Source organism: Fundulus heteroclitus, chromosome 1 (genome assembly GCF_011125445.2).
Source record: "Fundulus heteroclitus isolate FHET01 chromosome 1, MU-UCD_Fhet_4.1, whole genome shotgun sequence".
Lineage (NCBI taxonomy): Eukaryota > Metazoa > Chordata > Actinopteri > Cyprinodontiformes > Fundulidae > Fundulus > Fundulus heteroclitus.
This window is the reverse complement of record NC_046361.1, coordinates 31,976,623-32,037,570: the sequence shown is the minus strand read 5'-3', so window position 1 is coordinate 32,037,570 and position 60,948 is coordinate 31,976,623. Positions and strand designations below refer to the sequence as shown.

The following is a 60,948-nucleotide window of genomic DNA, read 5'->3' as shown; positions in this document are numbered from 1 at the left end:
ATAATAATAATAATAATAATAAAAGGGTTGAATATTTGCCTTACAGGCAACACATTACGTATGGAGGACCAATCCTGCCATAATTAAAAATACATACAGAAATAAATGAAGGACTTAATAATATAAAGTTGCTTGAAAAAGTAGCTAATAATATGAATTTGTGTGCCATTATTGTTACAAAATAATAAAAAGAAGATATTTCTTCAGCAATTGATCAATTATTCATCAAAAAATATACATTTTAACTTACACTTCTATTTTTACTTTTCTTCATATTATTAGCAACTTCATTATCAGCTACAGCTGATAAAAACACAACATGTATGACTAAAATATAAGATAAAGTCATGACCTATATCTGGACTTGAAATTGCATGCTCACAGACGGCTCTCCAAGCAATCTCATTGAGGTTCGGCTTTGTGCAAAGAAGAACAGAGAATTTGAGCCTCGAGATGCTCAAAGTCTGTAGTAAAGAGACTATGCCCACCACACTTTTAAGATTTATCTTTCTAAAAAAAAAAAAAAAAAAAAAAAAGGATGTAAAGGAATTAAAAAGGGAAAGCAAGGCACTAAATATTGATGAAGAATGATAAAAATAAAATAAGTGGACTGTCATATTTGTTTTTGGGGTGGGTGGAGGATTTTAAACTAAAACAGCTTTATTTTATTGTTATTATGTAGTTATTCCAATACTAATTTCATTAGGTTCACTTTTTTTGTTATTCGAGGGGAGTTGTTATCCTACATTTATGTTACTTTTACGTGTAACTTTTTAACACTTTGTAGATGTTTTATGTGTTTTATGTTTGTTGTCTGGTGCACTATGAATCTACAGAGAAACTTTAATTTCAAAGTTCCAAAAAAAGGTAAAAAACAAAGCAACTGGACTTTAATTTCAAAGCAATTTTGCAAGACATTAACTTCAATTAGGACTATGTACAAAGCTTAAACTCCAAAAATGTTATAAACTAGCTCATCACGAGACCACGGGCAAACTGTGTGCAGCAGTTATTAAGGCGTAAGACCGCAGAGAGTGATGTATCTGCCGCGCATCACGTAGAAGCGTGCGGTGTCTAGTTTTTCGGGCGGACGTGCTCACTGCCTTGGAACATTCTCTTCACTGTGCGTGGATGAGTGTCGGTTAAATGTGTGTGTGTGTGTGTAATCTGCCTCCTCTCGTGTTGATGTCGACGCGCCGGAGATCGACTGTGGCTGGCGAATAAACGGGGCAAAACTAAAATAAAAAAAAATAAAAAATACACCTTCAGAAGGACCGCAGCACGGCTGACCCCCCGAGCCACAACCGACCATGAGCCTGCCTCGGCCGGACGAGTTCAAGCCTCCTCCGGAGTGCCCGGTCTTCGAGCCCAGCTGGGAAGAATTTCGAGATCCGTATGCTTTCATCAACAAGATCCGGCCCATCGCGGAGAAGACGGGGATCTGCAAAGTCCGGCCGCCGCCGGTGAGTTGTTTTAATCGGTTTGTGGGTTGCGAGGGGGAGGGCGCGCGGATGCTGAGTTAGTTCGGCTTTACGGGGACCGAGCGCTGGGATTTAAAGGGACTGTTTTTCAACATGGCGGACACACACACACACACACACACACACACCGCGGTGCTCATTCTTTGTGCAGCAACCGTTCGCCGCTTCTCCTGCACCCGGTCTCAGCCGAGATGTGTCGACGCGGTTGAAGCGTACCGACAGCCGTTTATTTGTTGCGCCGTGTTTTAAAACCCGGATTTACCGTCGGAGGTGAACGGAACCCCCCGGACGTTGGCGGAGGTCCGGTCATTGATCCTCTCCGCCTGGCAGGCTAACGTTTAGCTACCTGTCATAACGAGGCTATCCGCGTTGACATTAGGAGCTACGCGGAAGCTGCTCGGCTCTCCGAAAGTACAGCGAGACAATGCGAAGGATCCGATTAAAGTAAATGACATTCGCGCTACTCCATTTTAACCGTGTTTGTCCTTTAATGGCCCTGCCGCCATAAAATTTTATATAATTTTTATTTTTTTTTTTTTTTTAGTTCAATAGCATCCACAGAGAGTGGCTCCCATCACTTTTCTGGTCACTTCCTAATAAAGACCTGAAGCAGATTGGGTTTAGTTTTTATAACCCTCGATAATATTTATATATATTTTCCTGTTATGTAAGATGTTATTGCTAATTATGGATTTAAAAAAAAAAAAAGTATGTGTATGGGGGGGCGGCGGGGGGAGTCTCTCCTATTAAATCAAGTTAAGACCTTTGAATCAAAGGTGAAAAAACGGAATATTGCTGAGCGGCTGTGATAACATGAGCTAGCGTATAATCAGCCCGTCTTCATGTATGAGCCTGTGTTGAAGGGTGTTGGCCTCCATGTTGGCTTTGTGGTAAGCTGGACTATTGAGTTGAGTCTTCCATCTGGCCATTTTGTCTGTCAGTGGGGGGATGTTGGACACGGACCTAAAAAGCTACGAACTTGGGGCCCCTCTTGGGTTTTAAAGTGTTTTTAACACTATGTCAAAAAAAAAAAAAAAAAAAAAATTGTTTCCATTGCAAAACAATCTTCCATGCTATGAAAAAGTATTTCCTCATGTAACAACTTCCTATTTTGTTTTTTGTTTGTTTTGTTTTTTTATGTATCACATTTACATGTTTCACGTAATTAAGTCGATTTTAATACCAGATGAAGATGAACCGAGTAAACGAAACAAGCGTTTTTTTTTTTTTTAAGTCATGATGTCATTCACTGAGGGAAAAGCCAGACAAACCAACCTGTTCCCTTATGATAGAAGCGATTGTTCCGTAAAACGTAATAGTTTGGTTTGTGACAGCCGCCATCGGGTGTTGTCCGCCATCTTTTACGTGGTTATGGGAGAAATTTACCCCACTCCTCTTTGGCAAATTTTAATTGAGCCAACTTTGGCTTTCAAACATGAACAACCTGTTTTAAGAACGCGGCGCAGACTCTCAGTCTGATGCACGTTGACTAGTCTGCACTCAAACTTTAATATTCTTTATTTTCAGTTTGTTTTTTTGGCCATTTAGATGTGGATTCGGCGGTGTGCTTTGGACCGTTGTCCTGCTGCACAACCCAAGTGTACTTAGATTGACGGTTGGACATTTTTCCTTGTTTCACCAGCTATAGCAGGTCGTTACACTCGGTGGCCCCAGACCTTTACACCACCAATGTATGATTGAAAGGCTGTTAGTTTTATATAGTTTTATATAGATTGTACTGATACCTTCCAAAATGTTCCACTTTTGCGTCATTAGTCCGTTGACAATTTCCCCAACACTATTGGGGGATTATCAAGATACGTTTTTTTAACAAATGTGAGATGAGCTTCTGTGTCATTTTCCACCTTAAAACTCTCTTGTGGATGCGTTTGATTATGTTTAATAGTGAACACGGACCGTAACTGAGGCAGGTGAGGGCTAACCTGACCCTAGCCAGAATGATGTCGCTTTGCCTAGCTTCACTCACATCCATCTGGGACATCTCCCATAGAGAGTGATTTCTTCAACCAATTTTATTGTCCAGCCAATCAGGACGCAGGGCTGGAGTTTCATAGATGTGACGTAGTGGAGAAGCGACCGTGAGACTGTTTTGATTCAGATAGCAATGGCGGCTCGCATCGAGGAAGCAAGCGTTAACATTGATGACGCTATTTCTTCCATGTTGTCCAATCTACCTAATATTGTTTCATTAAAAGAACATCAGAGAACGGCTCTGAAGGCTTTTGTTGGTGGAAACGATGTTTTCGCCCTTCTCCCGACCGGATTTGGCAAGTTTTGTCTTCCGTGGCGGAGCGGTTAGCGGTTAGCGTGAACCATATTAGGAGGCCTTTAGTCCTCGACGCGGTCGGCCCGGGATCGACTCCGACCCGCAGCGCTTTGCCGCCTGTCTTCCCCCCTCTTCCTGTCAGCTCACTGTCAATAAAACGCGTGCCACTAGAGCCACAAACACATTTAAAAAATAAAAAAAGTTTATTTTTTTCCTGCGTCGCTCTCATCAGCGTCACGGGTTAGCTTTGGTGTGAGTGGTTGAAATAGCACGTCGATAAAGATGACAGACAAGTGGCTTATCCAATCATATGCAAGGATTTTTGATAAGGCCCAGCCTTCTGAAACGCCATTCCTATGGATCTGTTTCAGATGGATGTAAGTGGAGCTAGGCGGAGCAAAATACATCTGGCTAGAGTCAGGTTAGGTGAGGCCTGCTGTGCTTTAGATCTTCTTTCTGGGTTTATTTTTGCCCTCCTGGATGTGTCGATGATTGCTCTTGGAGCAGTTTTGGTAGGCCGTCCTTCCCTTGGAGCGTTCACCGTTGTTCCTTGTTTTCTGTAATTATGGATAAAGGCCCACTTTCACTGAGAGTCACAAAAAGCGCCTTAGAAATGACTTTGTAGCTCCTTTGGGGGCATGTCAGCTATTTTATAATCTGCTCGTAAAGTTGTTTAGGGTCTGATCTGTTGCTTCTTAAAGTCTTTTGGCTTACTGCATGCTGTCAGAAGTCATGTGTTCGAGTTCCACGTTGGGCCCTAATCAGGCCTGGGTGTGGCAGGCGAATTGAACCGCGGTTTTCTGATAAACGTTGTTCAGTTAATTCATGATTTCACAAGGAGGAGCGACTTTGTGTTCACATAAGCCCAGGTTGATTTAGATAGCTTTATCCCTCTAATGAATGAAATCCTCATTTAGAAACTGCGTTTGGTATTTACTCGGGTTATGTTTGTGCACAAGTTGTTCGATGATCTTAAAGAAGTTTGACAGAAATGAAATGTGTCCTAAACTGCCTCCAAACACGACATCCATCGGTTGAAATAACTACACCTGACAGTAGTTCTGGATATTTTGGTATATGTAGCTGCTTATGCCGGGGGCTGGGTGCAGAAATGAAAGTATGCAGGCTGCCAGATATCATGACTTCCATGTTATTTTGTGCGTGTCGCTCTTCAGGACTGGCAGCCACCATTTGCCTGCGATGTTGACAAGCTTCACTTTGTTCCTCGGATCCAGCGGCTCAATGAACTGGAGGTAGGTTTTGTTAGACAGATTATATCTCAGGTATGATTGCTACTGTCTGTCTGTGCTTCATTTACTCATTTTCATTTATTTAGGTTATTTTTAGATTGTAGGCATTCTAAAAATGTTACTCCAAGATAAAGTAAAGAATGTTTTGGCTGTTTCGATTTAAGAAAAGACACTTATTCAGTGCACCACAGGGCAATTTGGGGTTAAATAAATTGTCCTTGTAGTCATCATATTCATTCCTGTCGTTTCTTAACTTTGTCCCGTTTGTTTAAAGGCACAGACGAGGGTCAAGCTCAATTTCTTGGACCAGATTGCCAAATTTTGGGACCTGCAGGGATGTACCCTGAAGATTCCTCACGTGGAGAGGAAGATTTTGGACTTATATCAGCTGAACAAGGTTGACCATCGTGCTTTATTCCCAGACAAACATGTTTCACGGTGTTAGGAAACGGACACCTTTAACACGACTCTGTGCCGTTTCAGCTCGTCGCAGATGAGGGCGGATTCGACATCGTCTGCCAGGACAGGCGCTGGACGAAGATTGCGGTTCAAATGGGCTTCTCTCCCGGCAAAGCCGTCGGCTCACACCTGCGAGGGCATTACGAAAGAATCCTCTATCCCTACAATCTGTTTCAGAGCGGAGCTAACCTGCTGGTGGGTTTACACACATGTATCAGCACGACAGCAATCTGCAGTCACATCTGAAATGATGCAGTTTATTCATTCATCCTTAAAAACAAAAAAACAAAAGCAAATTCTTTCCAAAACAGGTTGAACAACTGCACAGAGGATTTCTGCAAGATCTGTTTTGGAGAAATATATATATATATATATATATATATATATATATATATAATATATATATATATATATATATAATATATATATATATATATATATATATATATATGTGTATATATATATATATATATATATATATATATATATATATATATATATATATGTATGTATATGTATGTATGTATGTATATATATATATATATATATATATATATATATATATATAATATATATATATATATATATATGCATATGTATGTATATGTATATATATATATATATATATATATATATATATATATATATATATATATATATATATATATATATATATCAGTCCTTCATTTCGAAGGTTTTGCTTTTGTTAACCAAAAGTGTGGATATTATTTAGTCCACAACGATCCAACTGCATATGTGGCTCCTAAGCTCTACAACTGACCTAACTTTCCACATCCCTGCACTCTCACTTTGACCCGCTTCCTAATTCAAGGGAGAAGAAAGTCGAGCTTTTTAAAAAAAAAAAAAATTTAATTTAACGTTAAGCCTAAAATGCCATGTTTAAAAGTCTGGTCTGACTTTCACAGGAAGGGTGCTCTGCTGCGCCTCCTGTCGATATAATAACAGGACAAATTTAGTCTGGTTTAATGTCATTTTTAGAGATGCACCGATCCAAACCGATACTGATACCTGGGCTGAGCTTATCGGCCGATACCTGATACCGATCCAATACTACTGTTGGATGACTGAACCGTATACCTTGCCATGTGACTAAAAGCACCAGACTTGACATAAACATTGTTAAAAAAAAGGGCCGTGTGCTCTTTAGCATGGTGCTTCAGGAGGTGCTTATTCAAGTTTGGGGTGTTAAATTTACCAATTTTATCGCCACTCTTGGCAATATCTACATTGCAGATATATTGCACGTTGCAGTCAGACTAAGTCTGACTCCAAATAGCAGACTTGGCTCGGTCCGGCGCCTGCTACATGATGCTCTGTGTTTGCTCATGGCTAGCTGCTCTGTGTGCTGACATAACCGGCGTTGCAAACATAGAATTGACTAGATTGCTAATACTTTATTGCTGTTTATGATATATAAAAAAAAAAAATATTTACTGGACTGCTGGATCGGCGTCATTCATCCGATATCCAATCCAGCTAACTAGTCAATATCGGAGCCGATATCCGATCCAGGTATCGGATCGGTGCATCGCTAGTCATTTTTATCAGTGTATCCAAAAAAATCTCTTCTCAATGGTACTTTTTCCAGCTTTTTAAAATCAACATTTATATGAATAAAAAATTAATGTCTTGTTAGTTTAATGTGACTAAAACTGAAGCAACTACTGTGTTTTTTCCTCCTTCCTCTATAAAAATCGGAATATCTGAGAGTGCAGGGGCCTGAAAGTGAGGTTAAAGTTTGGTGTCTTGTTGTGAATCTAATCGCACCTGCGCCTGCAAAAAAACACAGGAGAGCTTATTTGATTATTTATTTGGTTAGTCATCTGAATTGGCTCTGTGTGGCCTCTTGGACGGGTCACTGTAAAAAGTTTTACTACCAAAGCTCTCTTTTGCTTCAGGCACAAGAACCAGCTTCCAAACTGATGCGTTTGGAGGCTGATCCTGAACTTGAAAAGGTACGTTTTGTCTAATGATTACAAAGCTGCTAAAGCTCGAAATTAACCAACTGCATGTCCTGTGAGGGTGGGCATGGTGCCATGCCTTCAGCTTAACTTGGCTGTATTTGCAGAGGGCTTTATTCTAATGCTCCCAGTTTAACGGCACCTCAACGTTACCACGTGCGTTCAGCAGGCTTTGTGGGGTTTTTTTTCTTGCTGCGGCAGGCAGAAATGGGGTCAGGAGTTAAACAACTGTGAGGTTCTTCACTCGTAGAAAGACAGATGCTTTACTGCTGTGAAGCACGAAAGCACCACTGGTGCTGAAATATCAGTTCATATACAATGTCTTGCAAAAGTATTCACACCTGTTGAACTGGTCACGTCTCAATCACAGCCGTCAGTGTGCTTTAGTGGCATTTTACGACGTAGATTAACAAAAGGAGGTGTGCACCGGCTTCACACATCTATAGGCTACATTGCGTTCTATTCTTTGTTAAAATGGTTTTAGGTATGTGCTTTAATTGGGGAATTTTACACTTTAAATATACTTTGACCGTTAGATTTCAGGCTGTATGCCTAGAGTCGTTGTCCTGTCCGCCTCTTCTGTAGCCTCTACTTGGGTTTTCTTCCAGGATGGCATTTATTTAGCTCTATCCTCCCACCAGCTCTGTCCAACATGAGGAACTACACTGCAAAAACGAAAGAAAAAATAAGTAAAATTTTCTTGAAATGAGTGCGTTTTTCCTTGATTTGAGCTGGTAAATAAGACGATTTGCCAATGGAATAAGATTCTTGCACTCAAAATAAGAACAACTCATCTCCATCATCTTGTTTAGAGGGCAGAATATCTAATTATCTTATTTTAGGTGTCAAAATACTCATTCCATTGGCAGATCATGTTGTTTACCTGCTCAAATTAAGGGCAAACACACTCATTTCAAGAAAATGTAACTTATTTTAGTTCTGTTTTTGCAGTGTAGTACATGTCCTGTGGACAGATTGTCCTACATGAGCTTTGGACCTCTGCAGCTCCTCTAAAGTTACCACCGTCCTCTCGGCTGCTTCTCTGATTACGACAGTGTCGGTTCTACACCAAATTTAGCCGGGGTGGTGCCAGTGAGTTTTTTTATTTCATGGGGGCACAGAGCAAAAGATTGGGGTAAAAAACTCAACAGATCAATATTTAATTCTTTAATATATTAAGTGAGTAAAAGAGCCAGTTGTGTCTCTGGAACCGCAGGTTGCAGACCCCTGATCCTTTCTCAATACGGCTGGAGCTAAACGTCAAACAGCTTGATCTTTAAACTATTGTTAGAGTAAAACTGTAAAGGTAAAAAATCCAATTGGTCCATGTGACATATCAGTTACGGTATCTTTGTCAACATATATCAACGTGAGAAATTTGTTTCATATCATGTCTTTAGTACGGGGGCCATAGCAGTCTAGAACCGCCCCTGGATTACGGTAATGCTATTGTTGTCGGTTTAGGTGTGTGGCCATGTCTGGGTACGTCTGCACTTTCACTTTTAATCTTTTTATTGATTTATGCATTGGACCCTTCTTTGTGAAATCTTTAAAATTTCTTCACATTTTATTTCTTTTTTTAAATAATTTAAAAGACGCGTTACTGTGTTTAGGTCTTATCCTTTACGGTAAGATGACGCGTTGTCAACGCAATGTGGAAAAGTTCAGGAGGTGTGAATACTTTTACAAGGCCCTGTGATAAAGTCTGAGCAGTGCAGCTGCTCCTTCGTCTTTGCAACCATTTGCTCCTATTTCATTTCCAAAAGTTAATGTACGCGTTAAGCAGTTGTACGCAGTGATCCTCCGCTGTTATTTATTAAACCCAAAAAAGATAAAGAGAAGTCGTTACGACCACTCCTTCAGCCCAGGCCTGTCCCTGCTGAAGATTTGGACCTGGGGTTTGTCTAAGGTGACTAACTCAACACTAACCGCGTCCTTCTTTTGTCCTTATTGTCTTCTGGCTTTACAGTCAAACACCACGCGATACGTCTTTTATCCCCGTTAAGTTCCTGCACTCACCGACACCGGCTGTATCGCAGTGTTACCAGTAAAGCCATAGAAATGGATTCATTATGAAACATATTAGCGATAGCCTCCCTCTTCCTTTCTCTGGGCTTGTATTTATTTGGGTCTGCCTCCTCATATTTGTATTTTCAGGTATTTCCTGTAAAGCATGCAAATGTCTGTCCAGCGCGTTTTAGTTTTAAGTTGTCTCCGTTTTCCCTCAGTGCGTTCAGAAGCCGGCCCAGCCAGCAGAAGACGTGGACGGCATTGAGCCAAAGCTGCAGGAGCCGATTCAGAGACCGCCGGCCCCCGCGCCGGACGCCTCCCCCGGTGCTCGCCGAGCCAAGCGCATGAAGATGGAGGTGGGGGGGGGCCGCAGACGGCCGACTACAAAGACTTCATCTTTCGCCGCATATTCCCAGAATAGCTTCACAGCTCGTAGTGTTTGAGGTTACCTCCAGTTTCACTTCTCGTCTCTCTTTTGTGCAGACGAGCTGTGTAAAGATCGAGTCAGGTGAGACGGGCGACACCAAGCCCAATCTGAGGAGGAGGATGGGCTCTATTGTTGTCAAGCAAGAACCAGGTCAGACTCTTTATCTCATAGTAAAAAAAAAACAAGACACATGTAGCCGATTTTAATTTAAAGTCGTATTCAGCCAGTTAGATGGTTACTGAAAAGTTCACCTATTTCAGTAACTTCATCATAAGTGAGAGAGTCCTCTCCTGTCGGCTGTTCACACAGAGTGGGCAGAATTAGACTTTATCCACTAAACCACGGAGGGACATTAACTGCATCACTGGGTTAATTATCACATACATTCATTAAAGGCATACTATGCAACATTTTTCAGTTAATTAATGTGTTCCATACCGTTTTGGATGATTAAATGAGTCATTTCATAGTATACCTTTAACTACAGGCTGATGTTTTCAAGTCTTTATATCCGTTAATTATGATAATTTAGTCCAGGTGATGAAGAGAGGAATAATACACCAGACCAATTATAAGAAAAAAGAAAACTATTTTAATACAGAAATGTGGACTTAATGAAAAATAATTTGAATACCGTACTTTTTAGACTATAAATCGCTCCGGAATATAAGGCTACGTTCACACTGCAGGTCTTAATGCTCAATTCTGATTTTTTTGTGAAATCGGATTTTTTTGTGTGTCCGTTCACATTTACAAATATATGCGACTTCTATGTGATCTCCTGTGTGAACTGAATGCGTTCAACCTAAGTGTCCCGCATGCGCACTCGAGGACGCGATGACATCACACGTAGCAAGCGACCTCAGTGTTTGCGGAAGTAAACATGGATTATAATGCTGGCGCGCATTTTGCAGTCAGTAATTTATTTTCTAACCGGAGCTTTTTCTCCATTGACTGCTCTTCTCAATGTTGTCTGCTATGGGTGTCGTCTTTCTTTCCGCTTCTGCATAGCAGGACGCAGAATAGTGACGTTTGTCGAGTATCGGTGACTTACAGGTCGGATAAATGCGACCCGGCCGTACAGACACAGGTCGCATTTGAAAAGATCAGATATGTATCGGATTCAGGACCACATATCCAAGTGGCCTGGGTCGCGTTTGAAAAAATCTGATCTGTGTCGTTCAGACTTTCATAAAAAGATCAGATACAGGTCGCATATGGGCAAAAAAAATCGGAAATGGGTCACTTCAGGCTGCAGTGTGAACGTAGCCTAAGTCGCATCAGTCAGAAAATGTATCATAAAAAGGAAAAAAACATAAATAAGTCGCACCGGACGTTGTAACCCACCCAGACAACAGAGCTATAAGCTAGCGCTAGCTGTTATTAGCTTCACAGACAGTCCAATAACAGGTTCTGTCGCGGTCTGGGTCCTTTGAGCTGCACCACGCAACTCTCCGCTGCGTGAATGCAGACTGAAACAGCAAAATAACACACAGTGTCAGTCTTTGTTGTCTATAAGTAAATGTTTCAATACATTTTTAAGTTAAGGTGAGCAGATTTCTCTAACAAAAACCAGGGGATGTCTCTGGTTTTGTTGAGGAACTCTGTCTGGGGGTTGGTTTGTTTTGTATGATTGCAACGCCGACGAGGCGGGGAAGGCGCGTTCAACTCAGCTCTTCTGCTACGTCAGGACAGCTGCAGGACCGGGTAAATTCCTCTCGTTGCGCTAAGCTTTTTTCCTCCATCATAATACGATGAAATCGGGGGCAGAATTTGCCGGAGACAGGTCATCAAATACGGGGACAGTACCTAGAAACCGGATACGTCTGTCCTGGTCACTCTATAAGTGGTAGAGGAGCAGGATAGTTTTCACAAGCCTAGCGAGCCCTGTTGGCTGTAGACAGTAATGTTTCCTCCTTGATTCACGCTGGTCAAGATTAATTACCATTTAAATTTGATATATAAGTCGCGGCTGAATATAAGTCACAACATCGGCCAAACTATGAAAAAAAGTGCAACTTATAGTCTGAAAAATATGGTACTTGTTTAAATTAAGTTACTTTCAAAGGACGCTTTTAATCTGACGAACGAGCCTCGGTATAACTGGCAGGGAATTTCTAGCTTTAAAAGTGCAACTAGAGCAATGTTTTTTTTTTACAATCAAAAATTCATAAAAAAAAGTATATCCAGAGAGCATTTTGTTAGTTTTTAAGTGGCGGCTCGTAAATAAGGAGTTAAGGTGTTTCCATATTTTGTAATCTAATGTTAATTGATGAATTCTGCCCTTTTTTAACAATAATGTTTCCTACTGCCTTGCAGAAAAACCGATTCCCATCGTAGTGAAACAGGAACCAGTTGAGTTTAAGGAACCAATAATCGAGGCAGACAAGTTCAAGTCACGCTACAAGAAGATGATTCCTCTGATTTCTCCAAGTCCAGTGAGTAGAATCAGCTTCACTGGGAGAATAATTACTAACGATGAACGTCAGATCTCAGTGCTCCTCGTCTCGTGAACGACACAAACAGTTTTATGCCTCTTCCTACTTTTCTCTGTCGTAGTTTCCTGGGTCAGATTTACACGTCTCAGTTTAACAAATGGAAATTCTGCACATCAACAAATACAAGAAGTTGTTTTTTTAGTTGTAGTGATTAATAAACACACATACCGTCCTATCTTTCCATCCACCCACCCATCCATCCATCCATCCATCCATCCATCCATCCATCCATGCTTCCATCATCCATCCATCCATCCATCCATGCTTCCATCCATCCATCCATCCATCCATCCATCCATCCATCCATCCATTCATTCATCCATCACCTATCCATCCACCCATCCACCCATCCATGCTTCCATCCATCCATCCATCCATTCATTCATCCATCACCTATCCATCCACCCATCCATGCTTCCATCCATCCATCCATCCATCCATCCATCCATCCATCCATCCATCCATCCATCCATCACCTATTCATCCATCCATCCATCCATCCATTCATCCATCCACATACCAACCTATCCATCCATCCATCCATCCATCCATCCATCCATCCATCCATCCATCCATCCATCCATCCACCCACCCACATATCAACATACCAACCTATCCATCCATCCATTCATTTATTCATTCATTCATTCATCCATCCATCCATCCATCCACATACCAACCCATCCATCCATCCATCCTTCCATCCACATAGCATGCTACCCATTCATCCATCCATCCATCCATCCATCCATCCATCCATCCATCCATCCATCCACATACCAACCCATCCATCCATCCATCCATCCATCCATCCATCCATCCATCCATTCAATTAAATTAAATTTAATTCAGTTATATTTATATAGCACCAATTCATGATACATGTCATCTCAAGGCACTTTACAAAATCAGATCCTCCAGTTGGTCAGAAAGTTTCCTCTCTAAGGAAACCCAGCAGATTGCATCAAGTCTCTACAAGCAGCATTCACTCCTCCTGAAGAAGTGTAGAGCCACAGTGGACAGTCGTCTGCATTGTTGATGGCTTTGCAGCAATCCCTCATACTGAGCATGCATCATCCATGCATCCATTTTGACATGCATAATGATTAGAAAGCCTTCACATAGGAAGAATTAAAGGTAGAACACTTAACAGCCATCTTGATGCACAAGTGAAAGTTGGAAATTAATTGCAAAGTAAGTGGTTTGACCTCCAGGTTATTAGCCACTGTGGGACTGAGAGGGCCAACGTCATCTCTGTAAAATCCTGCCTATCAAAAGTCCACTTTGAAGTTTTCTGTTTTTTCTTCTTCTTTGTTACAGATCTGGGATTCAGTTCATATGTTTCCCTTTGTAACTCAGGTGGATCTGGTGGTGTGTCTGGTGTGTGGCAGCGGGGGGGACGAGGACCGCCTGCTGCTGTGCGACGGCTGTGACGACAGCTACCACACCTTCTGTCTGATCCCTCCGCTCCACGACGTCCCCAAAGGAGACTGGAGGTGCCCCAAGTGTCTGGCTCAGGTGATGAGAAACAGCAAATGTTGACCAGAGTGGTCCTAAGAAAAAAATGCACTAGTCATTGTTGGCGGGGGAAGTTATAATATAGACTTGGGGGGAAAAAAAGGATACAGGGACACGTTTATATGTCGCATCAGATCCTGTGATGTTGGTCCAAATAGTTTCTAAGAATGGCTCCTGTGATATTAGCCTGAATTTTTCTTACAAAACATGATAAACTTCAGTGAGCAAACGAATTAACTGAGCTCACTGCAAAAATGGACCAAAAAAATAAGTGAAACGTTGTTAAAGTTAGTGAATTTGTCCTTGATTTGAGCAGGTAAATAAGATTATTTGCCAATGGAATGAGTATTTTGACCCCTAAAATTAGATAATTAGATATACTGCACTTGAAATAAGATGATGTAGATGAATTGTTCCTATTTTAAGTGCAAAAATCTTATTCCATTGGCAAATCATCTTATTTACCTGCTCAAATCAAGGACAAATACACCCATTTTAAGAACATTTTACTTATTTCAAGTTCTGTTTTTGCAGTGCTGTGATTTGTGTTTTTTGCTAGAGACAGCTCTGTAGTGTTGGGAAACGATTGTTAAAGCCACTATGACCTAATGAGGCCTCTGCATTTCAGCTGCTCTCAAAGCCTGATACTAACTTGGCCTCTTGACTGATGTGATCTGAGGTGGACAGCTAAAACTGCAAAATGTTCATACATAGCAGAGAAAGCTGTCTTACACTGCAAAAACTGATGTAAAAATAAGTAAAATGTTCTTAACATTAGTGTTTTTGTCCTAGATTTGAGCTGGGAAATAAGACTATTTGCCAATGGAATGAGTATTTTGACCCCTAAAATAAGATAATTAGACATACTGCACTTGAAATAAGATGATGGAGATAAATTGTTCCTATTTTAAGTGCAAAAATCTTATTCTATTGGCAGATCATCTTATTTACCTGCTCAAATCAAGGAAAAAGACATACATTTTAAGAAAATGTTACGTACTTTTAGTTCCGTTTTTGCAGTGTAGACCTTAATGCACACTGCAAAAAGGGAACTAAAAATAAGCACAATTTTCTTAAAATTTGTATATTTTTACTTGATTTAAGCAGCTGCATAAGACTATTTGCCAATGGAATTAGAATTTCTACCCCTAAAATAAAATAATTAGACATCCTGTGCTCGAAATAAGATGATACAGATACATTTTTCTTATTTTAAGTGCAAAAATATATATTCAATTGGTAAATAGTCTGATTTACCAGCTCAAATTAATGAAAAAGACACCAATTTCAAGAGGATTTTATCTACTTTTAGTTCCCTTCTTGCAGTGCAAATAATCAATCTAGAAACAGCAGTGTACACTGCAAAAACGGAACTAGAAATAAGTAAAATATTCTTTAAAATTAATGTATTTGTCCTTGATTTGAGCAGGTAAATAAGATGATTTGCCAATGGAATAAGATGTTTGCACTTAAAATAGGAACAATTCATCTTCATCACCTTATTTCAAGTGCAGGATGTCTAAATATCTTATTTTAGGGGTCAAAATACTAATTCCATTGGCAGATAATATTATTTACCTGCTCAAATCTAGGATATAACACTAATTTTAAGAAAATTTTTGTTATTTTTAGTTTTGTTTTTGCAGTGAGTGTTCCACTGCAAATTTTTATCCTAACCATCCTAACCAGATAAAAATTAAGAAATTATTGAAATTATTGAAATTTTTCCACACCTGAAGCTTAATCTGCTAATTAAAACACAGCGCCCCTCGTGGACAATATAGGAACTGCATATTTTCAATTAAGCGAAGTACATGTTGTTTTCAATAATGGTTTTATCATTCTCTTCCTTTTATCTTCTCTTTCTTTCACCTTTTCTTTTTTCTTCTTGTTCTTCCTTTCCTCTCCTACTTTCCCATTGTAGTGTCCATATAATTTGAGATATTACCCACATGAATCATAATAAAACTATTCACATTCATTAATCAAGCGGAGCACTATGGCAAAAGCAGTACTGCTCCACTTGTGAAAGTCAAATCTGATGAGCTCTTTTTTTTTAATAATGATAATGCATTTAGCCACTGGGCCGGACTAAATTGTTCGGCGGGCCGGATCCGGCCCGCGGGCCGTATGTTTGACACCCCTGGCGTAAACATAAAACTGGTGTTTTAATTGTGCCGGCAGGAATGCAGCAAACCTCACGAGGCCTTCGGGTTTGAACAGGCGCACAGGGACTATTCTCTGCGCGCGTTCGGGCAAATGGCAGACGCGTTCAAATCAGACTACTTCAACATGCCAGTTCACGTGAGTTTGATCCCATTTCCTACATCGACGCCCGACTCGCTTGTGTCTTTCACGCCTCCTTTTAAACGCAAACGTCGTCCCTCTTGTGTTTGTGACAGATGGTGCCCATGGAGCTGGTGGAGAAGGAGTTCTGGCGCCTGGTTGGAGCCATTGAGGAGGACGTTACAGTCGAGTACGGAGCTGATATTGCCTCGAAGGAGTTTGGGAGCGGGTTCCCCATCCCTAATGGGAAGTTGAAGGTTTCCCCAGCAGATGAGGTATTACTTTGAATCAAGACCGCCGCGGTCCTGTCAGTGGCAGTGCATCAGTTTTAACCCTATTTTACTGCTTTAATCCCTGCTGCACTGCAAAAATGGATCTAAAAATAAGTAAAATGTTCTTAAAGTTAGTGTATTTATCCTTGATTTGAGTAGGTAAAATGGATTATCTGCAAATGGAATGAGTATTTTGACCACTAAAATTAGGGCTGAACGATTTTGGAAAAAAATCTAATTGCGATTTTTTTTCTTAATATTGCGATTTATTTTCCAGTTTAATTTATCATGTCTTTTTAAACATATACAAACAACAAATCAATTTGTTTCCTCGCTGTGCAGATTAGGTGCTAAAAGACCCACAGCATCTAAACTCAGAGCAGAAATTATTGCGTTCTGCCTACAATATATTTCAACCAAAATTGCAATTTTGACTTTTCTCTGCGTTAACCACAAGCAACAAAAATGGCGTCTAAATAAAGATGTTTGTAAACAAGGACTATTCAAAACAAGAACTTTTAATGTTTCTATTAATCAGAATATTATTCAAGAGAACAGCTTTTAGTTGATTTGGACATCAATCCTTGTTGAACATAAAGTGCAACCAACAAGCAAGTCTATGTATTAAACTGATTGACCTGTACTTAATGCTATGTATGATTATATAAACTCTAAAACAAGTAATAAAATTAGATTATCTCACTGCTGCAACTGTCTTCCCTTCCATGTGGAGGCAAACCCACTTTAAACATTTTACCAACACCTAAAGGACGTGTCTAATTCCCTAATTGTTACAGAGCCAAAAATAGCAGACTCTGCGATTTGGAATTTTTTTAAAAGTTTTTTAAATCACAATTATATTGAAAATGCGATTAATTGTTCAGCCCTACCTAAAATAAGGTAATTAGACATCCTGCACTTGAAATAAGATGATGGAGATGAGTTGTTCCTATTTTAAGTGCAAAAATATTATTCCATTGGCAAATAGTCTTATTTACCAGCTCAAATCAAGGACAAATGCACTCATTTTAAAAACATTTTACTTATTTCTAGTTCTGTTTTTGCAGTGTGTCATGAAGAGGTGGATTTATTAGGCGCCCGCCTATGCATTGAAAATGCATGGCGGAGGCCTTATGTTATGCACCTAATAAGGGTCCATCACCGTTAATACAGGCCGAACCGTAGGGTCTACCCCCACATACTATACATCAAAACGTTCGTCTCGACGCCGTGAAGCGGGCTTTTTGTACTTGACGCCATTTAAAGTTACCATGGTGACAAAATTAACCAAAAACCACTTCTCAAAACCACTTCCTAGACACAGTTGACCTCGCAAAAATGCAGACCTCAGCATGGCACTTTTTTTTGGTACAGTGGTTTAGGTGTTGGACTGGTGCACCAAAGGTCGCAGGTTCGCAACCCGCTGGGGGTACCCAATATTTTTTATTTATTTTTTACAAGTAACAAATAAACAATGTGAACAACTGATATAAATGAATGAATGATGAAAAAATTGCAACAGCAAGAACTACCCCCCGGCCAATACAGCACCACTCACCTGTGGGAAATAGCACTACACACCATTTTTGTCAAATGTTGAGTTCTGGGCCCAGATTTGGTGAGGCTTAGTTGCTAAAGGAGGCCGATCTGACACATGGCCTTTGGTGAGCTTTGGTGACATTAAGTATTGGCACCCTTTTTGAGGAACTTCCCAGTACAGGATTTGGACCAAACTAACAGAGTACAATCACCCGGTGATACTGGACACAACCATATTAGCGGCTAACGCTTAGCATGTTGCTAACCGGAAGTAGCTCTAGGAAGGTCTCACTAACTTCTGCTTCACAGTGGTTGTACTTCCTTTAGTAGTTTGTAATGCCTTTAACATTTTTATTCACATATTTAATTTTTTCATGCTACACTGAAGTATTTAATCATGTTTTAATAACACCAATTTTCCATGCTGCTTGGATGCAGACCTTCCCCTGTCGGCTAGTTTTGACGAAGACAAATCCTTTTCACACTCATAAGATTTGATTTAACATCCCCAAGTGATAAAAGCCTACGACCAAGGAACTCGGAAGCTTTGCCTTTGACGGTTACGCGCACCACCAGGCGGGCGCCTTCTTCAACTTCTTCAGAAGTTGAACGTTTCTAGTTGTAGCATAACGTTTGCTGTACTTTTTGTTCCCTCTCCTTCAGAAATACCTGCAGTGCGGCTGGAATCTGAACAACCTGGCAATGATGAACCCGTCGGTGCTGACTCACGTGACAGCGGACATCTGCGGGATGACGCTGCCCTGGCTTTACGTCGGCATGTGCTTCTCCTCCTTCTGCTGGCACATCGAGGATCACTGGAGCTACTCCATCAACTACCTGCACTGGTACAACGTTTTGAATGGTTTCCTTACCGCTGCTTTATTTGGGAACAGGCGACGCCGATTTTCCTACCGAGGAGAAAACCTGATCAGTAGCTTCGATTGTTGAGCCGCTTTTATCCGCTTCCAGGGGAGAACCTAAGACGTGGTACGGCGCTCCGGGTTTCGCCGCCGAACAGCTGGAGAAGGTGATGAAGAAGCTGGCTCCGGAGCTGTTTGAGTCTCAGCCTGACCTGTTGCACCAGCTGGTCACCATCATGAACCCCAACACACTGATGGCGCACGGAGTCCCGGTACGCATCGGCGAGGCTCCTTTCGGTCGCCACGTCTCGTGTGGAATGTGAAACCAACAGCTCGTCTCTCTGCCTTTAGATTTACAGAACGAACCAGTGCGCCGGCGAGTTTGTCATCACGTTTCCCCGAGCGTACCACAGCGGCTTCAATCAGGGCTTCAACTTTGCCGAGGCGGTTAACTTCTGCACCGTGGACTGGGTACGTAGCTTTGCTCTGAAATGTTTCTCGACGAAATCTTAGTGTCATTATTGTCGTTAGCGAAAGCGAAACCTCAACCTACCGATCCCGCTCCGTGAAAAAGAAAAGAAAACCGATAAATTAGATTAAATTTACTTCACTTATTCTGTTCAAGAAGGGAAAGTCATACACTGTGATATTCTATTACATCCTAAGTGATATATTTCGAGCATTTATTCATCGCTGATGTTGATTATTCTAGCTCACAGCTAATAAAAACACAAAATGTCGTTTCTCTAAAGAAAAGTTCACTGCAAAAACGGAACTAAAAATAAGACAAATGTTCTTAAAATTAGTGTATTTGTTTATTTTAGGGGTCAAAATACTCATTCCGTTGGCAGATAATCTTATTTACCTGCTTAAATCAAGGATAAATTCAGTAACTTTAAGAACATTTTACTTATTTTTAGATCCGTTTTTGCAGTGTTAGATATTACATAACGCCAATAAAAGCTAAACTTGGTCCAGAAACGGTATTTGCTGGCCTACACAGGCATGGGGATGACTCTTGACCACAAAAGGTTATCACTAAAGGAGCTGGCTGTTCTCTCAGTGTTCTCACCAGGCATGCTAATGGAAAGTTAAGTGGAAGGAAAAAGTGTGTTGGAAAGAAGTAAACCGGCAACTTTGAGAGAATTGTGAAGCCCAATTAAGAGTCTGGGGGAGATCCAGGATGCATTGAGTGCTACGGAAATGGGCTCCAATTAGTGCTGGGCGATACGGATAAAAAATTATATCTCGATGCCAATACATGATATTTATCTCAATATGTTTTTCTTTTCATAAAGTAATTATAGAAAGGCGTCTCTGAATCAAAGCTTTATCCCAAAAGTCTCACAGGCAGATTTTTTTTTAACAAACAGCTGTAGATAAATATGAGAAACGGCTGAAAAATAACCTACTGGAATACATAAAAGTATAATTATAACTCAACACAGACCATCTCGGTATGAACGATATGGTCTCATCTTATATCTTTTTTTTTTTATCTCTATATTTTTAAAATCTCGAGTTAATGCCCAGCCCTTGACCCGAAAACATCGCCACATCAGAAATGTCTAACCTGTCGTACAGCCGGCCAAAGTCCTCCTTTCAGGTCAAAATAAAAACTAAAGCCTCAGAGTCTGCAGGAAGAGCGGAGAGCCGCGGGATCCGTGTTTCTTCAGGTCATGTGGGACGTTTCCACAGTCACAGCGATGATTTCAGGAGTCATAAAATCTGCCGGTTGTGCTCCAAAGCCATCGCTGCCGTCTACCAGAACATATGAGAGCTCTTCATGCATCCCTTTGTTGACAAGCTTTGTTACAATGCTTATTTCATCTGCAGCGTTGCGTTGATGTAACAATCATACAGAAGGAGCCCTGACGAAGTGTTGAGTGCACATCCTGCACTGTACATGGTGATATCGCTGTTTCAATAATATTCTAAGTTATTTAGCTTGACCTGTATGTGACCCGGGTACAATTTCACCTTTACATTCAACAATGGTTAAGTATTTAAGCTGGCACCAAACGTTGGCGAGCTTGATTATGTGCTGAAAGCAAACATATAATCAAATCTGACCGAGAAGAAAATAATCCCCTTTGATTGGGTGAGACGGTCAGTTCTTCATAGGTTAGTCTGTTTAACTGATCGATTATGTTTCAGCAGTCATAGCTGGCAACTGATTTTTTTTTTCTCTGCTGCATACCCAGATGCCTCTCGGCCGGCAGTGTGTGGACCACTACCGTCTGCTGCATCGGTACAACGTCTTCTCCCACGACGAGATGGTGTGCAATATGGCCACCAAGGCAGCCACCCTCAATGTGGTCTTGGCCTCAGCCGTCCACAAGGACATGGCCCTCATGATCAAAGAAGAGCAGGAACTGAGGGACAAAGTCAAGAAAATGGTAAAGAGCTTGGCATTTTCTCCGAAATTTGTACATTTTTGGGCCGAAAGGATTTTTTTTTTTAAATAGTGCAGGCTCTTTGTTTTTTATAATAAAAAAAAATCTTGTTGGACCAACCTAAAATGTCATGGCACCTAAGACTATGCGGTCCACCTTATCCCTAGGAGGATCTAACTGTAAGCTTATATTTTTTTTTAATTTACGGTTTTTGTGTGTTGTTCTTGTTTAGATGTTTTGCATTCATTCCCACACCTGTTAAGAACACTTATTATTTCACCTTCCGATGCCACGTTTAATGCAATCGGTTAAATGTCAATATGAGTCGGAAGTTTGTATTCATGTTCATATGCTGTTACTAAAAAATAAATAAAAATAAAGTAAAAAAATTATTTTAAAAAAATCTTATTGTTATTGCTCCGTAAATATCTTCGATGTAGATACACTGCAAAAACGGATCTAAAAATAACAAAAGTTTTCTTAAAATTATTGTTTTATCCTAGATTTGAGCAGGTAAATAAGATTATCTGCCAATGGAATGAGTATTTTCACCCCCCAAAAATAAGATAATTAGATATACTGCACTTGAAATATGATGATGGAGATGAATTGTTCTCATTTCAAGTGCAAAAATCTTATTCCATTGGCAGTTCATCTTATTTACCTGCTCGAATCAAGGACAGATACACTTATTTCAAGACAATATTACTTATTTTTAGTTCCGTTTTTGCAGTGTAACAACACAATGCCAAAAGGTAAAAAGATATTTTATTCAGCTGGTCGTATTTTTTTTTTTTTGGTTTTTTTTTTTACACCATTAGGGGGTTGTGAATTGCAAGGAGGCAAAATATGATCACCTCCAAGACGATGAGCGGCAGTGTGCCAAGTGCAGGACCACCTGCTACCTCTCGGCCATCACCTGCCCCTGTAGCCCGGGCGTCCTGGTCTGCCTCTACCACATCAACAACCTCTGCTCCTGCCCCGTCTCCAGCTACGTACTCAAGTAAGTGCTGCTGGAGCCGCTTCCTGGCTCACCGTGTCCAGAGTTGGTTAGTCCTCCTCTTAGGGTCGTCTTTCCAGGGGGAGCGACCACGAATGACCCTGTAGCGTCGCTTTTTGTCCCCCTAAAGTAGCTGCATCGAGGGTTTTACTGCTTCTCCAGAGTTACATTTAGCGTTTGTGTTTGCAGCTACAGATACACCATGGATGACCTGTTCCCCATGATGAACGCTGTGAAGCAGCGAGCCGAGCTGTACGATGAATGGGCCTGTCGCGTGACCGAGACCCTGGAGGCCAGGCTGGAAAAGAAAAAGGGTCAGTGAAACACAGACTAAACTAAACTAAAAATAAGTTATATTTTTCTTGGAATTTTTGTATTTGTTCTTTTTTTTGAGCAGGCAAATAAGATAATCTGCCAATGGAATAAGATTTTTCTAATTAAAATAGGAAGAACTCATCTCTATCAACTTATTTTAAGTGCATTATATCTAATTATCTTACTTTAGGGGTAAAATTAGTCTTTCCATCGGTAGATAATATTATTTGCCTGCTCAGATCAAGGACAAATACACTAATTTCAAGAATTTTTTTTACTTATTTTTAGTTCTGTTTTTGCAGTGAGTGTTCCTGCACGTTTAGCCTCGATGCACTGCAAAACCGGAACTAGAAATAAGTAAAGTTTTCTTAAAATTTGTGTATTTGTCCTTGATTTGAGCAGGAAAATAAGATGATTTGCCAATGTAATAAGATTTTTGCACTTAATATAGGAACAATTCATCTCGACCATCTTATTTCAAGTGCAGGATGTCTAATTATCTTATTTTAAGGGTCAAAATACTCATTCCCTGCTCAAATCAAGGGTAAGTACACTAACTTTAATAACATTTTACTTATTTTTAGATCCGTTTTTGCAGTGTGTCTGCTCTCTGAGTTTGTTGGTGAAGTGAGCTCTGTTGTTTTCTCAAAGCACGTGTGTGATTTTACGAGCTGGCTTAGGAGCTTTCTCGCTCGGAGCCGCGCCTCACTCCTCACTGAGCGGCCGCAGCGTCGGGCTGTCAGGCTGTCTGTCACGGGGCGTTTAAATCAATGTTTAATCTCTGCTCAGGTCTACCGGTGTTTCGCTCCCTCCTCGCTGAGTCGGAGTCCCAGCTGTTCCCCGACAACGACCTGCTGCGGCGGCTGCGTCTTGTCACGCAGGATGCGGAGAAGTGCGCCTCGGTGGCTCAGCAGCTGCTGAACGGCAAAAAGCAGACCAGGTAGCATTTCTCTGCTTCGCCTCGTGGTGTAAAAAGGTGTAGGTGTTTTGTTTTATTAACGACTCGGAGCTCTTCGTCGTTCAGGTACCGGTGTGGCAGCGGAAAGTCACGCAGCCAGCTAACGGTGGAAGAGCTCAGCTCCTTCGTGAGGCAGCTGTACAACCTCTGCTGCAGCCTCCCGCAGGCGCCTCAGCTGAAGGTGCGTTAAGGAAGAGCAACGTTTTCTTTTACCCATCAAGTGTTTTATGTGTTTTTTTATTGAAAACTAATATTTTATGTGACAAGCTAACACAAATTAGCAGGGCTGGGTATCATCTAGGATGAGCCGATTCAATACGATTCTTAATACATAGCTCACGATACAATAAGATTCTCAGTATAGCTCAGCTTGATATGATTCAGAAATCGATATTTATTACTTTGAAATTAATGCGCAAGGTCATTCAATCAAGAAAACCAGCCAAATATTATATTTATGTTTAATTTATTGAACACTGATATATTAACAGGATAATAAAGTACATTTGGTTCAATGCATTTAATGTATCACAGAAACCAAACGTCTGATTTTATTGATGAAGGCGCTTCTAAAATCCTGTTGGTCATTCCGCAAATTCGTCTCACTTGCTCTTCCTCACTGTGAACAGTGATGGTGTGCTGTAATAACGCCCCCTAGGGGCTGGGAGGTATATCAGTATTGAAAGCCAGAATATCGATATTTAATCGTTTTTAAAAACATCAATATTAATCTTTGTATCGATTTTATGCACAGCCCTACAAATTAGCGTACAACTGTGAGGGAGAGAAAAACGCAAACAATGATTTTACCAAATAAAATCTGAAAAGTGTGTTTTTATATTTGTCTTTAGCCTCTGAGAATGTTCTTCAAAGAACCAGCTTTTGCTGAAGTTACAGCTGAAAGGTGTAGATCTAGAGACTGAGGGTTTTTGCTCCGTATCCTAAACAAAATGATCCAGGCTCTGTCAGATTGGTTGAAAAACATTTGTGAACAGATCATAAATTGGATTTAGAACCGGGCTTTGACTGGGATAACAGAATTTGCGCAGTTACACATAATAAGGTTTTGTAAAATAAGATTAAAACACGTCCTTCTTTTCCTTGTTTCTTAAATGTGGAATTCTCCAAGCAAAAAAAAAATATATATATATTTATTCTCTCTTTGAAACACTTAGATTTGGTTTCGTTTTTAAACCAAAATATAGAAATAAAACTTAATTCTAGTTAGTTCTTTGTCTTGTAAAGGCTGCTGGCCTCTGGTTTAGCTTGATTTCCTGTCCTGGCTTTCGAATGTAATAGCTTTCACTGACCTTTCTAGCTTTCTATAGTCCAAGTATGGACTACTTTGTGCTTATCTGTCACATAAGATCCTTATAAAACACATTGGAGTTTGTGGCATTGAGTGAATTTCAACGTGATGGACGTTTCTCTTGTAGGAGCTCTTGAATCGTATCGAAGACTTCCAGCAGCACAGCGAGAAGGTCCTAGGAGAGGAATCTCCCAGCGTGGCAGAGATCCAGAGCCTCTTAGACGTCAGCTTTGATTTCGACGTGGACCTGCCGGAGCTGCCGCAGCTGAGGGAGAGGCTGGAGCAGGCCCGCTGGCTGGAGGCGGTGCAGGAGGCCGGCTCCAAGCCCGCCACGCTCACCCTGGAGGCCATGAGGAGACTCATCGACCAGGGAGTGGGCTTGGCCCCGCATCCGTCCGTGGAGAAAGCCATGGCACGCCTTCAAGAGCAGCTCACTTTGTCCGAGCACTGGGAAGATAAGGCGAGCAGCCTGCTGAAGGCCAGGTGAGTTCAGCACCAGCCGATCCACGTCTGTGTCTGCGCCCAAGGGGGAGGGGAAAAAAACAAAAACACAAAGAAGCATCCGAAACACCAGAAACGTCACGTTAGCGGTCTCGGGGGGCTTTGCTCGGATTTTAATCTGTAAGGGGACGTCTGGTGTCTCCGTTTCAGCTGTTTGCACTGATTCTGACTGACATCTGTAACATTACGTCAGTGCTTCTCATCCTGCTCCGTTTTAATTACAGCTAGTGCAAAATGCTGCCGCTAGAATATTCAACAAGATCAACAACAAAAAAGTGAGCATCACGTTCAGTTCTGCAATCATTCCATTGGTTCTGAAAGCTGTTCAGTATTAACCACCAAAGATGCTTTTAAAAGGCTTTTAATGGCAGGAATGTGCTTTAACCTCTGTCCAGTTGTCTTCTAAGAAACCCAAGTCATCATTTAAATCACCGGATTTCAATTATTTTCATTGTCACAAGTTTACTGCAGAGTTTTAGGGGAGTTTGAAGTTTATTTTTAGATATCTGACTCCCAAAAAACATAAAAAAGAATATATTTTTTTTATTTCTTAACCTGTGCTTGCAGCACATTTCATGAGTTTCCATTTTTTGTGTACAAATCCTATAAATTAACCATAAATAAGTATTTGTATGGGCAGCTGTAAAAAAAAAAAAAAAAACAAAACATGGCGCTGAATGAGATAATACCCCAAAGTTGATGTTTTCTCATGTGTTTTGTTTCCATCACCAGACCGCCCCACTCTATGGAGACGCTTAGCGCTGCTGCTGAAAAGGCCTCTGTAATCCCAGCTTACCTCCCAAACTGTCTGCTCCTCCAAGACACCATCAGGAAAGCACAGGAGTGGCTTCAAGAAGCCGAGGAGCTTCAGGTGAGGCCACAACCACCACATACGGGTCTCCGCAAAAGGGCTGAATAAAGAGTTTTGGGGTTTTTTTTAACACTAAAAAGTTGTGCTTCTCTCAGGCCAGCGGCTGTGTGATGACGGCGGATGGTCTCTCTGACATGGTGCTACGAGGACAGGCCATCCAAGTGCAGCTGGAGCCCTTGGAGAGGCTGGAGTCTCTGATGGCAGACGTGCAGAAGTGGAAAGAATCTGCAGCAGCAACTTTCCTGCTAAAGGATTCAACTCTTACTCTGCTAGAGGTATTATTGTACAGATGATAAACGCACACAGAGCCGCTGAAACACATCCGGATGTAAATCTAGTCTGAAGAAGAGGGGGCGGTGTTCAGGTTTCATTTAGAATCACGTCGACTTACTGGATTTTACAGGATTTCTATATATGTTTACTGCTGCTTTAAAGTTTGCTGTCACTTAGAAATGTCATATTTTTAATACAAATTACAGTTTTCTTAAATTACAATAACATCAAATCAAAAATGCAGTCTAGACAATCCAAATGAGCTATTCTGTGGTGCGTAAGAAGCGTCCGTCAAGCCAATACTACTTACAGGATGGGGCTACAGGAAGCCTGGAGGGACATTTCCTCAGATTACCCCCAACAAACTGCTCTGCAAAAATAGAACTAAAAATGAGAAAATATTTCTTGAAATGAGAGTATTTTTCTTTGGTTTGAGCAGGTAAATAAGGTTATTTGCCAATGGAATAAGATTTTTACGCTTAAAATAGGAACAATTCATCTCCATCATCTTATTTCAAGTGCAATATATTGAATTATCTTATTTTAGGCGTAAAAAATACTCATTCCATTGGCAGATAATCTTATTTACCTGTTCAGATCAAGGAGAAATACATTCATTTCAAGAAAACTCTCTTTTTGCAGTGTGACAGCTAGAATGCCAAAGGCCGGCAAGGCTGTAATTGCTGCGAATCATTATTTCTAACCGCGCGGATGTCTTCGCTATATTCTGTGTTTGTTTTACAGCTTATCTGATTAATAAAATGAGAGTTTTCTGGGGGAAAAACATGACATGTACTGGGTGACCACTAACTTTTGTGCGGTAGTGTCTACGTGTAAATATATATACACATTAAATAATTAGCAAAGCTAGTGTAAAGTTAGATTTTAGGTTGTCCCTATGAAACATTACGTGTGATTTGTCCTTTAGCTCCTAACCCAACACCGATGTTTCTACATTGTCATTTCCTTATGTTGTTCCCAGAATATTGTTAGAAAAAAAAGATCTAAAAGTTAGCGTGACGTCTTTAATGCTTTATTTGAGGCTTATTTCAACGACGTCTTACTGCCAGTTAACCATTTTCACCACAGGACTGTAAAGTTTCACCGTCCATTAGAAATAACACCAATAGTCTCTGAGCAACTTTAGCACCCAGGTAGTCAACACGAGTACGCCACCGATTAACCGATTATGCGGTCCAGTCTCTGTAATCTCATAATCTCTGACAACTTCACTTAATAGTCCAGCGGCTTGAGCAGATACAGTATTTAAAAGTGCACACCAATTCAGACACGTTGTTGTTAATGATGTTTACTGTGTTGTTTTCATGATAAGTAAAAAAATAACAACAACACCACAGAGGCATTGGTTTTAATGTTTAGATAATTGTTTTCTCCAATTCAGGTCCTGTGTCCAAGACTTGAAGTTGGAGCTGCCGGTTCCCCGAAGAGGAAGGCCAAGAAGGGGAAAGAATCCCTGAAGAACAACCGAAAGAAACCTGGACGGTTTAGCTCTGTGGGCGACGTGGAAAAAGCTCTTTCAGACACCAAGGACTCCACCTCTGCAGTGAGTACAGAAAATGATTGGGAAGCATGTGGCAACACCGATGCACTTTAATAAATAAGAATGCATTACAAACAGTAATATAAATCAGCAATTAAGTTTAAAAGGGAAATTTCCATATTGTTATATAGATTCCTTAAACACAGAGTGACATATTTAAGTGTTTATTGCTGTTATTTTGTAACCTGACTCTAGCCAGATGTATTTCGCTCTGCCTAGCTCCACTCATACAGCTGGGACCTCTCCATAGGAATTGCCATTATTGAAGGCTGGGGCTTATCAAAAATCCTTGCATATGATTGGATAAGCCACTTGTCTGTCATCTTTATCGACGTGCTATTTCAACCAGTCACACCGAAGCTAACCCGTGACGCTTATGAGAGCGATGAGCGGCTCTAGTGGCACACGTTTTATTGACAGTGAGCTGACAGGAAGAGGGTGGAAGACAGGCGGCAAAGCTCCGCGGGTCGGAGTCGATCCCGGGCCGACCGCGTTGAGGACTAAAGGCCTCCTAACATGGTTCACACTAACCGCTCCGACGCAGACGCGCCCCGGAAAACAAAACTTGCCAAATCCGGTCGGGAGAAGGTCGAAAACATCGTTTCCACCAACAAAAGCCTTCAGAGCCGTTCTCTGATGTTCTTTTAATTAAACAATATTAGGTAGATTGGACAACACGGAAGAAATAGCAGCATCAATGTTAACGCTTGCTTCCTTGATGCGAGCCGCCATTGTTGTCTGAATCAAAACAGTCTCACGGTCGCTTCTCCACTACGTCACATCTATGAAACTCCAGCCCTGCGTCCTGATTGGCTGGACAATAAAATTGGTTGGAGAAATCACTCTCTATGGGAGAGGTCCCAGATGGATGTGAGTGAAGCTAGGCGGAGCGATATCATTCTGGCTAGGGTCAGGTTAGTTATTTTGATGGTTAGGACTAACAGCTGACGGAAACCCATCATTCAGCTTCTCGGAAAATTTAAATGTCACATAAGACCAAAATAAAGTTACTGCAGAAATGTCAGCCCAGTGAAAAGTCAGTCAGGGATCCTTTAGCAGGATCGGCATCGATGCGGCGCGGCTTCAGGGCGATCAGCCTGCGTTGCCACTGAGACGTTCAGGAAGCTCCGCTTGCTTTGATAGCAGCCTTAAGGCTCCCACATACTGGGTCGCACTGTCCGCATACTACATTTCCCACACGTTCTGCCTGTGGGACGAACAGGGCAACGGATAATAACGTGTTTGATTAGCTAGCTGAGCACCTAGAGCCGTGTCGGTGCATCAAGCTCGGTGTCACACATGAAACAGTTCGATGTGAAGACTTCTTCCCGCCGAGGAGCTAATAGTGTGACTCTGCGATCGCGGTCGTAAAAATCGAGCTCTGTCCCCACGGAGTCCGTCTTGACTAGTATGTGGGAGCCTTTGTGTCATCTGCATCGTTCAGTCTGATGCCGCTCGTCTTCCTCTTGATTCCCTACGGGCTTCAGGTCAGGTGAGATTGCCGTCCAACCAGGCGCAGTGATGCCGTGGCGATTTAAGTCAGGGTTTGGTACGTTTGGCAGTCAGGGCAGGAACATGATAACCGCATCTTCATGCAGTCTGCCAGTAGAAGGACCCGTGAAGGGCTCTAAAAATATCCTGTGAGATGGTTGCACTGACAGACGTTCTCCATTTCCTCGTTGCAGCTGTCTGTGGGGCTTCTTGCAGCTCCGCTCCACAGTTTGTGAATCTCCCCTAAACCCTTAAATGGGCTGTGCTTCGCAATCCTCTCAAGGCTGCACTTACCTTTTTTCCTTCCACTCAATTTTCCATTTACATACTTGGATAACTCTCTGTGAACAGCCAGCAATTACTCTTTGTGGCTTGTGGACACCGTCAGTGACTTTCTGGTGAACAGCTGTCAGGTCGGCTTTCTTGGAAGATGTACCTCACCTCTAATGCATCTATGCCGTCTTTTTAATGGAACTACTGTAATATATTAACTTTTCTAATATTGTAATGTATCGAGATGCGGCCGAATCTGCTGCTGAAACCCCTAGTCGATCGAGGCAGATGACCGTTCACACTGAGCCTGGTTCTGGTTCTTCTGGAGGTTTTTCCTTCCCATTAAAGGGGAGTTTTCCTCTCCACTGTCGCTTCATGCATTATCAGTATGAGGGATTGCTGCAAAGCCATCAACAATGCAGACGACTCTTCCTGTAGCTCTCTTTTTCTCTTAGGAGGAGTGAATGCTGCTTGGAGAGACTTCATGCAATCTGCCGGGTTTCCTTAGAGAGGAAACTTTTTGACCAATCTGTATAATTTGATTGAATTTGACTTTGGAAAGAGCCTTGAGATGACATGTATCATGAATTGGCGCTATATAAATACAATAAAATTTAATTATATTGAATTGAAAGGTCCAGCTGTAAGATCCTTATATGAAGTGGCGTACTGATTCAGAGTAATGCAACATTAATTAAAATTTATTTATATAGCACAATTCAGTACAGAGACAATGCAAAGTGCTTTACATGATTAAAATATAGGAATAAAAGCAAGTAGGGATAGAATGTAGAAACAAAAAAAAAGAACATTTAAAAACAGTAAAACAGTTTAACTTGAACATTCAAAGGCAATTTTAAACAAATGTGTTTTTAATCTCGATTTAAAGGAACCTAAAGATATTCAGCGATTTCTAAGGTGCTCTTGCTGAAGTTTTCCAAAACAAACATTTAACAGAGGAAATAAAAGGTGCAACAGCTCATCCTGCGCCATGAACAGGAATCCAGATAACATCTCTAACCTCTGCAGAAACCAACTGACTGTCTGCTTTCATCAACCAGATGGCGACCCTGGAGGAGCTGCGCGTGAGGGAGATGGAGACCTTCTTTAATCTCAGGGCGGCGAACGAGTCCAAGCTCCTTCCCACGGCGGACTGCATGGACCTGAAGGTGTGCTTCTGCCAGAAGGCGCCCATGGGGGCGATGCTGCAGTGCGAGCTCTGCAGGGACGCCTTCCACAGCGTGTGCGTCCGGGACCCGGCCGGCTCGTGCGACGCCCAGCCGTGGCTCTGCCCGCGCTGCCAGCGCGCGGAGAAACCCCTGCTGGGCAAAGTCCTCGCCCTGCTGGCGTCCCTGCAGGGCGTAGGCGTGCGTCTGCCAGAGGGCGACGCTCTGAACTATCTGGTAGAGAGGACACTTAGCTGGCAGCAGCGAGCGCAGCAGACTTTACAGACGTGTCACCTGCCGGAGTTAGAGGAGAGACCGGAAACCCCTCCGACACTAACCCACTGGGTGTCAGGCTGCGACAACACTCACCACAACACTCAGGTTCCCCCCCCTTTTTCTTTACCTACGACAGCTTGTGGAGCCGGCGGCTTGCTGCAGATGCTCAGTTTGTGCTTCGATGTCTCTTCTTCCAGGCGCCGTGTTTGACTCCAGAATGGAACCGGATAAGCCACGCTCAGACCGTCTTTTACACCGAGCAGAGATGCATCCCCCTGCAGGGTCGGCCTTCTCTCGGTCCCAGCCTCAGTTGTGTCAGAAGGAGGAGTCCCCCGTTGTGTGACGCGTCTGTGCTCTTTTGCATCCGGCAGGCTTGACCAGCGAGCTGGAAGAGCTGATGGTGGAGGGGCTCCTGCTGCAGGTGTCTGTGCCTCAGGTCCACAGCCTGTACCACGTGTTGTTGGACCGAGCCAACAGCCAGCACACCAACAGACCCGCGTCGCCAGCAGAGGAGGAGCCCTCAGCCCACGGCAAACACATGCAGTTCATCTCTCAGGGAACAAACATGGCACTAAACCAGGTAAAATGGTCCAAATGTCAGAACTTTTAACATTTAATAGATAAACGATTAGTCTCATAACCAAAACTGATGAAGGGTTGACCTATCCCAGAGAACAGTTTAATTACACAGCTAGATATAAACAAAATAACATTAATTCTAGGGCTGAACAATTAATGTTATTTTGAATATAATCGCGATTTAAAAAAACGCAATTTCCAAATCGCAGAGTCTGCAATGTTTGCCTATGTAACAATTAGGGAATTAGACACGTCCATTAGGTGTTGGTAAAATGTTTAAAGTGGGTTTGCTCCACATGGAAGGGAAGACAGTTGCAGCAGTGAGATAATATAAATTTATTACTTGTTTTAGAGTTTATATAATCATACATAGCATTAAGTACAGGTCAATCAGTTTAATACATAGACTTGTTTGTTGGTTGCACTTTATGTTCAGAATTGATGTCCAAATCAATTAAAAGCTGTTCTCTTGAATAATATTCTGATTAATAGAAACATTAAAAGTTCTTGTTTAAATAGTCCTTGTTTACAAACATCTTTATTTAGAGGCCATTTTTGTTGCTTGTGGTTAACGCAGAGAAAAGTCAAAATTGCAATTTTGGTTGAAATATATTGTAGGCAGAACGCAATCATTTCTGCTCTGAGTTTAGATGCTGCGGGTCTTTTAGCAACTAATCTGCACAGCGAGGAAACAAATTGATTTGTTGTTTGTATATGTTTAAAAAGACATGATAAATTAAACGGGGGGAAAAAAATTGCATTAAATCGCAATATTAAGAAAAAAAATCGCATTTAGATTATTTTCCAAAATCGTTCAGCCCTAATTAATTCTAATAGTCTAATTAATTATGTTAATTGATAATCCCACTAAGGCCTGCTTCCTAACCATTTATTTTAATAAAATAAGCATAAATAGAATAATTCTAACAGTAGTTCTTCTTCCCGCTACTTTGTAGGGAAAGGAAAGTTTTCAGAATATCATCTTAGCTGATTACAGGTTTAAGCTTTAATCAAAGGTTTTCTTGCTCTCCTGGAGTTAAAGAAAAGTCTAATTATGGGTCAGATCCACCTTAGCAGAAGAAGAAGCAGAAAGGAGCCTCAGTTTATGCCCGAATCAGATCGAGAAAAAAAAAAAAAAAAGAAGTAATTGAGATTAAATCTTGGCTGTTTTCTGTCTACGTTTGTCTCATTTTAAATTAAGGGGGGGGGGGGGGTCCAAAACCTTCCAAACTGTTTAGAGCACAGCAAACAGTAGCAGTGTTGTGGAGGAATATGATTCCCTGATCGTCACATTAGAACACCACAGCTGACAAGAACTGCTACAGCAGAAGATAAATATTTATGTTCTGTTTCTGTTACTAAACCAAAAATGTCCGTCTTTAAATGCTGGAGTCCTGACCTCGACCCGTAAAGGTCTTTCACTTTTTTGGACGTCAAACCCTGGATCTGACACACCCAGGGTCCCCTACTTAGTCTGGGGTTAGATTTTTTTAATGTCTTTACAAGTGTGGAAAATATACTGGTGTACTACCAGACTTTGTCTAGACCATTGGTTTAAATGTTTAAATGCTTTCTTCCTTCATCATCTCCCTCCCTTCTTTATATTTCATCCCTATTTCCTTCCTTGTGTTCTTTTGTTGTACTTTCGTTCTTTCCTTCCTTACCTCTTACTTTCTTTTTCCATCCATCCATCATCTGCTATTTCCAGGATATTTCAAGATTGCCGAGTGTAGAACACTGCTGACATAAAATCAAAGTGATCTTAACTATCTTAAATTTTTTAATGAATGTAACGTTAAAGTTGTGAAAACTCTAGATTTAATTGGAAATGTGTGGCAATCCTGCACACTAGGAGCAGCTAGCGTCGCTCCCAACAGAGAAATGCACTGCAGGGTGACGTAGCCAGCCTGACGCAGGCGTACATTTTAAAGATTAACATATTAACCTATTTTCTGGGTTAATTAAGACAACGCTTGAGCTAAACAGGATCATAAAAAGTGATAATGATGCATTTTGAGGATCTGGGGATTCCCTTTTGTGTAAAATCAGAGCTTGTTATCATTAACTGTGAGTCTAGCAGGGTATTTAGAGAGTTAAATGTGTGTTAAATGTCAGGTCCGTGGCGTTTGTGCTCATTACATAAAGCTCTCCTCTCTGAGTGACTTTCATCGGGACGGATTTGGTTTTCAGGAGGGCAGCGACGGCACGAGGGACACCCTGACTGCCTCGGAAAGGAAAGCAAAGAGGCGTCTGGGGCGGGACGGCTTACCGGACGCTGAGCGCCGGGGGAAAGACAAAAAACACTCTCACAAAAGACAAAAGGTGAACAAAAAGGAGCCCCAGCGGAGGCCGGCTTCTACCTCATCCTCCCCGCGCTCTGACTTCTCCCAGTCTGACGACTCTGATGAGGAAATGGCTGCGTGTCCTGCTGAAAGCTGCCTCCTGCCAGAAGGAGATGAGGTGAGACCATGTGACTTTTTTAAATATATTCACCCTGAGGAAGGGCCAGGTAAAAATTAGGATGTTCGCCTCATCCTCACAGCTCAGAGGGAATCAACTGCAGATGTGAGGCTGTAGCTCTTCTGTTGTATCTTAAAGATCAACCTTAAGGTTTATCTTTGATACCAGAATGATACAGTGACCCCCAGATTTATTGGTATCCCTGGTAAATGTGTCTTAACAGCCTTATGATAAATTCAGCCTTTTATTGCAGCCTTATAATCTCACTCTGAGTCTCCTGGTATGTTAACGAGTTCATGATGCTATGCAGTCTAACAAGACTGTCAGGGTTGGAAGAGAAACATGGCCTCCACCGTACTGCCATGCTTTAATGGAAGTGGGCTTGAGGTGCTTTTCCGTCTGTACGTCTTTTGTTTTACTACAAACCTACCTGGAGGGTTTGTATCTGAAACCTCAGGGTTAATCTAATCTGACCAGATTCCAGTTAAAGTCCCCGTACAGTACCGTGTTTTTCAGACTATACATTGCTCCGGAATATAAGTCGTAAAAAACATATATAAGTCGCACCGGACGTTGTAACCCACCCAGACAACAGAGCTGTAAGCTAGCGCTAGCTGTTATTAGCTTCACAGACAGTCCAATAACAGGTTCTGACCCGGTCTGGGCCCTTCGAGCTGCACCACGCAACTCTCCGCTGCGTGAATGCAGACTGAAACAGCAAAATAACGCACATGTTGTCTTTGTTGTCTATAAGTAGTGTTGCACTGATACCAATACCAATATCGGCCGAGGCGCCGATCCAGCACTAAAATGGTGGTATCGGTATCGGCGAGTAACAACAAATAGGTCACAGATACCATTTTGATGTTTGTATGTCACATGAACGCAGCCTTCTCTCTCCCGACACTCACTAGTTCTACTGGATTCACTATGTATTAGTCTTTTTCCTGCTTTAATAAGGTAGCAGCTTGACAAAGCCATGATAGCAATTATTTTACATCCAAGTAGTACGCAGTTCTCCATATATACACACACACACATCAATTTCAAACAGATGGTATCGGTATCGGCCGATACTGCACAGCCAGGTATCAGGGCCAAAAAATAGCATCGGCGCAACACTATCTATAAGTTAATGTTTCAATACCTTTTTCAAGTTAAGGTGAGCAGATTTCTCTAACAAAAACCAGGGGATGTCTCTGGTTTTGTTGAGGAACTCTGTCTGGGGGTTGGTTTGTTTTGTATGATTGCAACGCCGACGAGGCGGGGAAGGCGCGTTCAACTCAGCTCTTCTGCTACGGCAGGACAGCGGCAGGACCGAGTAAATTCCTCTCGTTGCGCTAAGCTTTTTTCTTCCAGCATAAAACAATGAAAACGGGGACAGTACCTGGAACTCGGATACGTCTGTCCTGGTCACTCTATAAGTGGTAGAGGAGCAGGATAGTTTCCACAAGCCTAGCGAGCCGTGTTGTGGCTGTAGACAGTAATGTTTCCTCCTTGATTCACGCTGGTCAAGATTAATTACCCTTTAAATTTGATATATAAGTTGCACCTGAATATAAGTCACAACATCGGCCAAACTATGAAAAAAAGTGCAATTTATAGTCCGAAAAATACGTTATATAAAACGTAAAAAGTTAAAGTAAGCCGCAGCTCTTGTAGTGTTTTCATCTAGGAGAGAAACACTACTAAACCTAAATGCATCTTTGGGATGGAAAACAGTCCAGCAGTGGCACAACGCCTCTTCAGGAGGAGCGAATGCTGCTTGTCAAGACTTGATTCAATCTGCTGAGTTTCCTTAGATAGGAAATATTTTTTTTACCAATCTGTATAATCTGATTGACTTTGGAAAGTGCCTTGAGAAGACATGTTTCATGAATTGGCGCTATATAGATAATATTGAATTGAATTGAATTGAATTGAATTGAAAATTAACCATGCCATTGGCGCTATATAGATAATGTTGAATTGAATTGAATTGAAAATTAACCATATCCACGTTGAAGAGTGTTGTCTCGTTGGACTTAGTGCGATCACAAGCTGAAAATCGTCTGATTACGGTCACCACCCGATTTCTCGGTCAATCTATAACTTTAAGACCTTTTAACCATCATTGCTAGTTGTAGTTCCAGTCGAAGGCGGTTGCTGGATCACTCTGTCATGCATAGATTTTGAGAACAAATACCGATACAGAGCTGAACCATTTATATTTCACCAAACTAACAAAGTACAAAAGCCGTATGAAAGGTGTTTATTCTTTATCTCATAAACCAACCACCTTGTTCAGGTTTACTGCCTTCATGAAGTCGTTTCAGCCTCACACCAAGGCCCTGAAAATGTTATTTATACCTGTACAATGTGCTCAGGACAAAACAACACCACAGTTCTAGATTTTGCAATAAAATGTACAAATTTAAACTGTAAATCAGACATTTATTCACACTAAAATGGATCCTTTGATTTCTGATTTCTGTGCCTCTGCAGGTGGATTGGGTCCAGTGTGACGGCAGATGCAACCAGTGGTTTCACCAAGTCTGTGTCGGCGTCACGCCGGAGATGGCCGAGAAGGAGGATTACGTTTGTGTCGGGTGTGCGCTGAGCGATCGGCAGATGAGAAAGTGAAGAAAAGGAGTTTTTAAACATTTTTTTAATTTTCTTTTGGGAAGTCTGCAGGTCCTCGGTCCGTTCCTGTAGCCTGGCGTCAGGCTGTGTCACTTGATCCCGTTCCCCTCCTTCCCCACACAGTCCCACCTGTCTGACCCTTTTGTAACAATGGTGCTATCTCCTCTTTGACCTGTCGTCCAGGACTATAATGTTTAGTTGTTTTTTTTTTGTATTTTTACATATATTATATGTATATTTCTTTCTTATAAATTGTTTGCGGTTGTCTAAATGGAAAAAAGAAACACAGGACGTTAAGTGTGCTGCATGGGTCTGCATTTCATCAGCACAAAGGAGTCTTACACCACGATACCCCAAGTAAAAAAGCGCTAAGGATTAAAATTTATCTTCTTTGATGCCTCTTTGCATGTTTCACAGAGTTATGGGGAAATTAGTTTTTAACCCCCGTTAAAACCCCTCAAAATAACTATGATAGCTTTTTTTTTTTTTTCTTTCATCTTCGGTGTTTAGTCAATGCATCTTAATATAATTATCCCCGTTTTTGTTTTGTAGATTAGGTTTTATTTATCTGAGCAATAATTTTATTTTCTCGGAAATGACTTTGATGGCTTGATCTCTGCGAATTTGTGTTTTAGCGATGATGTTGATGTGATGTAAAGAAAGTTACACGGGAGGACGGACGGACGGACGGGTTACGGCTGCAGAGACGTACCGGAGCACGCTGAAGGAAAAAAACAAACAAAACAAAAAGAAACTCCCTGCTGACATGCAGATCTGCAGGATGGTAACCCAGCATACCATACAGAGGAAACGTGAAGATGTTACAAGTTTATATTGTGGAATAAAGCCCCTTTGTTCTATGGAGAAGTTTTCTCATTTCACTTGGCGCAAAGAAACAAGACTTCCCTAATATCCTGCATTTAAGAACACCTTTATTGTTTAATTTCACTACCAGTGATTAAAACAAACAAGCTAAATTTTATTGAAATTCTGCAGATTTTTCTGATCCACATAGGGACAAAATTATATATATTTCTTAGTTCTGGTATTATGTCTTTGCTTTTTTTTTTTTTGCAGTGACCTTGAATGTCCTGAAAGGCGCCCACAAATAAAATGTATTAGTAATATTATTAGGTATAGGCTTAACTAAACCCCTGGAATAGGTGTTACAGAAATAACGTGATTTTTGTCGCCATCAACTGGCAGATCTACGGGTCCCTAAAAAAACGAACTCAAACTTTATTCATGCCAAACTGAAATTATGTCACAAAGAGCCTGAAAACATTAGAATAAAAGGCAACACAGTGATAATGTGATAGTCCAGGAGCTTTAAAATCACAAAATTAAAATGAATTGAATTGTTTTCATCCTTTATTTATTTGTACAACAACGACAAAAAAATATCTAAAAGGAAACCGAAAAATAAAGTGTGCAGGTGGGATTTAACTAGATAAAATAATATATTTAAACAATACTGGTAAACTGAACTCCGCATATACAGAATTAAATAAAGGTCATATAAAATACCAAGAATACAGTGATATTATCTAAAAGAAAATAGCACATGCAGTTAGGGATATTATATTAATCTGTAAGGTGCTTTATGAAAGTATTCCAATCCACTGAAATTCTTCAACTTCAATGTTTTTAATTGAGATTTTATTTGGTAGACTCAACACAAAAAGAAAGGTATTTTTACAGTGTTTTGAAATACTTTTGCATTATTTTCTCTTCCTTATTATTGAAAAAAAAACAAGGAAAATGTGAACGTAAAATAGTTTCAAAGACAAGAAAATTATTGTATTGAACAATTAATGGATAAAAAAATTAAGTTGTGAAAATCCATAAAGTACACATTTTGTCTCAGATCTCAAAAACGTTTTTATAAAGATATTGCATTTTTACATTTCTAGTGATATTGTGATAAAAAAAACACAATCCTACCAGCCAATACAGATTAATAGCCACTGGTAGAAAGACCTTCTGGGAGGCTCTGAGGTGTACTTCAGTGGCCTTACTCTATTAATTAAAAATGGCTTGAATAATCCCTCTTTTTAAAATCATGAATGAACTGTAATGAAGCACATCTTTCTCAGATTCCCTACCCATTATTTGGCCTGATTGCTGCTTGCTCTCTAGAAAAGGAGAAAAAATTGCCTAAATAGAACCTGTGTGACAGTATGAAGTAGGCTACACTGCAAAAACATAACTAAAAATAAGTGAAATTTTCTTGAAATTAGTGTATTTGCCCTTGATTTGAGCAGGTAAATAGGATTATCTGCCAATGGAATAGGATTTATGCACTTAAAACAGGAACAACTCATCTCGATCATCTTATTTCAAGTGCATTATATTTAACTATCTTATTCTAGGGGTAAAATGACTCATTTCATTGGCAGATAAGATTATTTACCTGCTCAAATCAAGGACAAATACATTAATTTCAGGAAAATTTCACTTATTTTTAGTTCCGTTTTTGCAGTGTAAAAGATCTCAAAAAGTAACATGTTATGCCCCAGTGTAAAGAAATTAATGAGCTGATGAAGAACAAAGTTACTCACAACTTATCAACCTGGAAAGGATCTTGAATCCCTTTCCAAGGTTCTGGTAATTCAGCGAACCTGAGTTACGCATAAATGGAGGCACCATGAAACATCAGTGAACCTTCAGGGGTGGCCATGCTCCTCCAAGATCGCATCAACAGCTCACCCAGGATCACAGAGAAGAACATAGAGCATCTAAAGCTCAGTTGCCTCAGTTATGGTCAGAGGCCACGATTTAACAACAAGACAGAGCCTGGAGAAAAATGGCATCCATGGGAAAGTCCCAAGACAAAAATCACTAGGAGGGACCAAAAAGAAGACAATCGTCACATTTCCCCCCGAAAAACGTTGATTATCCCTAAGACTTATGGGTAAATTTTCTATGTACCGGTGAGAAAAAATGGAAAGACAAGGTGTACATCCTGTTATAGCTGGTGTAAAAACAAATCGCCGCCTTGCTTATTATACGCGAGAGTCAGACGTGGTGGTGGTGTGATTTCTGGGGCTGCTTTGCTAATTCAGGACCTGGACAGGTTGTAACTGATGGAGCTATGGATTCTGCTCAGGTTGGTTTGCATAGCTTTTTCCCCCCATTAATAAAAAAAAAAAAATCTTAATACTGCTTTTGTATTCAATCAGGTTATCTAAATTAAAATTAGTTTCTTGCTCTGAAACATTTACGTGAGACCAGGAGAAAGCGGATATTTGATGCTACACTGCATCTATTGCGATGCAGCCATGATTGAGAAACAAATATTTCATTAATTAAAAATTGGTAAACCCTACTGATGTTTCAGACTTTTTTTGTTCTATTTTGTTAAAAACATCTAGCAAACAGTTACAATTCAGTTGTAATTTTTTTCTTGTGCTCTTAAAGTGTTAAACTTGTTTGTTTCCTGGTGCCAATATGGCTTTTCAGTCTACACATTTTCTATTAGGTTGAGTTCATGGTTCTGGGGAGAGCATTGAAGTAGCTCAATGTTAGCCTGATTTATCTATTCTAAAATTATGTTTGTTTGGACTAGTGTTCCTAAGTTTGGTTATGTCCATGGCATTTACAGCATATCCGGTTAATGACTGGAGCCGCTGCAATTTCTTTGTTTGTGGTCTGATTAAATAAAAGCAGGAACTCTTTGTTTTGAAAGCATGGCAACAATCCCTCTGTGGAGCATCTAATAATACCCCGCAGTCATAAGAATATGAGCGGCCTCAGCGATAAACCCAACTTCCATATTTAGCCGGAAATACTTCAAGGCTAACTCATCTGATCCATTCAGTCAATAGTCCAAAACGCGGTCGCCGAGAGAACAGAGGAAGAGCACTGGAAAGGAAATCTCTACTCATGATGTGGCACGGATACGTTACAGAGAACACTCTAGCATCACAAACTAACAGGGGTGTCAGGGGTCAGCATCTAAAACTAGGAAATGTGTCTTTTTAATAAGACAGATAATCAATAAAAAGCAGAACAAACTGGTACTTTGACAGGAAGAAAAAGAATTATCCAAAGTCAAAATCTGTCGTAAGACAGGCTGAGGCACGATTGAAAATGAGCTAAAAAGGTCAACTCCTCTGAGTCTAGGGCCCCCAACTAGAAAAGGGGAATGCCCCCTCCCTCGTGCGTTTAGTTTAGTCACTTTAATGTCAGTTTTACTTTGTATGCCAGACATAAGAGCCAAATCGAAATGTTGATCCTCACAGATCCACGGTGCAACAAACAACCAGCACCTAAAGTACATGACAACAAAAAGGCAATGAACTAGGTAGCGGTAACACAATGCAATGCGGTAGATAAATAAAGTGAGTGAGGACAAAGTGCTTGATTTACAAGTCCATCTACATTCCAACTCTCAGCTATGGTGTTGAGATATAGATTGTGAGTCAAACAACTAGATTCCGGGTAAGAGCAGCTGGAATGAGCTTAGAGATAAAGTGAGGAGCTGCTTCATTTAAAGGAAATTGGGTCAGAGTAACCGCGTTATCCACATGAGAAAAAAATGACCCGACCCTTTGGAGGGTTTTCAGCTACGTCACACTTGGAGAAGACACCAGGGAAAAGTTCAGTTTGGTCTCAGCTGACCAGAAAACCTTATCCTATATGTCAGCTGTGTCCCCCCATGTGGTTTGAGGGAGCCAATAGACGTCATGTCAACATAATTTCCCACCTAGGCTGTAGATATCTGCAGCTCCTCCAGAGTTGCCATGTGCCTCTTGGCTACTTCTGTACATGATCAAAGCTCTCCTTGCCTGGCCGCCCAGTTAGGTTCAGGACCGAGCAATGCTTAGTCCTTCAAAGTAAAAAATTTGCAGAGCTGCAACACTTGCCTGCAATAAAAAAAAATAAAAAAAATGTGCACAAGTTTTATGAACACCTGCTATAATATTTGTTTTGTTTTATGGTGAAAATGAAAGTACGTGGATTATATGTCTGACATTAGGGTTTAGGACAAAGAAAACATCACTCTTTTGCAAAAAGAGAATTAAAACAGTATCTTCTGTAAAATGTTTCACGTTTAAGGAAAATAAAGTAAAATGTCCATCCATCCATTATCCATAGTTATTCGTGCAGGGTTGCAAGGCAGCTCTCCAGCGGTTATTGGGCGACATGCAGGGTACACCCTGGACAGACTGCCAGTTCATCAAGGGCAATTTATAGGAACCTATTAACCTGACAGCCATTTTTATTTTTTTATTTTTTTGATTGTGGGAAGAACCTGGAGCACCCAGAGAGAACCCATGCGCCGAGAACATGCAAGCTCCATGCAAAAAGACCCCAGCCCAGGACCATTTGCTGCAAGGCAACAGTGCTACCAACTGCTCCCACTGTGCAGACCTCTTTGCTGTTCTGGAGTAGAAATAAATAAATAAAAAATAGAGCGAATTATAAAACAAGAAAAAAAATTGTTAGAGGCCATTTCTTGCACATTTAGTTTGGTCTAAGTCGTGATTCAATACAAAGAATCCCTTCAAAATACAATGAAATTTGAGGTTGTAACGCATTAAAACTGGGGAAGGCTGCAGGGGTGTGAATACTTTAGCAAGGCACAGAAAGGTTTGAAGTCAGTTTCTGTCGTAACTTGGATCGGTCTGATTGGCTGCTTCTGGTCCAATCAGCAGCCAGTGTCGGGGCTCTCCACACAGTCTGATTTAACACACACACACACACACACACATACACACACATAGCGGAACACGGTGAGTCTCTTAAAAAGCTAGTACATCTGTGAAAATAGTCATTTAATAGCTAGTTTTCCTAATGTGTGTCTTTGTTAGATTGATAATTAATGTGCGAGCGTTTGTTTGTAAACGAGCCGTCATTGTTGAGTAATTATGTCCTTGGTAAAAAAAAAAAGAAACAGTGCTGTGGGTAACGTAGCTTAGCTCGGCTAACTCAGAGCAGCGGCTAGCAGGAGAGCTAATGAGTAACTGACGAGTTCTCGACGCAAACTATGTTTTCGGTTCAAGTATCAGCATTAAATATACGCAGTCGGCCTTTACGCTTGTAGTAATTTATCTGCGTATTGATGTTATGCTCATTAAAGTGTTAGGGCTTAAACTTTTGGGGAAAGCCGATAGTTTCAGAGTAGAGGCTAATGCTAACTGGCTAGCTAGTTAGCGCTCCGTTTTAGCTAAAAAAAAGTGGAGTGAACCTTGCGGGAGCCTCAAACTGCGAGTCAAATACCAGCTAACATAAAACCGTGACTTTATCTGTGTGCTTGTGGGTGTCAGGCTGAAGTTAGTTACCACCTTGGATGCTGTTTATTATATTTTTCTGCAATATATTTTCAAGGCTAACCGTTATCGGCGTTGGTTAGCATTTACCTGAGTGTGCTAACTACATGCTAGTAAATAAGTTGACAAACTTTTTCCTGGCCAGCTACTTGTAGTTCCTGTGTACGTTGTCTCGGACTTGGCGACAAATCACGGTTTAGTGTGTGTTTGGTTCTGTTTATTTGAACTGTGGATTGTTAAAAGGTGTTAAAGTCTCAGTGTTGGGCTTTTGAAACTAATAGCCACACCCTTCCTTTCGAAAGTAACTACGGTGCAAGATGTCAGGAATTCATTTTTTTTTATAAGTAACTTTAAATGCTAGATGCCGATGCTTCTGGTGTGTTGTTGTTTTTTAAGTCGAACTCTTAAATGATCAGATTTAAATAAAATGTGTTAAGAGCTCCAGACTAGAAGGATATTCGATCGTTTCAGTCAAGTTAAAACCCACTGCCCCATCCCTCCCTCCCTCCTCTGGCGGTGACACATGATACTTTCTCTGAGCTGGAGATGTTGTCCCCTGGTTTGCCACAGTGGGGTGAAAATTAATACCTTTGTTATTAATGGTCCAGATCAGCCGTTTTTATACTGTACGTGTCGTTTCAGTTTTGTAATATAAAGTTAAAATGTGTATATATATCTGGGTAAATTAATAAGTCAGTCAAAACAAACGGGAATGTGTTAATATTGTATGTTGTGTAATTAGGATGCTAAACACAATAACATTGTTTTTTTAAGTTAATTTTAAAAAGGCAAACATGGAGTGTCTTTACATTTTAAACCTGATAGACATAAGTTTATTGTAGATATGTAAATATAATCTGTAGTCTCCATTTTTTTTGCTCCCATCCCTTAATTTGTTATACTATCAGTTGGGTTGTCCCCTTTAAAAAACATTTATTTGCTATTGCAGGTTGCTTTTTTTTATTTTTTTTATTTTCAGATGACGATGTAAACATGCCCAGAATATCATACTTTTTAATTATTCCCGTTAATGAAATAGCCTGGGCTTTTAGTAATTGGCCAACAAAACCTTGTTTGATTTATCAAAAATTGTAAATGGCTTATACTTTATAGCGCTTTATCAAGTCCAGAGGACCCCAAAGCGCTTCACATTACATTCTACCTTGCTAGGCTGACTGCTGAGGCAGTCATTCACGTACAGATTTACACACTGACTGTGGTGAGCTACGTTTGTAGCCACAGCTGCCCTGGGGCAGACTAACCGGGTCCTCTGACCACCGCCAACAGGCAAAGCGGGAGAGGTGTCTTGCCCAAGCACACAATAACTGAGGCGGTCAGAGCACGGGTTAGATCCAGCAACCCGACAGTTACGAGATGAACTCCCTAGCACTTGCGCCACTGTCTGCCAAAGATAACTAGACTAGCTTAATAGTCTATAAATGAAAGTTTCCAGTTACCTACAAATCAAACCTTAATGGATTTTAAATATGAGAACTCGTTTTAATATTCTGTGGTAGATCAAGATCCCATCTAAAATTGGAAATTTGTATCTTTTAGTGTTTTACTCTGAATGTGAATCTTCCTTTTGTTAACTGGCTCAGTGTTCTCTACCTTTGCTTTAAATGCTGAAAATCTACAAACGAGGCCTTTAGGCTGAATAAAAGCACTGTCCAAAGTCCTAAGAGTTAGTGCTAGTTGGGGAATATAAATTATAGATGATCACAAGCATAGATGATATTGTCATCTTTTGAAAATGTTGGTAATGTTAAGATGACATTTTTTTTCACATGGGTTGTAAAAAATATTATTTGTACTGTATTTTGTGCTGATTTGACTCTTGTTTCTGTTTAGGAGCTATTTGAACGTATTTGTTTGGTGTCGCTCCTGTTGCTACATCTACATCACCTTGGAGACTGGTGGACATCAGTGAACCTGAGGATCCTTAAGGCCGCCCTCCCCAGATGTAGAGGGAGTTTCTGTCATTACAACTGTGTACAAGGTGCATGACGCAGCCTGATTAAAGTAAATTAGATTTGTGGTGTTTAATGCGGTTTAGTGAAAGCCTTTGTTCATTTGTAAGGGAATTTTAATACGATCTTATCAAAATCTGGAATTAAATTATTCATCAACTGTTGGCATGAACATAGAGACGCCTTATTATGCAAACAGAGACCAGGCTTGGTGAAAGTCGCCTGCTCAGACGTTGATACGCCTACCTATTCCAGGCTCATTTCTAATCGGGGGGATTTCTGATGTAAAGGCTTTGATGCAAGTTTTTTATGCCACATAATTTCATATTTTAAGAGAAAGAGCACATACAACTTTGTCAGCCGTGTACTATCGTTAACGTCTGGTTCACCCCTTCCTCATTTTTGCAACAAATTCGGTGTGTTTGCGACGCGTGCGCTCTCTGATCTCCATTTTCTGTCTGTGTGCTGTACTTGAGTAGATGAGGCTCATCACAATAGCTCTCTGTGAAGTGCCCTGTGTGCCTGTCTCTCACTGTGGCGCTTCATACGTCGTAGTTAGAATTGCTAATGCCGGCCTATTGCGACAGAGTGGGTTTTGTATTGTCTGTCGCAGCGTTCGACAAAGGTCCCACAGACCTCACATAATTAGTACATTCAGAGGTTTTTAAACGAGATCTTACTGTACGTCTCACCCCCACTTTGACATTTCAAATGTAATACTCCTTTGATGTAGGAATGTACATTTAAGGTTTATTTTAAGTTCAAAATAAGATCTTAAGATATTTTTTGTTTTACCCTGCTGCTAGGTATTGTCTACATTTCTTCCATTAGTTAAGTGATTGATAACGTTGGATTACATTTGTGGAAGAACTGGTAAAGCTACTGAAATAAGGCAGATCTTTATACACATATTATAGCTGCTAAAGTCATTAGTGCAGTTAAACCCAAATTAACTTATTTGTTTTTCCTTTTTAAAGAAAACATTTTGTTCAGTAACTGCTGTGGTGGTGTATTGTGGGGGCGTGATATCACGTGTCTCATGTAGGTGTCAAGCAGAAAAAGTTGACATTTAAATGCAAAATGTTAAATAGACAACCTGCTGTGTCATGTTAGAAAAAACAGAGACCTATCCTAATTTGTACCAGGATTCTTCTCTGCATACGACCAAGATAGAGAAGAATGCCGGGGAAAAATAGCCTCCTGCCACTTTAATCTGTGCCACTACCCGGTTAATGCTTAACTGTGAAATTTATCTAAAGGAATAGTGAATCTTATTTGTGGAAGCTGCCATTTCTATTGTTTTATTTTGTCAATTGTATTATTATTATTACTGTCTAACCACGGTTGTATGGTTATTTCTCAAGAAGTACAACATTACGACGGACTTTTAGAGGGTTAATAAGCTTGAAATGTTTTAAAACCTTGAACAATTACTATTAATTTCCATACAACATTCCTGTCTTCATCAAAAAAAACGCCGGTGACAGCATCTCTTTGTGCCAAATTGTTTCTGGGCCATATAGGCCGTCTAATGTGTGTCAGGCTGATGAAGCAGATGATAGGTTAGTCACTCTGACCCTTTTCTTCTGTATTGTAATGAGCTGAAGCTATTTGAGAAACGGGAACACTTAAAAAGGGTTTGAGCGTCAGGCTGAGATTGCAGGTACTGTGCATAATTCTGAATAATAACAACAAAATGTTATGATGCTTGTGATCTACAGCAGTGTGTATTTACATAATCAGCAAGTTAAACTGCCTGAGACGAGCTGAATTATGCTTTGGAGAGCGCTGTTGATCCCACCGTGGCCCAGTCTGAATGACGCTCTGAGGTCTTGCTCCTCCTGAAGGATCTTTCTGTGACGTAAACATCATTATGAGCATGAAGTTACAAAGTTTATCTGAGCTCTATGCTTTATAGAAACGGACTTCATTTTGAATGCTTTGGTGCACCGAAGCATTGCTTTAACAGAGCCAACCTCAGCAAGCAAGAGGAGCTAAAGTTGTGAACAAACTTAGGTTTTAGCTGCTGGTGTAAGACACTGGAGGAGGAAGTGAGAGAAAGATGAGTCAGAATATAATTATGAATTAAAACTGCATGCAGAGACATGATTTTAAATGGCATAAAGCTATACTTTTTACTCCAGCCTTTTTACATTTTAGGACATAGAAGTCATACACGTCATGTTTTTCAATCCGTTTGATTGTGTCTGCACCACCTGGCAACACTAGATCTGTGCAGCCGCCTGAAATTAAACACGTAGCGATCCATGAGCAGCTAATCAAGTAACTGAAATTAACTATTTATAAATTTAAATACATGCAAGGTATCTTTAAGGAAGTAAGAAGACTAAAATATAAGCAAATTCGTTTCTCTGAATCGGTTGACATAACTTGTTTTCGTTCATACTTTTATTAATATTTTTATTACGGTTGTAATTTTTAAATGCATTTAAAGGTTTTTAACTTTATTTCTAGTTTAGACTTTTTTTCAAATGAACAATGATAACAAATAAATGGTTTTCAGGAAATTTAATGATTCTTTTTTTCCCCCCAAGCAGTTCCCCCATTATTCTGATGCAGTGGAAATCTTATTTCTCTAGATAATTTAAAAATATTTAATTCAGCCAAAAAAAATTGTGATATGATATATATTTCTTTCCCAGTAATGAAGCTATCCTACCTTTTACCCGTGTTATATGTTTTGAGTCAGTTGATCTGTGATTAATTCTCAGTTTCAAACTGGTTATTCCTAAGGCATTTTTACGAAGACAATAAAACATCTTTTGTGTTTTATACAGCACTGAATAACCTACTGTTCCCATGTCCCACTTTTCCATAGCGAGAGAAAGGAAAAGTAGGACAGGGGACCTGTTTCTGTCTCTAAATCTCTAACTAATAACTATCTCTAACTATCTATTCACAGAGTCTTGTGCTGTCCAGTGAAGTCGCCCGCCATGCGTGAGTACAAGCTAGTTGTGCTTGGATCAGGAGGTGTAGGAAAATCCGCGCTGGTAAGTAGTCCCTGGGGAAAAAAAAAATATATTTTTTTGCCAATTTAGTCTATTAACATTGCTGAAATAATTCTAAATATGTTGCAGTAGTTTAATTGTATGGTGTTTTACGTGACAAATTGTATAAAGTGACAAAATTGAATCCGCACTGACGCAAAATGTCGATACATATGTTAAAATATTAACTTACCACAGTGTATTTACTATAGTTATTTATTTTTTCCCTTTTCCTTGGTTTATTCCAGACAGTCCAATTTGTGCAAGGCATTTTTGTGGAGAAGTATGACCCCACTATAGAAGATTCGTACAGAAAGGTATGATATATATATAAAAAAAAAAATCTCCCCATAAAACCCCCTGGACATTTTTAAAAAGTCGTCTTTGAGTAGCAATAAAAACAGCTGCTTTGATCTCATAATACTATTCCTGCTTTTTCAAAACAACAGCAAGTTGAGGTGGACGCGCAGCAATGCATGCTGGAAATCCTGGACACTGCTGGAACAGTAAGTGTCTGCGAGCGCTGCGCTTGGATGAGACGGGGGTTTTTCCAGGTCACTGACGGCGTCTCTCCTCTGCTGCCGTTCTGCAGGAACAGTTCACAGCTATGAGGGACCTGTACATGAAGAACGGGCAAGGCTTTGCTTTGGTGTACTCCATCACAGCACAGTCAACGTTTAACGACCTACAGGACCTGCGGGAACAAATCCTGCGAGTAAAAGACACCGAGGATGTGAGTGAAACACTTAAAAACAAACAAAAAATGAGTCTTCCATACTTCTACGAGCATCATGTGAATCAGTAACTGAATCTTCCTGAGCGCTGTTTAGACTGAAAACACAAATTATACGGAGCCTTGCTTTTAAAACGCTGTAAATGTAGGAGCTGTGTTGTTGTGCTGGTGCGCTACATCACCTGGATGCCTGAGGAACAAAACAGCGCTGCTTACATTTCTGTTTGTGTGATCTGTGTAAACCGGCAGACTCTCTTCAGGCTCATCCCCCACCTTGCTTAGACTGACTGCTGAGGCAGTGAGCTGAGGGGGGCAGCAGCTTTGTGACAGGGAGGAAATGTCAGAGCTGTTAGATGCTATCTGCCTTTTTCCGTCTTTGACGCTTCATCTCTGTGTTTAGAGGGAGGATGTGCGTTGTGCTAAATCTATGCCTCGTTTATCCAGAGCAGGTCAGCTAGCATCTCGATCTTGATTGATGCTCGTTAATATAGTTCACAATCTTATACATTATGACTTTTTTGAATAATCTGTTGACTGATTTGTGCATTAATATCAATGATAGGTTTGACAAAAACAATGGCTAATATAGTTATAAAGTCCCATTTCTCATATGACAAAAATAAAGCACTTAGTATTTGTTTTTAAAGATAAACAACTCTTTACTCTTTGACATATTATGAGTAAACAGGACATAGAATAGGCTTTAGTTCAGTCCTGAGTGTAACATCAAGGAAAAATAAAATGTTTCTATCAAACAATTTATTAAGGTTCATATTTACCAAACATAAATTGTATGTAATAATTGTTATTTACAGTTTTATCTGGTTAAAATGAAGGGTGATTTTAGACCATGAAGGATAAAAATGTGTTGATAATCAGTCAAAGGAGGGAGATGCTGTAATGGTCTGAAGGCACATTCTATGCATTTTAGATCTGTTTTTTTCTCCCATGCTCTAGTTTTATTTTGCTCCTTCAGCTTTTTAAACTAGTGTTAATTTTAATGATTACCATTAAAATTAACATTAATAATCAGCATTGCTGTTTTAAAGTCAATTTGACATTAAAACTGTTTTTTTTGGCGTGCTTTTAAAAAACTGGCTTTTAATTGAGCATCAAATGAAACATTCCAGACTTGTTGACGTAGATTCAAGCAGAAGGCGGCAAAAATAAAGCAGAGAGATTTCTACCACTACAGAGTGTTTAATTTGGCAATATTTTGGACTTTCTAGACTTTGCTCAAGCGTTCAAATACGTTTTTGTTGTTACTTCACGGAAGCCACTGCGGTCCTACGCCTAGCTGATCCAAAAGAAGTTAGCTTTTACTAGCTTATTTAGTATTTATCAACTCGATTAACCAGCGCTTGAACCGAATTGCTTTTTGTTGAAAAGAATGGACAAAAAAAAAATGACGACCTAAAAAAAGTTTGCCCAATATCTTTGTGTAGCGTCAAGCTAGCTAATTTAAACATCTTACAGTTATTCCCTCTGCTGGTAAATGCGCTGAATGTATTGAGTGTTCAGGCTGTAAATCCCCGCTGCTCCCTGGAAGGGATGGCTTAAATGCAAAAGGACAAGTTTCATTGGAATGTGTGCTGCAATGAGAAATAAAGATGATTATTATTATATTTATATTATTTTCACACGACTACATCCCTCCTATGGAGTAGAAGTAGAATAGCTTTTAATGGGCATGACGAAAATACGAATGGCTCACTAAAACGGGGCATAATGAAAAACATTAATAGTAAGTTGAAACAAACATGAGATAAAATGGAAACTACCACTTGCTATAAAGATTACACCTGTCCAGCAGATTTACAAAAGTGACGCTGTGCTAAATATAATTTTAGTAAGAGTGCGGTTTGAGTGTTGTCGGCTTTAGCCGATAAAAAAATCTTTTTGAGTCTCTTATCATATTTTTACTGTAAAAAAAAATGGTGATCTATTTTTGTCATATCAGCTGCGTCTAGTTAAAATGTTATTCATTTAGATAAATAGATTATCTACAAGAGCTGAATGCGCTCTAAACAGGTAGCGGTAAGATATATGAGGCAGAATAAAGTCCTCTCATTAGCACCAACGCCACAATCTGATGGAAATAAGACAAAAAGGTACCAAGAGTCCAATTTCACCTTTGAGCTGGAAGTGTAAAAGTTTATAATGCAGTGTAAATGCCGTCTCACCGACATGGTCAGCATATGTCGCATACCTTTCTTTATCGTCAGCCTCATTTAACAAATGTGACCAATAAAAAACCCAGGGAAGAAACACCAGCTGCCAGCAGTCGTGACATAAAGCAGAGCACTTCTTGGAAAAGCAAATGTTGACAGTAAAAACCCACATGAGTCATCAGCAGGTGTGTCGTCTTCCTCCTGTGCAGGTTCAGGAGCCCGTCTCACTGGTTATTATTATATTTAGAAAATTTACTTGGACTCGGATGTGGTAAAATACGTCCAACAGCTAAAATATTGTGCTTAGGAAGATGTGCATTGTAATCACGCACAATTTAATCCCAGTAAAACAGTTTTCACTGTTATTGATTAGCCAATCATAATCAAAGATGACTCGGCAGACCTGTTTTTCTTCCTAATTTTAGTAAGCGTTGCAGTATGACGCAATCCCCGTCAACCGGGAACAACTCAGGGTTGTTTTTATTTTGTTTTGTAATACCAACCTCTTACCACGCGCTAGCTGGGATAAAACACAATATTCTGTGCGTAACAGGTGTACCCTGAACATGCCTGTGCAAATTCCCAGTTATCCGCGTCATGGTAATGGAAAATCAGAGGCGACTGGCCTTTGGTTCAGTTTTCCCTGAAAGCGTTTGGACACCTATCCAGGAGACTTTGTCAGTTGTGACGTCTCGCTCACTTGAGCAACCTGTAGTTGGAGCGCTGCTGTTTTTAAGCGCACGGAGGCCCAACCCGTACAAAAACTAGTTTTAAATTCGCTTCACAGACGTTAAAACTGAAGTAGGTAATTTTAATAGTTGATCAGCTGAACATTCTGGGCTAAATTTACTATCCAAATATGAGCTAGCTCTCATTACGTCTCCCTTCTAAGCCAATAGACCAGTTAAAGCGATTATGTCACGGGATTCTGGTTTGCTCTGACGACGTGTGAATTTCCATCCTATTTACATTTGTCTACCTCTCTTTGGTTCTCTTCCTCACATAAACAGTGTTTTACTTTCAATAAAGCTCCTTCCATTCACAAATGTATTTTTTTTTTTTTTTTTTGCTGTTACCGAGTTGGAGGATTAACGCGGTTTTAACGCATTAAGACTTTTTTTTTTTTTTTTTACGCTCTACAACAGTGGTTCTCAATTCTGGTCCTCAAAGTCCAGCGTCCTGCGACTTTTATTTGTTACTCTGCTTCAACACACCTGAGTGAATTAATCAGGTCATCAGCAGGACTCTGGAGAACTTGGCTGCAGACTGAGGAGGTAATTCATTGGACCAGGAACACATCTAAAAGCTGCAGGGCGGCCCTCGAGGACTGGAATTGAGGAGCACTGCTCTACAAGTTTGTTTAAACAAGCTGACTCACACAGTATTCACTCCTATAAGTTAAAGACGCCATCTGAGCTTTTATTTTTTACCTACATCCAACTACAATGGTCTGAGAGAAAAGTTAGAAATGACAGAAAGCAGCAGGCTGCAGCTACATTCCTCTACCGCGGTCCACTGTTCTTTTATCCACCAATTAACAACAAATCAGTTATGCTGGTTTGTGTTTTTAGTCTTTCAGTTTTAAGCTTAAAGCAAAGAGGCAGGTGTGCATTATCAGAACGGGAGCAGAACAAGCACAGATATTTGTGGACAACAGCTGGCACCACACCCATGTATACACAAACCCACACTCTACAGCCGCCAAGCCCTCGCCTATGAGGCTTGATCTTGTGACTCTCTTCTGTATAAAGTAGCGTTAGTTAGTCTGTCTGAAAAGTTTCTGGGTTTACAGAGAGTTTATAACTGAATACAGCGACATTTAAGGTCATCTTGGAGTTCAGTTCAAGTTAGTCATGGAATAAAACAAAATAAAAACATCACAATACTCAAATTATACCCTTAATATATCAAATTTCAGTTATTCATTGGAAAAATAAGGTTGGGATTTAAATCCACAGCCGGATACTTGCATATGTTAAATGCAAGTATTTATGTAATTAAAGCAGTAGTTCTACTCAATTTTATTTATATAGCGCCAATTCACAACACATGTCATCTCAAGGCTCTTTACAAAATCAAATTCAATCAAATCATACAGACAGATGGTCAAAAAGTTTCCCTCCTAAAGAAACTCAGCAGATTGCATCGAGCCTCTCCAAGCAGCATTCACTACTCCTGAATATCCCACAGTGGACAGTCATCTGCATTGTTGATGGTTTTGCATGACACCTAAAAGCACACCTGGTTATAAAAAGCTAAATATTCTTAGTAAAATCTAAAGCTCCTCAGGTATAAGGTTTAAATTAACATATTTTATAAGTATCAGGGCTGTTCTGCTATGGTGTTGGGATTGAAACATCTTGAACATAATAATTAGGCAGCTAGATGCGTTTCCCCTACTATTATCCAAGGGTAAACACTGACATAGCTAATTGGCTAACAATTGTGGCGTCCCTGAGTAGCTTTGGAAATCTGTAACAAAACAGGCTATTAAGTATCCATCTTCTTTTTTCTAAAGGTCCTTGGCTGCAAAATTCAGTTTCAAAAAATACTTTATTAATCCCAAAGGGAAATAAAATACTGTTTTATTATCCAGGTTATCCAAGCCTGGATCATTTTAAATCGTTCTCAAAACAAATCTTTTATCTTTGGCATTCATTTTAAGTGGTGGTTTGATACTCTGTTTTTTATCAATTTGTGGTATTGTCGTTCTTGTACAGCACTTTGGTGCAGTTTTACACCTGTTTTTAAAGTGCTATATAAATAGATTTGACGTTGACGTCCAAGTGGTGGCCTTTTGGCAGGAAGGATCTGCTGTAGCCGTCAGTGTTACATCAGGTCTGCAGAAGCCTCTGACTGAAGACACTGTTGTATGAATGTTTCATGAAGAGGAGGCTCAGGGGTTTTAATTTTATCTACATCCTGTCCAATCACAGCATAGTAGTCAGAAATAGCCTCGTGAGACCATCCTGATCTCGCGAGCTTTCAAGGTTTCACTCGCAGATCAGTCTGGCTACTCTCCGTTAAAGAAAATTTGGAGCAGTTCACCAAACGAACGTCCAATCAGCGTTGGCTTTGAGGCGGGTTGAGGTGTGACGCAACGAGAAGCGCGTCAGTTCAGTCTAAAGAACATGACGGCTTCAGCCGATGAAACTAGCGTTAGCGTGGCTATCGAGCAAGTTTTATCGGAATTACAGAGTATTTCTTTGCTGAGCTAACAAGCCTTTACCTGCAGCAGCAAGAGTAGCTTGGCTTGTGGTTGTGTTTTCGTCGTCGCTCTGTTAGTACGTCATATGCTTCGTTGATCTGATTGGTTCATTTGGCCCGTCTATCACCAACATAGGCCAATCAGCTAACCAGTATTTTCGCCCCTTCCCAAAATTACTTCAACAGAAGGTTTCCAGTTGGATATGCGGAGCAAATAAATCTGGCGGAGTCAGGTTAAGTCAGAAACCCCATGAGAAAAAAGTTCTGCCCTGACTTTGTGTCGATAACATGCAGGGAGACCCTACAGCACAGGCCTGAGAGAATAATAAAAATAATAATTATAATAATAATAATTAAACTTTATTGATCTCACAATGGAAAAATTCACTTCTGCATCTTAACCCATCCCATAGGGGAGCAGTGGGCTTCCATGTGCGCCGCCTAGGGAGCAATTGGGGATTAAGGGTCTTGGTCAGGGACCCAGAGTGCATGCACTGGGGATCGAACCGGGTACTTGCATCCTCCTCAGAGTGCAAGCGCTCTGCTCTAACCACTAGGCCGATCCCCCCCCCCCCTCCAAATGTCATTCGCTGCGGTAGTGAAATAGTCTGTTTTATTGGAGTATGTAGCAGCCTTAACGTTAGCTTACTTCCTCGCTGTGCTGATGTGACCAAAGCTGCGTACGACACGTCCACGGACTCCTCCACCCCGGCCATCGTTAATAGCTGTGCTGTTTTTCTTGTTGAGATGTGATCTTAATATTGCCGTCTCCCATTGGTCAAAACTTCATAATTACACAGAGACGTCGACATCCTCTATTACTTTTTTTATTTTATTTTTTTGAATGAAGCTTTATTGAACACTTACAGTAACAATTACGTCCACCATTACTTTCATAAACACTGCGCTGCTGTGTAACGTCTACTTTGTCCTGTTGTGTGTGGATGCGGGTCGATTTGGGTTCCTCAACCATTCAGACTGAAGTCTGGTGGCTGTTGAGTTTAATTAGCAATGTGAGCGACTGCGCAGACAAAAAAATCTGATTTCCAGTGTAAAAGTAGTCGTGATTTTTGCTCATAATTTCTTTTCAGCGATCCAGTTAATAGTGTGAAGGCAAAGCTTCCTTTGCGTGTTGCACAGCTCTCAGGTCTGTCCCAAATAACTTTTGATGGCGCCCCAGCTGAGCGTGAACCCTGGTAGGGTGTGTATTGGGTCCAGACTTTGAGGATCGCTGCTGTAAGAACTGCAACAGTTAGACAAACATGATGCAATGCTTAACAAAAATCAAGAAAGCAAAAGTTGGACATGAGGTAAACGTTTAAATTACAACATTTGTAAAGCTTGTCCCAGTCTTACATCGTGCTTGTTCTTGTGTCCCAACTGACTGCGCCGCATTAAAATGTCAGCGTCTTCCTGAAAGCACCTGTGTCTGTCTCCCATTAGGAAAAAACACTCCAGACCAGAAGAAAACAAGAAGAATATGGGCACACCTCTCCAGATTGCTTTAATGTCAGAGTAAAAAATAAAAAATACTGTAAACTAGCTACAAGCTCCTGCATCAGAGGTTTCGGTTCAGCTCTCTCAAAATGTTGAATTATTGAAAATGGTGAAATTGAATCTGGGGAAAACAATAACCTTGAAGCTGGACTTTTGTACTCTGATTTAGCAGCAAAGTTTACTTCTTTACTTAATTACTAGCACTTAATTACTATTATTATTCTAATTATTCTAATTGTTAATATAATAAGCCATTTCCTCTGATTTGTTTTTATAACTCTGGTTTTATAACGTGGGAAGTCCCGGGCACAGAAACTAACCCTCCCTGTTGGTCTCCCGTGTCGTCACAAAGCCTGAACACCAGCCTGTTGTTGCATAACTCAAGTGTCTTGTCGCTTGTGATCGATCAGGTTCCGATGATCCTGGTGGGGAACAAGTGTGACCTGGAGGATGAGCGCGTGGTCGGCAAGGAGCAGGGGCAGAACCTGGCGCGTCAGTGGAACAACTGTGCCTTTCTAGAGACTTCAGCTAAGTCAAAGATCAACGTTAACGAGGTGAGGCCCACATCAAAAGTCTGTTCACAGTTATGAAAATGTGGACTAATGTTTGCGCTTGTTAAACGATAGATTCGTAGAGGTTTAACTCCGCGCGTCTTGTGTTGCAGATTTTCTATGATCTGGTGCGGCAGATCAACAGGAAAACGCCGATGGAAAAGAGGAAGCCAAAAAAGAAGTCAAGTTGCACACTGCTCTAAAAATGCTCTCCCACGGTTGCTCCAGGCCAGGTGAGGGGGAGTTTGGACTAAATTTATTCCAGACGTTAACGTGGCTCTGGGGCTTTCTGAGCGTTTGTTACTGAACGTTTAAAGGATGTGAGCAGCTCCTAGGATAGAGTCATATAAACGGATCATGGAGGAGCAAGTGTCTCTTTTTTTATTTTTTTTCCCTGCAGCAAAATAAAAAAAATTATACCCATAAAAACAAGACGTAAAAGAATGTTTTTAGGAGGCATTTTAGTTTCATTTATTAATCTGACTTCTGTAAATGAAATATAAGTGGTTTAACAGACACTTATACTAATTTTCAAAAATTTCAGGTCAGGATTCCAGTTTTCTTTCGATGATGAATTATCGCCTTTTAACCAGATTTCTAAAGTGTAGAGTGTTTTAGCTGAACCCGATGCTAGAGCTGGGTAGCTGTAATTTCACATTAATGTGTTCATCAAAGAGGTCTGATGAACCTCTTTGTTTTTTACTTTTTTTGGAATGTGTTTCACACCCGCCATGTTTGGTCTGCTTTAAATTAACTATAGTTTCCCCGCTTGGTCTAAACCCTTTGGACCAAACAGCTCTGTTCCGGTTCGCTTCTGCCGTGAATATGAAACGACCTCCATCCGACCCAACTGCATAAAACATGTGGACTTTTACAGGACGCATTTTCTGGCGGCGTTCCAGGAGTAGAAATAAAATGTCTGGAAACCTGCTGTGAAAAAGCTGTTCTTGACACAATGGTGCAGCAGCTGCAGTAACAGCAGCAAAAATGTGGATTTCCATAAGAGTTTTCATCCGTGGTTCGTCTCCTCCTTGTCATTTCTGTCCAAATGGGAGCGGCGATCGTCACGTGTGGCTTTCTTAAAAGTTATAGTTCACTTGTAAAAAGTCCAATGTGAAAGCAAACCGCACCAAATGGGGGGAAAAAGAAAAAAACAAAACAACAAAGTTTGCTTTTGGTTCTGACCAAAGAACTTCCCTGGTGTAAATACACCTGTAGCGTCTGAAGCTAAAGCTGAAATACACGAAACAACTAGTTTTGTTTTTCATGAAGATCCAGAGATCACAATGTCAATGCATAAACTCTAAATTACAAAATCCTTTGCAGATTTATGTTTTGTTCATTTGTCCACTGAAATTGATCATTGAACCCAGGATTTATTAATACTGCCTGTTCTTTAAGTTCAGTCCGGTCCTTTTTGTTTCACCCAACCGTACGCCAGTTTACTTTAAGCCAAAAGTTGAACCGATTGTTGTGCTTTTAAAGTACGAAGACATTATCGTTGTGCTTTTAAAGACATTTAATGAATGACAGGACATTAGAATAGCTTCCTATTAAACATATCCAGTCGATCCTCTAAAACCTTGCTCCCTCTTCGCCCCCAAACTGTTTTTGTTGGAAAAATATTTTCCCATACATGTCCTGATGTTTTTGTTGTTGTTGTTTTTCTTACTTGCAGAAACTTGTAATGATCGTTTCCCAGTGGATGGTGCCAGCATTCCAAGTCCTCTCCAGAGCATTTTGAAAAAGGCTGACAGAGAAAACAGCACCACTTGCAAAACAGCAGAAGGGCACATACTTTACAGAAAATGTTTTGCTTTTTTACAGGCAAAGAAAATCAACCTCTCTTGTATTGTCAAGCCTGATGACAATTTTTTTTCTTCCCTTTTTTTTTTTTTTTTTTCTCTCCGAGGTGTCTTCTCTTCTGGAATTAAAGTAAAAGAGGAAACTGTGGATTCGGATCCATTTAAGGGAACTAATAAGAATTTTATGATGCGTAACAACAGTCTTTGGCATATTGTGACAATATATTTGTAAAGGAATCCATGTAAAAAAATGTTGGTCTTCTTGTACATTTCTGCACTAACAGTGTCGATGAAGATGCATCATTGTCCATCAGTTACTCGCTCCTACTTACAAGGATGTCTATTGATAACATCTCTCCTAAGTGACTTTTGTTTTATATTGAAAGCTGCAAGCCTTCCATATTTCCCATAATATATTCTACTTCCATTTTTTGCATAATAAAGTTAAGGAAATTTGTATTTTATAGACTGATGGGGTAAGGGTTCGCTCTGATTTGTGTCTTGAGGCTTGAAAATATATTGTACTAAACCACCTCTAATACTGCTTCTTGTTACCCTGTCACAGATGTTTTTCCAGCTTTTATGAATGATTAAATTTTAGTACGTTTTCATTAATGTTTTTCCCCCCCTGTTGTCGTCGTCCTTGACGTTTCAGTCAGTTGTTTGAAGAGAAGTTTGCCAAACTGAAAGTGTAATAGGAGTGTTTCCTGTTGGCAGAAATGACTCAGCTCAGGCCTCCAAGAAGAGTTTCAGCAGATTAGGATTGAGCCGAGAGAGGAAGCGGCAGACAGACCGGAAACCAGACCTCAGTCCCAGCAGCAGGAAGGATGTGAAGTAGAAAGCAGAATTGAAACTGGCTTTTTGAGTCTGTGTGTGTGAAAACGGTTACGATCATATATATAAGGCCACTTGCTGTGTTAATGAACGTCAATTTTTTTTTTTTTGTCTTTTAATAAGCAGTTCTCTTTGAATTTATATGGTGATCTATTGTGCAAAGGTTTAAATTTATAAGCAAGACTCAAATATATACTTTCAGCCTCACTAATATTTGGTTAAAAGTCCCTCAGTAATTTGCACCTCGCCCTCTTGCTTTTTTTTTTTGTAGCTGTCAGAGTTCTAGCAAAATACTGATGGGATATTTGTCTCTATAATTAGTAGAGTCCATCTAAACTTGTACAGTCCTGATTTTTAGGCATAGTCTACAAAGTTTAGCTACAATTGAACACAAGCCTTTCTGAAAGCTTATGCCTTAAAAAAATCCATTACATAACCAGTTATGAAGTGTTTCTTTGTTCCTGTTTAAAATCCCAGTTTGAACCATCTTTATGTTGATTTGAGGGAAGTTGAAAATGCCTGAAAGTAATGTTCTGCCTTCGTTATAACGCCTACTTTGTACACTGGCAGTAGAGTAGCCCCAGAGCATAATGCTGCCACTACCAGGCTTGGCGCCTGTTTAAAAGGTTTACCTTGACTCCATCAGAAATATTTAAGGTCTTTGTGGCTAAAAAGTTCAACCTTTGTCTTGATTCTTTCAGAAAACAAAAGTTAAATGTTCAGTTTTGATCAACCTTTTGAGGATAGAATTAAACTGAAATAAGTAGAAAAATAGACAAATCATTTATCCAGACACTTAGTTTTTAAAGCCCATCTTCTTCCTCATACATTGTGAAAATGATTTGGACTGATTTTTAAACTCTGCTATGCTTGGACATTGCTTGAGCTTCACATTCAATCTGTTCCACGACTTCACAGAGATAAAAAAACTAAACATTGTCATACATGGCCACTGATGTTTAAAGTTGAATTCCCTCAAGTTATAGCCCCTTAATTCAAAAGCTATTTCTCAATGCTTCCAGGAAGGAAGGGTTGAATAGCATGACCGTAGTCTTGCTTGTGTTTAGTAGCAGTCTGAACTTTCTTTGGTCAAACTGGATGTGATTCAGTTCAATTTTATTTATATAGTTCCAGTTCACAACACATCTCAAGGCACTTTACAAAGTCAAATTCAATCAGATTATACAGATTGGTCAAAAAGTTTCCTCTCTAAGGAAACCCAGCAGATTTCATCAAGTCTCTCCAAGCAGCATTCACTCCTCTGACAGAGCGTAGAGCTACAGGGAGAGTCGTCTGCATTGTTGGTGGCTTTGCAGCAATCCCTCATACTGAGCATGCATGAAGCGACAGTGGAGAGGAAAACTCCCCTTTAATAGGAAGAAAACTCCAGCAGAACAAGAAACGGCCTCAGTATGAACAGCCATCTGCCACACCTGACAGGGGGTTAGAGAAGAGACACATGCAAACTGCAGATGCTCAAAACCCTTTGCAACAGTGCAAGTACAGAGGTAAACAGTATCATCGGCATACAGATGGATGGATCGATTTGTGTCTTGAACATTATTTACACAAATAATGAACAGTGTGGGTCCTAAAACTCACCCTTGAGGTACGCCAACAACAATATCCAAAAGTCCCGAGGAGGATCCATTAACCTAGCACACTACTTTTGGTTTAACACATAAGCAATAAACATGCTGAGAGTGCTGTCAATTTAATATCAGGCAGTTTTTGGTTCTAAATATGATCACAGGAGCGGAGCTAGAGGGTGATGGGAAGGTAATTGACCCCCCCCCCCCCCCCCCAGATGCCCACCCCCACCTGTCATAATGCCAGGTCACTCCTGTACAGTAGTTGGCACTATGTGACACAAATGGTTGCCATCCAACCAACTAGAAGAAGAACTTTAGGGTACATAAAAGTAATCAATCAAAAATGGAAGAAAAATTGTAGAAATGAGAATTTGGAATAACGGAA

At 40.4% G+C, this 60,948-nt stretch overlaps 2 protein-coding genes across 6 annotated transcripts; both read left to right on the top strand.

Annotated features, from left to right (window-relative positions):
- The first annotated feature begins 1,106 nt into the window (after nt 1-1,106).
- kdm5bb (lysine (K)-specific demethylase 5Bb) lies at nt 1,107-37,784 on the top strand. 4 transcript variants are annotated; one of them, XM_012875541.3, is made up of 28 exons: nt 1,107-1,463; nt 4,944-5,021; nt 5,293-5,415; nt 5,502-5,672; nt 7,397-7,453; nt 9,688-9,825; nt 9,953-10,046; nt 12,216-12,334; nt 13,715-13,912; nt 16,097-16,216; nt 16,315-16,473; nt 18,673-18,854; nt 18,979-19,141; nt 19,221-19,340; nt 21,074-21,268; nt 22,087-22,268; nt 22,455-22,579; nt 23,370-23,520; nt 23,605-23,719; nt 24,975-25,330; nt 26,081-26,219; nt 26,315-26,494; nt 27,895-28,056; nt 30,879-31,364; nt 31,457-31,541; nt 31,631-31,839; nt 34,029-34,298; nt 36,783-37,784. In XM_012875541.3, exons 1-28 carry the CDS (start codon nt 1,311-1,313, stop codon nt 36,918-36,920), a joined length of 4,668 nt encoding a protein of 1,555 aa, XP_012730995.2. In that variant the 5' UTR covers nt 1,107-1,310; the 3' UTR covers nt 36,921-37,784. The 4 variants fall into 4 exon arrangements, with proteins under 4 accessions (XP_012730995.2, XP_012730998.2, XP_012730997.2 ...); XM_012875542.3 differs by having other exon boundaries at nt 1,311-1,463; nt 13,754-13,912; nt 36,783-36,920; XM_012875544.3 differs by lacking the exon at nt 7,397-7,453 and having other exon boundaries at nt 13,754-13,912.
- A 4,835-nt stretch (nt 37,785-42,619) lies between these two features.
- LOC105935262 (ras-related protein Rap-1A) lies at nt 42,620-58,754 on the top strand. Of its 2 annotated transcripts, XM_036141105.1 has the most exons (10): nt 42,620-42,658; nt 45,047-45,194; nt 48,089-48,176; nt 48,422-48,490; nt 48,623-48,679; nt 48,766-48,906; nt 55,728-55,793; nt 56,192-56,335; nt 56,446-56,565; nt 58,011-58,754. In XM_036141105.1, the coding sequence occupies exons 3-9, from the start codon at nt 48,120-48,122 to the stop codon at nt 56,533-56,535; spliced, it is 624 nt and encodes a 207-aa protein (XP_035996998.1). In that variant the 5' UTR covers nt 42,620-42,658; nt 45,047-45,194; nt 48,089-48,119; the 3' UTR covers nt 56,536-56,565; nt 58,011-58,754. The 2 variants fall into 2 exon arrangements, with proteins under 2 accessions (XP_035996998.1, XP_012731028.1); XM_012875574.3 differs by lacking the exon at nt 55,728-55,793.
- Nucleotides 58,755-60,948: the final 2,194 nt, after the last annotated feature.

What these genes read in the sequence shown, in the direction of transcription:
- kdm5bb (XM_012875541.3), top strand. Translation starts at nt 1,311, where the DNA reads ATGAGCCTGCCTCGGCCGGACGAGTTCAAGCCTCCTCCGGAGTGCCCG. An exon ending in ACTTCAACATGCCAGTTCAC is followed by an intron (nt 16,217 to 16,314) that starts GTGAGTTTGATC and finishes TGTTTGTGACAG; the next exon opens with ATGGTGCCCATGGAGCTGGT. An exon ending in GAGATGCATCCCCCTGCAGG is followed by an intron (nt 31,542 to 31,630) that starts GTCGGCCTTCTC and finishes TGCATCCGGCAG; the next exon opens with GCTTGACCAGCGAGCTGGAA.
- LOC105935262 (XM_036141105.1), top strand. Translation starts at nt 48,120, where the DNA reads ATGCGTGAGTACAAGCTAGTTGTGCTTGGATCAGGAGGTGTAGGAAAA. An exon ending in GTGTAGGAAAATCCGCGCTG is followed by an intron (nt 48,177 to 48,421) that starts GTAAGTAGTCCC and finishes GGTTTATTCCAG; the next exon opens with ACAGTCCAATTTGTGCAAGG. An exon ending in TCCTGGACACTGCTGGAACA is followed by an intron (nt 48,680 to 48,765) that starts GTAAGTGTCTGC and finishes GCCGTTCTGCAG; the next exon opens with GAACAGTTCACAGCTATGAG.